The sequence below is a fragment of the Coptis chinensis genome, chromosome 8, assembly GCF_015680905.1.
Source record: "Coptis chinensis isolate HL-2020 chromosome 8, ASM1568090v1, whole genome shotgun sequence".
In the NCBI taxonomy this organism is placed as follows: domain Eukaryota; kingdom Viridiplantae; phylum Streptophyta; class Magnoliopsida; order Ranunculales; family Ranunculaceae; genus Coptis; species Coptis chinensis.
In genome coordinates this window covers 89396537-89456031 of record NC_141463.1, presented here as the reverse complement: position 1 = coordinate 89456031, position 59495 = coordinate 89396537, and the positions used below count along the sequence as shown (strand labels likewise).

The 59495-nt window shown below is 35.5% G+C and overlaps 5 protein-coding genes and 1 long non-coding RNA gene across 12 annotated transcripts; 1 reads left to right on the top strand and 5 right to left on the bottom strand.

Annotated features, from left to right (window-relative positions):
• Window positions 1-10851: 10851 nt before the first annotated feature.
• LOC147484123 (uncharacterized) lies at window positions 10852-16424 on the bottom strand. The gene is made up of 5 exons (XM_086579710.1): window positions 16239-16424; window positions 12036-12173; window positions 11773-11968; window positions 11378-11436; window positions 10852-11278 (listed from the first exon to the last, which is right to left on the bottom strand). Exons 1-5 carry the CDS (start codon window positions 16422-16424, stop codon window positions 11186-11188), a joined length of 672 nt encoding a protein of 223 aa, XP_086435836.1. The 3' UTR covers window positions 10852-11185.
• Window positions 16425-17668: 1244 nt separating this feature from the next.
• LOC147484122 (uncharacterized) lies at window positions 17669-18912 on the bottom strand. Its single transcript, XR_015204252.1, has 2 exons — window positions 18774-18912; window positions 17669-17896 (listed from the first exon to the last, which is right to left on the bottom strand). It is a non-coding gene; the product is annotated as an uncharacterized LOC147484122 (long non-coding RNA).
• An 855-nt stretch (window positions 18913-19767) lies between these two features.
• LOC147484121 (defective in cullin neddylation protein) lies at window positions 19768-25461 on the bottom strand. The gene is made up of 11 exons (XM_086576848.1): window positions 25280-25461; window positions 25117-25178; window positions 24896-25032; window positions 23395-23453; window positions 23052-23075; window positions 21833-21915; window positions 21682-21746; window positions 21253-21302; window positions 20705-20806; window positions 20484-20543; window positions 19768-20159 (listed from the first exon to the last, which is right to left on the bottom strand). Exons 1-11 carry the CDS (start codon window positions 25280-25282, stop codon window positions 20049-20051), a joined length of 756 nt encoding a protein of 251 aa, XP_086432974.1. The 5' UTR covers window positions 25283-25461; the 3' UTR covers window positions 19768-20048.
• Window positions 25462-32600: 7139 nt separating this feature from the next.
• Window positions 32601-37375, top strand: LOC147484120 (nuclear transcription factor Y subunit A-9-like). 4 transcript variants are annotated; one of them, XR_015204704.1, is made up of 7 exons: window positions 32601-32743; window positions 33599-33792; window positions 35199-35320; window positions 35495-35566; window positions 35937-36083; window positions 36159-36240; window positions 36614-37375. XR_015204704.1 is itself a non-coding variant. In XM_086577628.1 (6 exons), exons 1-6 carry the CDS (start codon window positions 32739-32741, stop codon window positions 37052-37054), a joined length of 981 nt encoding a protein of 326 aa, XP_086433754.1. In that variant the 5' UTR covers window positions 32601-32738; the 3' UTR covers window positions 37055-37375. The 4 variants fall into 4 exon arrangements, 3 of the variants coding, with proteins under 3 accessions (XP_086433754.1, XP_086433756.1, XP_086433755.1); XM_086577628.1 differs by lacking the exon at window positions 36159-36240; XM_086577630.1 differs by lacking the exon at window positions 36159-36240 and having other exon boundaries at window positions 32605-32743; window positions 33688-33792.
• A 1596-nt stretch (window positions 37376-38971) lies between these two features.
• Window positions 38972-42681, bottom strand: LOC147484119 (guanylate kinase 1-like). Of its 4 annotated transcripts, none has more exons than XM_086576719.1 (11): window positions 42172-42681; window positions 41803-41839; window positions 41551-41655; window positions 41380-41456; window positions 41168-41297; window positions 40664-41026; window positions 40147-40268; window positions 39925-40060; window positions 39756-39804; window positions 39542-39647; window positions 38972-39458 (listed from the first exon to the last, which is right to left on the bottom strand). In XM_086576719.1, exons 2-11 carry the CDS (start codon window positions 41803-41805, stop codon window positions 39350-39352), a joined length of 1200 nt encoding a protein of 399 aa, XP_086432845.1. In that variant the 5' UTR covers window positions 41806-41839; window positions 42172-42681; the 3' UTR covers window positions 38972-39349. The 4 variants fall into 4 exon arrangements, with proteins under 4 accessions (XP_086432845.1, XP_086432847.1, XP_086432846.1 ...); XM_086576721.1 differs by having other exon boundaries at window positions 41562-41655; window positions 42172-42431; XM_086576720.1 differs by lacking the exon at window positions 41803-41839 and having other exon boundaries at window positions 42172-42431.
• Window positions 42682-46324: 3643 nt separating this feature from the next.
• On the bottom strand, window positions 46325-52064 carry LOC147484118 (polygalacturonase-like). Its single transcript, XM_086579708.1, is given in 11 exon segments — window positions 46325-46637; window positions 46722-46757; window positions 46759-46839; window positions 47099-47207; window positions 47315-47396; window positions 47877-48084; window positions 48233-48253; window positions 48349-48516; window positions 48635-48763; window positions 48888-49003; window positions 51983-52064. Coding segments are annotated over 11 exon segments (1275 nt in total). The 3' UTR covers window positions 46325-46394.
• Window positions 52065-59495: the final 7431 nt, after the last annotated feature.

The following is a 59495-nucleotide window of genomic DNA, read 5'->3' as shown; positions in this document are numbered from 1 at the left end:
ATTTATATAATGTTTTGTCTATATTTACTTGCCAAATCACAAAAAGTAGCTATATAGAGAACTTTGTATTTCTTTCACTAATGTATATATAGTTTATATTCTGATTTTTGCACATCCCTTATTATTCATTAGTTTATGACTTCTCATTTAAATCTATATTTGAATAAGTTTTGTTACACACAAGAGTCCAACAAACTTAACCAGTCGACAATAAAATCGAGCTCAGTCTGATGATGCATGAAGATGATAATATATGAACAAGGTGTGTGCATTTACTTAGTATTGTTCTTAGATTATTCACATTTTTATGTTTTTTCAAAAAATCAAATCAAATCGGACTTTTATTGTTTATTGTCCATACTCCATACTGGGGTGCAAAGCTCTCTTTTGTTAGAAAATGATACTAAAACACGCCAACCTGGCTACCTCAACAGCTCAACTAAAACTTAATATTTCAAGGAGAACAGAGAGATAAACCGTCTAATTACTTTTGTCCCCCGGGCCTAAATGCAAATTTTAGTGAGAGTCCTTGATTCCATACGCAATGACTAAAATCATATCTTATTGTTTTATGCGGATCTCTTTCCGCCTCATATTTCACTATCAACCTGTATTACATAACAAATTGTAAAGCGAATAAGATATGCTTCTCTGAGTGAGACACAATCTAAGAACCACCCGATTTAGTACTATACAAAGTACATGGTGGTGTAGAGATTTAATTTTATTTTTTTTTTTTAAAAAAAAATGGTACTCAAATTTCTCTGTGATGGGTTAATTTAGAGAAAGAGATAACTGCAATAGTATAGATTACATTACTCTTACGAGAGCGTATATGGCATCTACAATATTACAGGGAGATTTGAGGCTTGCTTTTTCTTTTTTCTATTTTTTTTATCAAATCACTATCTTATTATATATGAAGGCACCATTTATGGAGATAGTGAAATGTCTTACACTTAGCTGGCGGTACTCATACTAATTCATAGCAATATATTAAGAGCTGGCAACCAACAGATGGTTTCTCAACTTTAGAGTTGAGGAAGTGCAGAATACGATACCAACTTATTGAAGTGGTCTGCGTCTATGAGAGAATAAAGCAAACAGTCGAGGTAGGTATGGTTTTTTTTTCTCATTTGTCTGAGAAACTTATTAAGGTGTGGTTTTGAGTTTTGACTTCCTGTTGGATAGTTGGGGTGTTTTGAAGTTTTGTTGTTTTAGAGATTCTATCGTAGATAGAAACTAGATTTTGGACCCGGACATACGCCCGGGATCTATTAAATATTTTGTGGGCTGAAAATGCTTTACAAAATGTCTCACACACATTTTCGAATCAGAATATATTTTTATTGAAAATAAACCGAAATACATTAATGACAAACGATTATGGTGCATAAGTACTTGTAAACTAATTAAGAGATCAAATTGAGATAGCCTTATCACTTTGTGGTTTAGAATATTAATCCGTAATTTTTAAATAGAATTATCTTAAACTCGATCTATCTTGTGTAATAGTTTTATTATATTTATGGTGATTTAGCGGCAAATTTTCGAATCAGAATATATTTTTATTAAAAATAAACCGAAATACGTTAATGAACAGCGATTATGGTGCATAAGTACTTGGAAACTAAGGGATCAAATTGAGATAGCCTATTCACTTTGTGGTTTAAGATATTAATCCATAATTTTCAAATAGAATTATATTAAACTCGATTTAGCTTGTATAATAGTTTTCTTAGATTTATGGTGATTTAGCGGCAAATTTTTGAATCAGAATATATTTTTATTGAAAATAAACCGAAATACGTTAATGAGCAGCGATTATGGTGCATAAGTACTTGGAAACTAAGGGATCAAATTGAGATAGTCTATTCACTTTGTGGTTTAGAATATTAATTTGTAATTTTCAAATAAAATTATTTTAAACTCGATCTAGCTTGTATAATAGTTTTATTAGATTTATGGTGATTTAGCGGTAAATCATCATCGTTCGGCTTACGTACTAATGTGTACAAATCACTAAAACAGATTGATTATTTCCATATCCTCAAATAATACACTACTCCCACTTGAAAAGATTTATCATATGAACGTGTCCTACGAACGGGTGCCGTTATATTAAATTATTTTAAATATTATTAGCAACTATGCATAGTTATGAGATATGAAAATTATATTAATTACTCATTTAAATTTCTTGCACCACTCTCTATAAAAAGGAAGCACCAAATCTTGATAAAACTAATCGACTTGTTTTTTATTGTTAGGTTTAATAATTGAAGTTTTGTGAGAATGCCCAATGCGGCGAAGATAATATTGAAGATACTTGAATAGCAAGGTATTCCCAATCACAATAAAAAGAATTATAATAAACACTACTTAAAATGCAAAACTATATTTGTCGAGACATTTATTCCCCCTACATAAAATACAAATATGTTTTAGGGTTATTAGTTCAATGCATTTGCACCAAGTTTATGATTTTCCATTAATTATTCTTTGAGGTTAGTTTAATATAGTATGTTGCATCCCGTTTCCAATTTCTCATTAATTATTCTTTGAGGTTAGTACAATGCAGTTGCATCAAGTTTTCAATTTCCCGTTAATTATTGTTTGAGGTTAGTACAGTGCAATTACATCCACTTTATGATTTCCCGTTAGTTATTCATTAAAGTTAATTCAGTACGTACAGTTGCATCCAGTTTTTGATGTTTCGTTAATTAGTCTTTGAGATTAGTTCATTACATTTGCATCCAGGTTCCAATCTCCTGTTAATTACTCTTTGAGGTTAGTTCAATATATTTGCATCCAGTTTCTGATTTCCTGTTAATTGTTTTTCTAGGTTAGTTCGATAGTTTACAATTTCTATACATTTTACATACATGTAAGAGTCTGTTTTTATAAACTCACTTTCGTTTTGGGTTCATAATTACTTGTAATTACTAATATGAGAAGGCTAAAAAAGTGAATATTTATGCCTTGAGGTCAGTGCGATGCAGTTACATCCGACTTTCGATTTCTAGTTAACCATTTTTTTATGTTATTTCAATGCATTTGCATCCAATTTTGATTTCTGTTAGTTAATCTCGATTTTAGTTTAATGTAGTTGCATCCAGTTTTTAGTTTTCCGTTAATTATTCTTTGAGGTTAGTTCAATGCAGTTGCATATAATTTTAGATTTTATGTTAATTGTTCTTTGAGGTTACTTGATGCATTTGCATCAAGTTTCGATTTCGGTTAATTATTTTTTGAGGTTAGTTCAATGCGGTTACATCAAATTTATAATTTTTCGTTAATTATTCATTTAGGTTAGTTTCAAGTCTGCGGTTTCATCCATTTTTAATGTTTCATTAATTAGTCTTTGAGATTAGTTCGTTGCATTTGGATCCAGGTTCACGATTTCACATTAATAACTCTTTAAGGTTAGTTCAATACATCCAAGATCTAGTTTACGATTATTTATGCTTTGAGGTTAGTTCGATATAATTATATCAAGTTTTTTATTTTCCGTTAACTATTCTTTGAGGTTATTTCAATGCATTTGCATTTAGTTTTCGATTTCCCACCAATTATTTTATGAGGTTAGTTCAATGCAGTTGCATTCGGTTTTTGATTTTATGTTAATTATTTTTTGAGTTAAGTTCAATGCATTCGCATCCAGTTTCCGGTTTTCCATTAATTATTATTTAAGGTTTGTTTGATGTATTTGCATACCGTTTCCGATTTTCCGATAAATATTTTTCAATGATTTGCATTCAATTTCTAATTATCCGTTAGTTACTCTCTGTCATTAGTTTAATGCAATTTGCATAAAGTTTATGATTTCCCATTAATTACTCCTTGAGCTCAGTTATGTATTTGAATCCAGTTTCCAATTTCCTTATAATTATCCAATGTGGTGTGTAATACCAACTTCTACTGATCCATCTGTAGTGTCCTTGAAAACATGACATAAAAAGTAAATTATGCTTAATTTACTATGTGGGATCATCGAAGATTATCTAGTTTTTGATTTCTCGTTAATTATTCTTTAAATTATGCATGACTCACTATGTGGAATCTTCAAAGATTATCTACAAACGGGTGTTGTTATATTAATTATTTTAAAAAATATTTGCAAATATGCATAACTATTATATATTAATATTATATTGATCACTCAACCAAATTTCTTATAACGTGAAAACCTCACTCTCCATTAAAAAAAAATAACTCACTTTTGATAAAATTCTTCAATTTCATTTTTTTGTTTAATAATAGAAGTTTGATTGAAATTTTGTGAGATCATCCAATTTCCAATTCTCATTATTTATTTTTTGAGATCAGTTCAATGCAGTTGCATCCAGTTTCTGATTGATCGTTAATTATTCTTTTCGGTTAGTTCAATACATTTGCATCAAATTCCCAATTTTCTATTAATTGTTCTTTGAGGTCAGTTTAATGCATTTGCATCCAACGATTTCCGTTAATTATTCTCGTGAGATTAGTTTAATGTATTGCATCAAGTTTTTCGATTTCGTGTTTATTATTTGATAAAGTTGCATTTGCATCTAGTTTCCGATTTCCCGTTAATTATTGTTTGAGGTTAGTTCAATGAGTTTGCATCCAGTTTCCGATTTTCCATTAATTATTTATTGAGGTTTTGCATCCAGTATATTTTTTGAGATTAGTTCAATGCAGTTGCATCCGGTTTACGATTTTCCGTTAATTATTTTTTAAGATTAGTTCCACGCATTTGCATTATGTTCCAAATTTATAATTAATTTTTCTTTGAGGTTAGTTTAATACAGTTGCATCCAGTTTTCGATTTTCCGTTAATTTAATCTTTGAGGGTTAGCTCAATGTATTTGCATCCAGTTTCTGATTTTCCGATAATTATTTTTTGATGTTAGTTTGATGTATTTGTATCCAAGTTTTGATTTTCTGTTAATTATTCTTTGAGATTAGTTTAATACAGTTGTATCTATATTCTGATTTTCTATTAATTACTTTTTAAGATTAGTTTAATGCTTGCATTTGCATCCAGTTTCCGATTTTCCGTTAAATATTATTTGAGGTTAGTTCGATGCATTTGCATCCAGTTTTCCGTTCCCCATTAATTGTTTTTTGTCGTTAGTTTCATTCAATATTATATATATTTTAAAATATTTGTCATTATTGTTTTGCCATTTTTTTTTTTCATTTTCTATTATATATTTTGTATAATTGTTTTTAACTATGTTTTGAAGCCATGTTAAGGATATATATATATTTTTTTTTTTGGTTGGCAAGCCTGTTTTAAATTAGATCAGTAACTCTTTGATGCTGGCGGGGTTCGAGCCCCAGACCTCTAGTATCATCACCCAAAGGTTTTACCGACTTTGCTAGTCGGCATATTCGAAATAAGTCGGTGTTTTATCATAGATACTAAAATTATATGATTTGTAATAGGGAATTAGTTTATACAAATCACCTATTTTTTAGCAATTTTTTTTATTTGATCAAATATAAATTAATTTTTACAAATCACCTATTTTTTAGCATTTTTTTTTTATTTTATCAAATATATAAGAATTGGAACACTAAAAGTGTTTGATTTGTATTTCTAAAAATCACTTATTTTTGTAGTAATTTTTTTTTATTTGATCAAATATATAAGAATTGGAAATACACTCAAACTCTCAAAATATAAAAATTAGAAATACACTCAAACTCTCCAAAGATGTTCCATGCACGTGGGAGACTATTAGAAAATATTATCTTTCATATTAGAGTGCCACATAACATAGAAAAAAAAACTAACTCTCATATTAGAGTGCCACATAGGAGAGAGAAAATCCTTCTTTAAAGGTCTCTGCTTTAGTATATAGATAGTAGATTAAACTGTATATTGAAAAATAAATGATGGACCTAGGTGCTCCAACATTTACCTTTATGGCTTTATTAACCGTAGATACCCAAAAATGTCTTGCATAACTCATTGAAATGTTAAAAAACAAATTGCTTGTATATTCATTACTCATATTGAGAAAGGTATTAAGTTGAACATTGATCTAATAAGGATAAACTTTTTATGACAATTGGGAGTTTTTTTTTGGATAAATCCCCTTTACGCAATTTTTTGTTTCTCTTTTTGGGAAATGGGCAACTTAAACAGTCGTCACACTGTGATCAACATTTTTTTAAGCTGCTTCTAACTTGCACTTGGTCTCTTACACTCAACCAATTTTTTTGATAACTTGGTAACTCTAATTTTCTTACACTCAACCAATTTTTTTGATAACTTGGTAACTCTAATTTTGGACCGGTTAAAAACTCAGATTGACTATATAGACCTGTGGCATCTATTGATATCTTCGTGTTTTCACTGGTTAAACTAAATTTATAACTTCCTGTGGATTCATCCTGCGACACGCATGTGAATTTTTAGACTGTTTCGATCTAATCATCCAAATTGACATCCTCAATTTCATGTAGTGTGATTAGCATCCTATAATGTATTGCAGTGTCATGGTGTTACCCCCATGATCATTCTGTTGAAACATACAAAAAGAAGAATTACAATCGATTGTATAGATTCAGATAGATCATATTGGGCAGACTTAGCCATTACAAATTATATAGTCAAAGAGTTGTAATGAAACATAGAATAAAATGTCTTATACATACATATTTGTTTTTTATTTGAAATATGTTTGATGCCAATAGCACTATAGCAGGACGTCGATAAAATTTAGATGAACATGTCCCTTTCATGGAAGAACTTAAATTTGTTCTTGAGAGATGGTTGAATCCTCTACATAAGACAAAGGGAAGGAAATCTTAACATAGCATAAGACAAAGGGAAGGAAATCTTAACATAGCAAGTGGTTTATTCTGCATTTGTTTGTGTGCAATAGGAGCATATGCTCGGTGGATTTTTGGTTATAGGAGTTTTAAGGTATTGGGCTCTTTCTTATTGTCAAAAGTTTATTGCAAATTCTAAGGTATTGCTTATCAGATAGCTCGAGGAACTGGTAGAGACTACCCTAATGTTAGACAAAGTTATATAGGCCTTTCTGACCAGAAATGTTTAGGTGCTTTACAAGTTGTAATTCACTACAAACTGACAGCCACAGCCCCCAGCCTTATCGACACGCACTCACGCACGCTACGCACACACATAGATGCCTAGAATAAACGCATAAATTTTAAAAAGATGAATAAATTACAAGATTAAGTGGAGTATCTACACCCTTGCCCTCATGCCGCCCACATCTATCCAACCACATGGGTGGATGAAAATCAGTAAGGCTAGGTAAAAGGGACACTGCGCAAGCAATCTCCCAATAATTAAAGTTTCAAATCAACCCGGGAATCTGAGATACCTCATAGAGGGAAGACACATAAAAGTGTTGGAATTCGGGATGCCAAAAATGAAGTATGATAATTAACTAACGAAATATAATAAGAGCCTAATACTGTTTAGATAAACCAAATAAGGGGCCGGGGTTCATGGATGTCATTGCGCAAGACAACTAACCTACCATAATATTTTACAGATAGAGCTGGTTATATTATTAAACTTCATTCCCATATTGTTAAGAAAATAGAAAACCATAAATTAATTACAGGTGAAAATTATGTAGGAGAGCTTCAATTGTATTTGTGGCAAGTAAGAAAACTAAATATATTAAAAGAAAGAAAATATAAACTTCTTTTTGAATATCTAACACAGTGTTTGCCAAAGTACAAATTCAAACAAGAACAGCTGAATGGTGTGGTATTTTAAAATCATAAATTAAAAAAAAAAATAGAAATGCAATAAAAAGCATATCAAGTAACACATCCAAATCAACCCCTCTAAAACTAAACTTCCTGCTGCACCAGCATCTACGTCTATATCTGACTGGATTAAATTAAACAAATTTGGGTCATATTTACTGTAGGAAACTGAAAAATACACATAAAATGGTAGTAATTACAGCTCACCATGATTGAAGATGAAGTTCGGTAAACCCTAACCCTAATACGCCCAAAGTTTTGTTTCAGTCTTTGCCGAACCTATGTATGTGATTTTATAGTATCAACTATCAATAGTTAAAATGTCGCAAAATCTACGAGGAAATCGATGTTCCGATATGCTTAGATATTTTGGTATGTGTTCAAAGACTAATATTTCCTCATATGATATTTTTTTATTTGGTTTGTTTTGGTTTTTTGTTTTAAATGAATATTAATTAAGTTTGGTTCATGTTGCATAATACATAATAGAATTGCAAGTTATGAAGATCAATATGACACATCTTTAATTAATAATTTGAAAAATCCAAAGAAAATGCAACTGACAAAGGGTTCACATAACATTGTTCACCTACCAAAATGAACTTACATGTTCCTAAAATACAACTGATATTGTGGTCGCATAAATTGATTTTCATTCAGAATAGAACATCTTCCACATTCCCTTCCACAGTCGTTCCCTCCTTCACGAAGACTGCCTTGCTCCAAATAATGAATTTTAGTTAAGTACAGTTATAAGGAAATTTGTAATATGTCACTATTTTTCCTCGAGTACAGTGTTGTAAACTGCCTTGAAGCTAGTTTATAAGTTGTAGCAATGTCTGGCAGATTAGAAAGAGTAAGGGCGTCACGAATCGTCACGAATAGATTTCTTTAAACCAGTAAGATAGCGACCAACACGCTGATCATTAGTCTCCTGAACTCCAGCACGAGAGCTTAAAAATTGAAATTGTTCAGTATACTCTTGGACAGTGCTCATCTGTTTTAATTCCTACGCCCTCATAAAAAGATCAGTTTGATAATCTTCTGGAACGAAATGAGACAACATCTCACATTTCATGGCTGCCCAAGTGCACACTCTGTGATAACCCTGAGACTCGCGAAAAATATCCAAATCATCCCAGCACAATAAGGCATTGTTGTTAATTGCACCTTCTTTCTATCGTCCAAATTCTTATAGGCAAAACATTTTTCAATTTCATTAATCTCAGATGTTTCACCACTATGGTATTCACCGTGTGATCTCTGAGCTGCCATTGCTTGAAGCTTGGCTGGAGGATGTCTTCCTTGAAAAGCATAGTTTATGCGATTATAGCAATCAATTGCTGAGTGTCCTGGTTTTGAACAGATTTGGAGTAAATTCTAGGGATTCTTTGAATTGTTGTTTGCTGAATTGTTTCGAGTATAACCACATATCCCTTACTTGAATATGAAGGATCATCCTCTTACTCTGGCCTGAAAAGCTTGAGTAGACGACTCTTAGTAATTCTCTGTCTATCAGTTATTGTGATCTCCTCACTCAGCAGTATTCCATGAAGTTCATCAAATGTAACATCTTCAGAACACACTCTAATAGATGTTCTTACTGGGATATATTCAATAAGGGTAGTGTGTGGGAGAGGAAGTATGGTTCCTCGCAACTGGAGAGTTTTACTCTGGAAGTTTGAACTTCCAATAGGCGGTAGTGCAGTGCCAAAAGCTGATGTGCTTACTATATCAATTTTATTGGTTGCATAGAATGCAAGACTCAATTTCTGAAAAACCATACTCACACAAGTAAAATGGGCGCACTGTAGTAAACTATCTCCAAAATATATTTGTTGCTAGGTAAACAAGAAATGGTTGATATAACAACTATACCCTCTTCACAAAAATGTTCGGTTCAACGAACAGACAGCCATTCAAAGAGAGCTCACTCAGTCATCTACTCATCTTCACAAGATTTGCCAGTATTATTGATATTGACGAATCTGTCATCACCGTTAAGGATCACGAAGACTGCAGAATCAAGCCGGATCGCCCGTTTTATGGCTTTGAACAACTTCAGTTCAAGTACGAATGGTTAGAGCCTTGGCCACTTACTCCGAAAAGCTCTCAAGTTTCTTGCTAATGGCAGTGATCGCGAAGGATCTTGACCTTGACATGTTCAAATTTTGTCGAATCCACATATAAATAAATTTGCTGTCAAGCTTATTCAGCAGTTGTTTATGTGCTATATTCTTATTTCCCTTGTTACTGTTGTCCCTTTTTTGGAGTTCAGAGGCAGAAGGCCAGGGGATAGACCCACGGTGATGGTGAAACAACAGGGGCACAGGGCAACTTTAGGCCGCACTCTAGGTGAAAGTCACATACCTTACAAGCTGTGTTTCTTTCCGTTTGTTTTTTGAAAGCAAGCTAATTGTTTCAGCTGCGATTTACATTCTATCGTATTATACACCTACAGCACATACCGTTCATATTAGCAGCTGTTAAATTAGTCGAGCAATAGGGGCAATATGCTTGCGAGCTAGTTCTTAGGCGTTACACTCAATGAAGCCACTTTCAACAATATATAGTGCACCTTTCGACTAAAAAGCTGAACATTTCTCACTACAAACCTTAAACAACTCCCCATAAACCATATATACACAAAACTATCTTCACTTTTGGCTGCCCAAAGCCCCAAACAACACTCCTACGAGAAATCTAATTTGCAATTGCACACATATTCATCGAACTTCCCATTTTTTTTTTTTTTTCCCCTTGAGAACTACTATTCTGTATTCAAAATTGTTGGAATAAACCGTTAGCTACCCATTTTCCAAGAAAGTTCATCTCCAAGACTAGCATTTATATCGTGCAATAACGCAGACGTCCGTGGACTGTAAGTTCTCCAAAAGGTACTAGGTTTTTCCCATAAGAAGTCATCAGGCTCTACTTCATCAGAACTGTCAATCCACTCATCGGTATTGTCTCTGTCCTCTAAATACAAAATACGCATCTTTAGTTCATCGAGAAAATTGTGAGGCACAGAGACCCTTAATAGCTGTCAAGAGATGACAACGCTCTTGAACCATTGGAATTGATCCGCCCAAATTGGTGGGATTATCGTGCTTCTGAAATTGCCCGTTTCAACATTTAAAGAAACTAAAGATCTGATTGGAACAAGTTCCGCTAGCATTAGCTTAAATCAGATGATAGTGTATAGATCTTGATTGCTACTATTCCTGTTATACTCCAAAAGGCTTCCATTGGTACGATCAGCCACTGCATGTGCTGTCCTGGTTACCAGTAGCTATAATCCTGCCAACCGGGTGCCAAGCCGAGGCAAAGGAATAGTCCAAATGTCCTCTAAGACTCTCAACCACCTGCAACGACTTTCTCGGATACCACCATAAAAATACTAATTAAGATTATACTAGCTGATTATGCAAGTATTGCGCTAACCTTTACCCGAATGGGCATCAGCAATCAGGCAATTCACGTTGTCACCGAGAACAGCAAGCAGCTTTTCGTCAGGGCTAACAGAAGTATTCTACAGCAAACAGTAAAGAGTTGGCAGAATATTGTGAATATGACAGCAAGTTGCTTGCCACAAATTGTGTTTAAGTGGATGATGCTGCAGTGTACTCACATTCACGGACCAGGGGAAGGTGAACAGACCAAGGCAAACAAAATTTTCAGTGTCAAAGACCCATAGCAGCATCATTGTTTACCATCATCAGTCTTGTTGTGCCGCTGCAGGAAAACAAGTTAGATAATGGCAGTAAGTTCTATTTTGCATACCGTGCATGCAAGAGGAACTTAGAGAGGGGTAGAGGAGAGGTGGTGAACATGTTCTCACTTCGCAGCTTGGTACAGGTCAACAGCATTGGCGACAGTTTTTTTTTTTTTGATTGGCAAGCCTGTTTTAAATGAGATCAGTAACTCTTTGGGGTGGGTTCGAGCCCCAGACCTCTGGTATCATCACCCAAAGGTAAAGTTTTACCGACTTTGCTAGTCGGCACCTGCGAGTGACAACATTCTCACCATCAGTAATTTTTTGTACAGAAGGCAACTCCAGGATACTGGCAAAGATAATAAATCGACAACTAGAAAAAATGTAAGCTTGATACATGCCTAAATTATTGAATTCTGAAAATTCTAAGACATTATAAATAAGTTCCCCGTGGAAACCACGAGCCACCATTAGATTATCCTTAACAGCCATGGATCCAGCACGTCTCTGTTGAAGTACCATTAACCAAATCACTTTATGGATGTCTCAATAGAAAGGAAGATTCCAGTGTAATATGATCCTGCATACCATGGTGGGCACAATCAGTCCGGCTGCATTGAGTACTTCGGAGCAGAGATGACCAATGCATGACAGAGTTGTTCTCTATCAGGTATGCATCATGCTTTGATGTTGCCCACAACAGATTCCTTAGCTACACATGAACAAGCATCATTGACAGACATATCATGTACATCTAATTACATAAAATAATTGGTAGTAAAAAAAAAACCATATACAACATCCCTAGTAGATCAGTACTCTATTTGTTCCCTGCTTTCGTAAGTATTATGATCCAACCAGATACTACAAGTTCCACAGACTGCAATAGTTAGCTAAGTACAACTAATGCGGTTTTATTAGAAGACTGCATTTTAAATCAGTTATGCACAGTCATACCGGTCTACAACTGCAGTCAATTTTTCATATATTCATCTCTGTTCACAGTACTAAACGTTAAAGACATTACATACAGGCAAAAATCTAAACAAGTTGTGCACTTGTGCACCAACTGCTCAAGTGCTCAATATGTAATCACCATCCAAACATACACTATTAGAGTGCCAGTAAGTTTTATCTTTTTGTCTGTCCACTATCAGTAGTTCTAAGTTCTAACAATTAGAGCTCCTGTAGCAGTCAAAGAAATATTCGAGGTTCCATATCATCAGAATTTTGGTACCGCCACTACTGCGTAGTGGAAGCTAGTTCAGACTTCAGAGTACAAAACTCCCAGTTTGACATAGCCATAGCCAAAACTACCATAGCTCTTAACAATGGTGGACTCAGTTTGACATAGCCAGTTGACTCGTTGTAACTCGTATATGGGCCTAAACCCGTTCGATTGGGGCCTAAACAATTAGTTTATGGGCCTACAGTTGTTGGGTATTTTGCAGCCCATGTTTCAGTAAGGTGAACAACAATTTGATGGCGCATTTCACAGTTCAGGTCTCATTATTTCAACGTTAATTAAACTAGAGTGTTCAGAGGCAAACGTTAATTAAATGTGATGCAAAAAGTGCACATTATTGTTTCCTCCTAACTAAAAAATTTTCCTTTGTTTTTGGTCCCTTCTTTTACCTTGTAAAATTGTTTACAATTAAATACAAAATCACCTTTAAAAAAAATATATTCAATTAAACAAGGAATTGACATTGTTTGGTAGAATTTGTTGGTGCATTTTTTTTAGTACGTATAGTATTACTCAATAAATAGAAGTCTTGATTCGACATTGAGAATACAAGAAGGCAAGCACGGATGAGAAAAGGGTGGCGAGGAAACTGTGTAAAATTTTATTGATTATTGTTAAGTTGTAAATAGACATGCATGATACATGCATGATAACTAAGGCAGGCAGTTTTAATCGAAATAAAACAGTGTTAATCGAAATAAAACATAATCAATTTGTATTCTTTTCATAGGTAAATCTATGACCGAACTTAGAACAATGCTCGCTAATTTCTGCTATTGTGTTCGCTGCGTTTTTACAGAAAACGCATCTGTATTCCAAATGCCGATGAATCTACACAAATAAAACAAAAATAATTTAAAAAATAAATAAAAATAAAAACATATATATATATATATTAAAAAACAATTAAAAAAGTTTAAAAAAAAAAAGTGTTGACTAACGGTTGATGAGTGAGTGGCTACATCATTTGTGGAGTCAAAACGTCTTGTTTGGGTACAGACTACGCATAGCCACGGTCTCTCGGCGCCAGGGACCGGAATTTGATCCGCCATTTGTGTTTTGAAAATATTTGTTTTTGACTCAGAAAGGGTGCGACTGATGGTGCTTATATAGTGACGTTATGATTTAAATTCATCACACAATTACCTTCATCACACAATAAGGCAGACCATGCTGGTCATCTTTTTCATGTTGATTACAATAACGAAAGAATGAATAAAAGAAACAGAAAGCAGTAAAAACAGTCACATGGATAAAAATATACAATGTACAAAGAATGAAAAATTGATTGCGATCAAGAATATCCCTCGCTCTCAAGGAAGAAAAACACCAGAAGTTAAAGCATAGATGTGCACCGACATCCATAGCATATTCCCCATAATATTCCTGAGGTCATGTTTAGTTTCCTAAAAGTTGCTATTTCAAATGACAAATATATTGAGACATATAGCAAGAAACTTGGAATATAAGCCCAGTTACCACAACTATTCACAGTAAAACCCTCTTTACAGAAAAAGAACACATCTCTTTTAATTTTTATAATTCTAAACAAAACAATAGAGGAACAAATGACATAGAATAGCATTGTTAAGAATCATCATGGTAGGTGTGCCAACCGGCCCACAAATGCACTTACGATAAAATTATAAAAATCCCTTATTATTTGTAATGTCAATAAAAATTATTTTATTTTCCAAAAATAAACTATATATCGTATGTTGACTTTCCAACAATAACATGTTTTACTACATGTACATAGATTGTTTTACGAGGTAAGTTGAAATAAATTTTATTTCTCAATAAAATTAATGTCATCAATTTTATTTATTATCTTAGAGTAATTACTTTATTTAATTTGTAGCGGAAAAAAAAACTTTATTTAATAAGTTAACTTTACTATGGATTTGTTAATGATAAATCTTTAAACTCCTGATTGCAAATCTTATATGTGGTATGAAAATAAATTAAACATATTATGATGCAACATTTATATGAGAGTAAAGGTTTCTGCATGCAACATTATTGAAAAAGAAAATTAAAAAAGAAAATTAGTGATGTTAATATGTATCACCATCCAAACTTTTGTTAGACATGTACTCATACAACAACATCTTCTATTCGTTATCAATATAAAATCCTAGAAGCCTCACAAGGTCTCTTCACTGCAATCTCTCAACCGTTAGATAGCTTATCTGAAGAAATATAAACTAAATTTATCAATATATTGTTGAATAACTTAAATAGAATTGACTTTACTTGGTAGAATTGATGTTACCCTGTAAACATGACCATATCACCCTTGCCCAAGTCTTTACTTGAAGTTTTTTGTAGCTATTGAAACTGCATTGAAGTCTAATGATTGTAGTTCTAAATTACTATTTGGAGCGGTAACTTTTGCCAAATTAATCTTCCCATTATATCATTGATTTTAATTAAATAATAATAATAAAAAAATCTCCAAATAAAAAAATTAAAAAAAAAATACGGATAACAATGAAAACCATACATAACTCACAAGTCAAGTTGTCTAGTTGCAAAATCAAATTGCCTCTTCGCTTATGCATACATAAAACCAGAAAGCATACCATGACTATTTAAATAGTCGACCAAGCAACGATTGATGCAATGATGTATGCATTGGGTCTCTTTTTACCTTATTAGGATAAAATGTAAACAACATGATTAGACAATCTCAATAACATACGACATATCAACAACGGGTAACTTTGGTAAAATAAATATTCTAGAAAATAACACACCCTTTTTAATTTTTATAATTCTAAACAGTACAATGGAATAACAAATGACATATAATAATAGCACTGTTAAGAAACATCATGGTAGGTGTGTCAACTGATCTACAAATGTACTTATGATATTGAGAAGTGTTATCGAGATTTTCCGTTGTGTAGATTGTGATTTAAAATCCAAACCAACAAGCTACAACTAACATTTTTTTTTTTTTAACAAAGCAACTCCTTAAAAACAACTTATATACATTAATTAAAACTCTCTTAAAACTCTCCAAAAGACCTAAACTCTCTTAAAACTCTCCAAAACAACTTAAATACATTCTCTTAAAACTCTCAAACACATTTCTCTCAAGACTTTTTCAGAAGATAGTGGACGCATTCTCAAACGCATGGCTTGTCCAGAAGATAGTGAAACAACATCACTCCAAATGAAAACGTAAAGAAAACAGAGAAAGAGAGAATCAGTAAATTACTTCGGACCATGTTGAATGCGCCTCTCTTTCTCCCCTTATAAACATCAGCATACACATCGGTCTCCACTATTGCAGCTTCAAGTCCACCATCTAGTCCACCATCTAGTTCCCTTTAATTATTAACTTGCACTAGCGTCTTGAAGTGAAATCTGACAACTCTCCCTGAGCTAACATTGACCGCATACTTTTTGCGAATAATAGACAATACAGTAACTTTCCAAAAACTAGAACTGCATACGCATAAGGTTTGACCGAGCACGGAAAATTATCCAATTGAAAAAAAAAAAAAAAGCCAGCAAACCTACCGTTGTTGCAGATGTTCCCACTTGAATCGCTAGAGATTTTTGAATCTCTTCCTTCAATCTTTGTCCAACAGCGTCACCTAACCAACGGGTTTCGAATAACTTTTGGTCCGATTTGGAAAGAGGCACCTCTACAACTAACATTAAATAACTAGCTAATGCAAATAGTGGGGATGAGTCCGACAGCATTTACAAACACATAATAGACAATATATTCTCTAACATTTATATCAAAATTCAATCAAAATCTATTACCTTTCATGTGAAGCATAGAAACATCCTCGTAGAACTTGTATGTATCAAAACGACATAACTATATAGACACTTAGATCATATAGATATAGTAGTATCAATTAATGGCTTAAGTGCTTAAGTAGTTAACTTCATCAGTCTATATTAAATTCTTAGTAGTCAACACACTCTAGTTTTGTGAATTGAAATAAATACATAATTTTATTGATCTTTATTGTTTAGAGCTTCTGACCAAAAAAAAAAAAAAAAAAAAAAAAAATTGCATATTTTTTTTTGGGATGGGGTGGGGTGTGCACATAATCTCGCACCCCTTGGCTTAGAATCCTGGCTCCGTCCTTGAATTACTATAATGTCGGTTTTATCTATCAACTTTACCTCTTGACGACGGATTTCTTTGTGATTTGAAAACTGTATGAGGCAATCCTCGTACTAAATCGATCCGGATTCTGAACGTGAACACTTTCGCAGAATTGCAATAGTTGGTTTCTGAATGCATGATCGGCAGTGGGGTGGTGATTGCATTCATAATGAAACTGGATCCATATCTTCTTGCACCAGAAGCAAAACCCGAGCTTGAAAGGTTGGGCAAAATGATTTCAAGAATAAGCGTATCAAGGTTGATTGCTCTTTTGACGGTGTATTGTGGTGGGGAATCTTCAGAGCATTGGAATGTGAAAGCTGAACTGGTAGTGAAGCTTATAAAAATGAGGAAAACCAAGGTCTTGAAACCCATTCTCGATCTTCTTCTTCTTCTTTTTCGACTAATGAACTGAAGAAAGTTTTATTAACGTGGTTTTCTGTTTGGTTTTTACCAAAAGCTCAAGACGAGACTTGTTTATTAATTTAAAAAATAATGGGACTTGCCAATATTACACATATTAATTCAAACTAATGGGACCCTTGGTGATTCAAAACAAGTAACTCATTAGACATATACTAGCAAACTAGTAAACTAATGGGACCATTGGACAACATCTTCTATTTTTTATCAATACAAAATCCTATAAGCCTCACAAGGTGTTACAGCCCGAATTTCTAAACAATTAAAAAATAAATATTTGAAATATAAATATCTCAAACATCACTCGGTTCAATTGTCTAAAAACCCAGGCTATGACGGGGTGGATACAACACATGTCAAAACCTAAAACTCACATCATAAAGAATTTTAACAACAAAAATAATCTCCAAAAACTTCTCTTTATTACTTTATGAAAGTCTATCTTCTATCCAAAAATCATCAATATAACATTCTAAGAATAATTGTCCTCAACATCGTATTCTCATGTCATATAAAAAGAAAACTATGTTATTACATACTTCCCAAAAGATTAGACCTAATAAAAATAAACTCCCGGATTGCTCCAGATCAAATCCAAATCAAACGCCGTAGTTCCACTGCCTTCCACCTATGTTCCCAAGAACACACACACGTTGCCAAAACAAAGCAAACATGGGTCAGCAAAATGGAATTTGCTGGTATGAGTAGGTTTATGAATAGGTGCAGAAATGGGAATGTTAGTTTGGTGTTGAGAATGTGCTATAGGCTGTTGAATATAATATCTGTCAAGTTTTGAGAAGAAGGAAATGGTATATACTCTGACGGGTTTTGTGGAGATGGAGATGGTATGTTTTTTGACAGGTTTTGTAGAGAAGATGGTATGTTTTCTGACAGGTTTTGTGGAGGAGGAGAAGGAGACTCATTACTTGAATATGAAGGATCAGTATCTAGATGTGAGTTTGAATGAGAAGAAGAATGATTGATTGAATGATTTTCTGAATTTTGAGAATTTGAATGATTATGCAGAACAGGGAGGAACCATAGTTGTCGAAGTTTTCGAAGGAAAAGAGTGTATTGAAGTAGGTGTTGATGCTCTAAAAGGGAAATGATTTTCTTTGAAAATGAATTCTCTGGTCCTACCTGTTGTAAGATCATAGCACTTGTACCCTTTTTGATCAAGGCTTAGGAATGGAGTGTTCTTGAACCATTGTTAAAACTTAAAACAGACAAAACAGAATGAGATGGTGTGACGATTCTCCTTATATCAAAATTACATGGAACGTTTAAGCTACGAGTAGCATGTAGTGTTTAATGGCATTGACTCTGTAGTCTTTAGTTTTGTATTGGTAGTGTCATTGTCACTTGGAGCTTCAATTTTTTTTTTATTGATAAAGTTGCTATTTCATATTAAGCAAAACACTTAGGAACATGAAGTATGTTATCCAATTTAAAGGATGAGGTAGCTGTATGAGGTAATGAATGACCAGTGTGAGAGATGTGCAAACCTTTTCCATCACCAACATACACTTCGTCTGAGCCAATGTAGTCGCCATGCATGGAGAGATTTTTCAGATCATTAGTAATGTGACTGGTAGCTCGTGTCTGCTATCCAGCTTGTATTTGGTGTACTGTTGCTGTACAATGCGGAGTTATTGTAAGAATCAGATGTTTCACCAGTATGGTATTCACCGTGTGATCTCTGAGCTTGCCATTGCATGAAGCTTGGCTGGAGGATGTCTTCCTTGAAAAGCATAGTTCATGCGATTATAGCAATCAATTGCTGAGTGTCCTGGTTTTGAACAGATTTGGAGTAAATTCTTGGTGCTGACACTGACGAGGGGTTCTTTGAATTGTTGTTTGCTGAATTGTTCCGAGTATAACCACATATTACTTGAATATGAAGGATCATCCTCTTACTCTGGCCTGAAAAGCTTGAGTAGACAACTCTTAGTAATTCTCTGTCTATCAGTTATTGTGATCTCCTCACTCAGCAGTATTCCATGAAGTTCATCAAATGTAACATCTTCAGAACACACTCTAATAGATGTTCTTACTGGGATATATTCAATAAGGGTAGTGTGTGGGAGAGGAAGTATGGTTCCTCGCAACTGGAGAGTTTTACTCTGGAAGTCTGAACTTCCAATAGGCGGTAGTGCAGTACCAAAAGCTGATGTGCATACTATATCAATTTTATTGGTTGCATAGAATGCAAGACTCAATTTCTGAAAAACCATACTCACACAAGTAAAATGGGCGCACTGTAGTAAACTATCTCCAAAATATATTTATGGCTAGGTAAACGAAGAAATGGTTGATATAACAACTATACCTCTTCACAAAAATGTTCAGTTCAACGAACAGACAAAGCCATTCAAAGAGAGCTCACTAAGTCATCTACTCATCTTGTTTACCAAAATTTACCAAGTTGGAAAACCTGCACGTCCAAATATGTATTGCCAATGATCAATCTCAATTGACAAAGCCATTCAAAGAGAGAGCTCACTAAGTCATCTTGTTTCTTAATCAAATACAATAAGAAAAAAATACAAATGTTCTCCATCAACAGTGGCATGTCCACGCTCGAATTAATACATTGCTTGCATTGAGAATGGGGCCAATCAAATCAAACATTAATATATTCTCTGCTCCAGTATGTTTCAATCACTAGAATATATGCAGGAATTACGTCATATTACTCAGATATTTGTGACACGGATGTTCAACTCGAATCACAATGCAGAATGAAAACAACAAATAATATACAACATTGCTCCAACTCTTCAGCTGGTACGTTGGATGATACCATTCTCCGCCAAGTATTCAACAAATTCATCAATCAAGTAAGGCCATGCACCCTGGGCATCATAGTTTGCTAAATTTGGATCTACCGTCTGTATGAACAAGAAAAGGACATATATCATGGCATTATAATATACAAACAACAAATATCAAGTTTTTCTGATCATGCAAGAGTATAAGAGTGATGTCCTTGCATTAAGCCCTAATACGAAAACAGCATTGAGCTTAAGTTCCTCGGAAGGTGATACTCATATTACCATTAATACTGTCTTACTAATTAATATGTGCAAAAAAGCTTTGCCAACATCATAGTGACGTCAAAGACAAGATGGAGTGGACATTATTGACGTATGAGATGTTAATATGTGATGAGTTTGTATGAGTATGGTGAATGTTTGATTTGCTTCATATCTTACCCTAGCAAATTCCAAAAGTTGAGACCAGGTATCCCTTGATATTGCCTTGTTATGCCGGGCCTAAGTTTAGAGGACATAAAAACAAACACAGTGAGAATAGATGTGAGAGATGGAAACAAAAGTAAGTTACAGCTCAGCTGAAGATATATTGTGTAGAAAGCGATAGCTATAAAATTATGCCCAATGCTTTTCAGTAAATCGCTTACGATTAACTTCCTCACCTGTAAGAATTGGCACCAATGGTCTACCAATGCCCAATGCTTTTCAGCAAATAGCAATTGCCACATCCCAATAGCTGTATCCAGTGCCAAAGACTTCTGGCCCTGCACTTAAAAACAAAATACAGTTCCTAAAGTTGCTGTTTAATAGCACTTCTTGTACTTTAAGTTCACTAATATGCTATAAATGTAATACTGATATACCTATCTTCTCAATAATGCATCTCTATCAAGCCTCTACATATATTTGGTAACCATTAATTATCACTTGATTGTCAGGAATTATTTGATTTGGACCTAATAACACGTGAATCATGCAATGAGTACCACTATGGACATGACAGGACAGAAATATGGTACACTAAGTGCCACTACAGACAATAGATATGTGATGGATACCGAAACAAAGTTACACTACATTTGCATTACTAATCCAAAACCAACTCAAAGTAATCTGTAATCTTTAATTTAGTAAGACGCTGGAAGGACAAAATTTCAGATATGATCAATAAAAGAAACTGACACCAGTAAAATGTTTGACCAATACAAACCTTTTCCTTAGCCCAGCCAAAAGCAAAGTTGTATATCTCGCGGAACTTTTCTGTACAATGACACAAAATAATCAGCAATAATAATATAATATAACATCCTAGCACCACTATCTCAATATGTTGATCTGATCCAATTCGTTAGCTATAGGGTCAACTTGTTGGTTGGCACCACTTTCCTGAAATAATAAAAGTGAAAAACAATCCCGACCAAATTATTCACGTTGTCATGGTGTCAATTCTTTTTATGTAAAATGTTGCAGGTGTCTGTCCTTGTATGCCAAGGTGCCCTCTCGGGAAGCCCTACACCTCACCCCAATCCCGACAACATAACCAACCAAATCCTGAGTAGTATTTACACTTACGTTAAGGGGTAGGGGACCTCTAAAACAACCTCACTAACCAAAAAAAAAAAAAAAAAATTACACTTACGCTCATCTTTTAGTTCCGATCGCATATATTGTAACCTTTCACGGAACTTCTCAAGGGAATCCACCCTGACAGAAAGTTCATATACAAGTAAGAGTGATTTATAAAGATATTCAAAAAAATAAATGAAAAACACCGGCTACTTAATATTTACCCCAGTCCTTGTAATCCGCCCACAAATTCCTGCTTTGAAAATTCACACATAGTAGCAGCCTTCATATGCCAGGATACGACTAACTGCAAAAAAACTAAAATGTTCAGTAAAGTGGGCTAATCCAACCAATCTTGCTTGCATTAGAGACAGAGCTACTGAACTAATGGTTTATCTCTCCATCGAATTACATTACTGAAAGGTGCACAGTCATGAGCCCATACTAAAGGTTCAATTAATTCCAATGAAAAAATATAAAGACACAAAAACATTTTTTTAAATGGGAGGTTCCGGAGGGGAAAAAATTGAGTAATATTTGTGATATAGAAGCCTGTTAATGCATCACACAAATGTATGCGTAATAAGTGAATTAATTGATTTTAGATGTGGCATTAGATCAAAAGGCTAAAATGAGTGATCATGGACTCCTCAGACAAATATTATAACATGCCAACAGCCTTTCTACTTAGTGACTTACGCAACAAGCTACTATACATCTGAAAATGCCAAGACCACATAAATGGGCAGAACAAGACAGAACACCTAGAGATGCATTTACATCAAGAAGACAGAAGACACAGTTTGACAAAGATAAATTCCTTTGCCTGAAATACATGGATAAGTTAGAAAAGAAAAGGACGCCAATCAACTTCGCAGCCATGCATATTAAGCCAAAAGGAAATACAATATTACCACAAAATGATTTCTGAACTGAGTAGGGGGGCTAGCATAAGCGCTCAAGTAATATGTTCTTCAAGATTACTAGTACTTTATTTTTTTAAGGGTAGAATTGCCTGAATTACAGCTTAAGATGCCATGTTTAACATTTATAAAAAACAAGAACCACTAGTAATCTAGTAGGGTTGCTCGTTTTTGTATGAAATAATGAAATATTTATTCTAAAATGCTGCTGCTATGATTTTCCACAATTTTATTTGCTCATGACTTTAAGTCCTAGCTAAGAAACCAAACAAATAAACAAAAGTAACAATGAAATGTCTCTTGATTGTTAAATTCAGTTTACCTAATCATTTTTAACTCAAATAAAGATTTACTTATTCCTAGCAGGCTAGCATAAACTCCCATAAGAAGGGTTCCAATTACTTTCCTTGAAACCTACTAATAATGGAACCAAACATTAAGCTGATATCTCCAACGTATTACTTTGAACAGAAACTATTAAGCAAAAAGGAATCAATAAATATATAGAATAAGCACTTACCATAACTATATCTTGTGGGTCCACCTGCACAAGTAATGCCAATCATTGTTAAGAGAAAGGCACGCAGGGAAATATCTAAAGCAGAAACATCGAGTTGATCTATGTTAAGCATGTAACATAGAATAGAAACATGTACGCATGTTTGGCACTGATACCGTGTCAAACAGGGTGTGCATTTGATGGGGAGCAAACACTGATGCCTGACAGTCTGACACAGATCCATGCACATGCAATGTTTTTTGTTGCAAATATATCATGTTCCGAAAATCCAAATAAAGGCATAAAAATAAGAGAAGGGAAAACAAAGTAGTAAAATGTTTACCAAACAGACGAAAGGAGGTACCTGAAGGTCATTGCAGAGCAAACTGATGCCATCAGCCATAATCATATCAGCATATTGATCTACAACAATGAGACATACATCAGAATCTGGAATCTTAAGTCTTACAACATTTATATATCTTAAGCTGTTACATACAATTCACATGCCAACTAGAAAAGGAGAAATTTCAAATATTAAACATTTGCAAAATGAAAAAGGTTATTTGATAAATGTCTACGCTTGGTTGATAAGCTATAAAGGCCATCTAAAAGCTTAGATGTTTCGAGTCATGAATTTCTTCATTAATGGAAGGTTCTGGACAACATCTACTGACGAACATAGCCATTTTAAAATTGCTTCAGGGCTGGTGAATAATTTTTTTTTTGTTGGCATTAAAGATTTGGACAATACCTATTGATGTTCATTGGGCTGCTACAGAAACACTATTGAGGCACTACTACAATCTAATATAGGATTGTGTTGCTGACCCATTCTTCGGTTTGTTCTTATGAACTCATTCACTCGGTAATGCAATACTCAGTCCAGACTCCAGACAAGTACATGGTAATGTGGACAGCATATGGTGATGGGAACAAGATATGATAGACATCAGTGTCCCAATTAAAAACAACATACATAAAACAAAAAGGTCTTATATGTATTTGCAAAGAACTTTTGACGAAAAAAATAGGAAAATTACTGGAAAATGGTAGATATGAAGACTTCGTAAAACCCACTCAACAAGTTTGTAAAAAATGGTAGATGGAAAACGAGTAAACGACATGCATTAAGATGTATTTAAGAAAGTAAAACGAGAACACCAATCAGGCCTCTCAGGTCTACCAAAGTTTTAAAATTCACAACACACAACCATCAGCTAAAGAGACAACATGCTTATATATCAAATGAAGTAGTCACATTTTGAATTCCACTTACAACTCACGCATGTGTTTATATTGATAGATAGCCATATTTGGTGAAGAATTTTTCACTTTTTTTTTTAAAACTTTTAATTAAATTTCTAACATGATGTATTACAAATAGGGTGAACTAGTGTTACCCCCCACTAGATGAGCCAATTAGGGTCTCCCCCCTAAACACACGGGCAACTTGGTTTGACCGTTAACTTTCAAGTCAAACAACTGAAAATGACATAAATGCCCCCACCTAATTAAAATTAAACATTTTCTTTTTGAAAATAATGAGGGCATTTGTGTAATTTTCAATTGTTTGACTTGAAAGTTAACAGTCAAACCAAGTTGACCGTGTGTTTAGGGGGAAGACCCTAATTTCCCATCTAGTGGGGGGTAATACTAGTTAACCCTTACAAATATACAATATATTTGCCATGTAGCAATAGACTACCACCCTCCTCCCTAACTATTGATATTTCCCTATTTACTACTCAATTTAGTGCAACTACGTTTTAGCCTTGCAGGACAAGTGGCCCTTCATTATATCGGCCCGGCCTAGTGTGCGTGTGTGTGTGTGTGCAAATTGAATACTGAAGCTAAAGTTACACCTTTATATCTACTATAGAGCTCCTCAAGCTGCCTAGAATTAGTAGCTGATTTACTTTGTGGCTGGCTGTAAAATAAATCAAAAGCCCCTTCAAGTTGCCACCCACTATCTTTCAAAGATTGGAGAGCAGCTTTCTCACTGCACCAAATCATCACACAATGCAAAAATTATAATTAACAGGTGCCAACTTATATTACACAATAGGAGTGTGTATATATATACCTTGTTCCAGTGATTTGGACAAATTGTTGAACTTTGTCACGCTGCCCTCTATTCAATTTATGCTGTGCAATCAAAACATTTATAATAATAATAATAATAATAATAATAATAATAATATAAAAAATTGCAATTGATTATTGGATTAAATGAGAAAGTGACTAACCATTTTGGTAGAAATTAGGGTTTGGAAATTGGAACCCTCTCTTTGATGAGAGAGAGAGAGAGTGTGTGTTCAGAGGAGAAAGCAGCCAGCTTCGAACTGCTTTCTTAATTTAACGTTTGCTTGATCGAATTTTCTATCGAACACTTCGAACCGTGTGTGCACGTGTGTGTTGCGTGCTGGGCTTTTGATGCTGGTAATTTGTAGACCCAATATGGCAATATATAGTCCATGGACCTTTTACCTTCTTACTGTTGTCGATCTCTATGGTCATGTGGTGAAAGGGAGTTTTACCTATAAACCACTTACTAACTAGATAACTGTAAGCAGTGGGGGTGTGAGCGGAGGGTGGAGAAGAGAGAGGTATTATAAATGGTGTGAATTAGTCTGGAGGAGAAGGGGTTAGTAGATTGGAAAGACCGAGTTCGTTCGGAGCGAAATGCCTACGTATCAAGCTCTCACTTCTGGGGGGAGAGTTGAATCAGGTCTGGCGTAGTTCAAGCAGGGGGTATTTATAGTTGTGGAGTAAGAAGATTTGTGTAACACGTGTACTGGCCAATACAGATGTGTGGTTGAGATTTGGGATGCGTGTAGGGTTGGTGTTGGTAGGAGTCTTGCAATGATGGGGAGTGGTTGTAGTAGTTCGGATAATGCGGGTGAGGGGTCGTACAAGTATGGCTCTGGTAATGACTGCATCTGGATAATGGGTGATGTCACTAGATGAAACCTTCCATATGAGGGTATGCGAGCTTAGTTACTCTGGAGAGCGATCTCGTAGGACAAATATCTTAGATCGGGTGTGCGAGCTGATAATGTGAGTCGTTCTGAAACGAACTGAAGTCATGAGGTCGGTGTGGTATTTCTGTTTATGCTGGACATGTGTCTGATATCTCTGGATGATAATATTACTCCCTCACAAGAAGAAGAGATGGGTTTGAGGGTGAGGAGATAGAGAGAGTTGGGTTTGGCTGAGGAGGGCTGAACAAGTAAAGAAGAAGAAGAAGAAGAAAAAAAGGCTCCCTCACTAAATCGAGACGATGATAGACATTTAAACCTACCAAATTATATTTTGGTGGGCCACGTATTCGTACCCTCCCTCCCAAAAACATTAGCTCCGCTCACTTGATTAACTACTAGTTTATCGAAATCTTCATGAAAAGATTAACCTTAGAGTACTATAGTAGTGCAATAAGCTGGAAAGTTAATATAATATACCTAATTAACCATGGACTATAGGATCATCACCAATATACATATGTGTCACCTTGGGTATTGGAATATTGGTTAGGGTTTTTCAACCCATACAATTCTACACTATATAATAATAAATAGAGTGAATGCTGTTCTGTTATAAAAAGGTTTGTTGCTTATATCTAGAGATTCTTGGCAGTTGACACTTTTAAACAGAGAAGTGGTTATAACTTATGACTAGAGGTTTTTCTCTTAGCAAGGTCTTATAAAAGTACTGTATTGACAGGATAAGGTCCTACATCACTTGCAAGAAATAGGTTTATGCTAGTATGTTTTAGTTGGGTTTAAAGTTTGTTTCGAGTGTCATTACAGCACTACTACTTACTTTTTCTGTCACTTTTGGTCAAATTCAGTGGCTTCAAAGTGCTAATGTGATTTTGTCCTTTTTATGGGTGGTTTGTTTGGTTTTAACTAGTTTAGAGATTTCAGCATCTTAAGTTCCTCTTTTCCACTACTTTAACGAGTGTTGGCGGTTGCAATTCAATCGAGCTTGCTAGTTCTGTCAAATGGCAAGAAAAAGAATCAGAACCCAGTACAAGAAAAAGCTGCTGCAACCAAAGAATGAAGTGAAACCAGTGGAGTTTCCTTATTGTTCAACCCCTACAAGTTCAGAGAAGTTATCAAAAGTTGAAGAAAAAGACATGCATCACAGCAGCAAAGGTCTTGAGGTTTCTAGCAGTGTTTGTTCCACTCCAAAGGCTCAACGACACCGGATACCAACAAGAGTTTTATGTCCACCAGCGCCCAAGAAGCGAAGAATACTCTCACACTGTTCATCACAGAGGAAACCAATCTCTTTCTTTGCACCACCAGATATAGAACACTTCTTTTGCTTTGCTCTTCAGACCATAGTTTGAAACATGTTTTGCTGCTCCCAAGGTTATAGTTATATTTTGCATTTTCATTTATTTTCTTTGTTGTTTTCTCTTACAGTTGATTTGTTATTTAGTTTGGCACAGTGTGAGTAAGACTTAAACTGTGTTGGTTGTGTGTAACCTTAGAAAAATATTTAGGCAGACCACTTGCTAATTTAGTATAGGGATTTCTGATTTCGGGTATACAGTTAGTGATCGAGCTAAGCTGGTTTAGCTGGAGTTTGTATGAGCTAATTAATTTTAGCATTAATATGTAGCTTGGTATTGTTTTTGACATTTGAGGTATGGCACCTTGAAATTTAGATTTGAGTGAATGTAATTTGCATTGGTTTTGCAGCTTCCTTGTGTTAAGTCAACTTATGAAATTGGAAATCATAAATGTCCTTGAGTTTTTATTTAATCCTATGTTCATTATCTCTTCTTCCATTATTTCTGCTCTTGCCATATATGCCTATTGATATGTGTTGTGGATATGCAAATAGGTTCTTCGCAAAAGTAAATCCACAAATGATCCTAGAATTCCAGGAATTGGATACCATATTCAGTATTTTTTCAGTTCCATAGTCTGAGTTAAAAGTCATTAGTTAAAAGAGTAATTGCAGGTCTGCATATACAAACCGATATTGTAAGCAGCACTAATAATGCAAAAGATAACAGAGCAACTCAAACACAACTATGTTCTCATCAAGTGTTTTGAGGGGACTAGGTTGTACCTTTGTAATAAGCAGGCTCCTTGATGCAAAATTAAATGGGAAATCCTAACTACTATAGTAATGGATCGCTGGTTCTATTCAAGCACTCAATCATATCACCAATTGTCATTGTCGAATTTCACTAAGCCACCATCATTCCATGATTTCATTATACGCCATCTCTATCTATCTATTCCTTAAAAGGCGATTAGACTATATATTTTACTTCATGTACCATTTTGGATATTGTGGGAGAGGTTTTCAGGTAGAACAGAAATTTCAGCCATCGATTTTTGAGTTACGATTAAGCCTGGGCTACCACGAGAATATTTTTATATGGATGAGAGTTTCTTGGATGTGTGATCCAACGGTCCGAAAATCAAAAACAAATTTCCCCGTTGGATCACACATGCAACGGATCTCGTCGCTATTAGGATATGCTCGGGTAGACAAACTCGATTATGATTAATGTAAATTTTGACTTAGAGGTCGTCCATCAAGTTTTCATCACTTCAATACCATAGGGATCACTCATAAAGATGATACCACGTCTTATGTTTGAAATACAAAAGGTAGTTCCTTTGTTTATGAAATGATGGTGTCAGGTGGGTGTGGGTCATGTGTTGGTCCTGAGCCAACACTAATCAGAGAATCCAATGAAAGAACTCGTGCGGACTAGTGATCCTGCTGGTTACGTATCCAATTAATCATTCTAGTCAATAGATTTCTCGCATCCCAATTAATTGGATTCCTTGTAATTTGTCTGTCTTAAAGCAAGTTCTTCTTTTGTTTTGCTCTTAATACATTGCATGCATGTCATGAATTGGCGAATTGATAGACATTTTGCTCGAAATTCCCGTGGTTTTGAAACAATTGGAATAATGTAATGTGCCAAATAAAACTGCAGGACGGACGGTGGCAATGTGGCATTCGTGATATGTGTCAAAAATAGTTTAGAGTCCGAATTTGTGGTTAAATCTATTTTCGTTCAGTTTAACAGTTTTTTTGGGTAGTAATACAGTTTTTTTAGGCAGCCACTCTACCAATCAGAAACTGAAGTCTTGTTGACAGCAAACAATTATTTGTCCACAAACTTATTCTGAATAGTTTAATTAGATGAGCACCCCAAATGCACTTATATATCAACATGATACCCTCTTAATCGCATATAGCTACTCCAACAGCTAAAGTGTTGTTGATTTGGTTTGCATTTGCATCTGCATCTGCATCTGCATCGTCATTACAAATCTATATTATTATTATTATTATTATTTAACTGTTCAAGATGATTTCGACAAACGACATTGAGGAAATTCCTTTTAAAGAGTACGAAACGGAAAAGATTTGATAAGATTAGTGTGGACCAATCGAGCTTTTGTTTCATCCGTGGTGCAATTTGCAATTCAACAAAATTTAAGTCTTTCGATTGGCAAATCAACTGTGGCTAGGACTTCATTAGTTTTAACTAGAGTAGATGAATGGGGTCATTTATCCAGAGTGCACTGTTTTTGTTGTTGGTCTTTTTAAAAAGTTAAAAATTAAGGAAGCATTATGTGTTTATACATTTTTTGCTACTTTCAAGAAAAGTTTCTTGAAATGTTCCTAACTCAAAACTAGTCGAATAGGGTTTTCTTAAAAAAACAAACGTCTAGACTTGCATTTGGATTGATGACTTTTTTTTACTGAAGTGGGATGTTCTTTTTATCAGTTCAATGATGATTTTCATCTTACAAAGAACTAAGCATAACTTTATTTCATTTTTATAGAATCCAAGGCTGTCCCTCACTCCCTGTTTTTCCTTCCTAAATAATGTGATTCAACAGGTTTAGAACATTTCATTGATAATTAAACATGGTTCAAGATTTAAGTGTTCTCGAATCAGATTAGTAATCGTTTAAAAAAAAATAGGGCATGTTTGGTTTATTATTTTTATGTGGACAATTTTGAATTTTTTGAATAAATTGTTTTTGCATTTTTTGAAGACAAATTATATTTTTCACATTTTGATTGTCAGAGTGGGCTCTGAGTTTTGGGTGGCCCTAGGCGAGCTCCAAAAATGGGCTCGTGTCTCCCCAAAATAGTGTATGCTTTGTTTTTTTTGAAAAACACCGAAAATACTTGGGAAAAAGAATTGAAGAAGACGAGTGGTTTTGTTTATGTTTCGGGCTTAGTTAGTTGGGTTTTATTGATTGGGGTGAACATTTAATGTTTTAAGCAAAAAAACCATTGTGGGCTAGTAACTTAGTGGCCAGTGGCCATTCATTAATTGGGTCAAACTTTTAGTGTTTTAAGCCGAAAATAAAAATAAAAACTTGGGCTAGTGATATGATTGGTAGTGGGCATGGTCCAGTTTGGGGCCCTTACCCACCACCTATGATGACTATGGGTTAGGGCCGCCCCTGTTGATTGTTCAATTGTACATAGGCTGAAAATGATCTTGGTGAAAACTTTTATTCTTCCACCTCCTATAAAAATAAACATTTTCCTATTCCCCTCTCCTCCTCCCGAAGAAAGATTTATCATTGGAAAATGAAAAATATTTTTCCTTGTTAATAATATAATTTTTCCAAACATACCGCCCAACACAAAGTAACAAATCAAAACTTGTTTTCATGGGAAACCTTGTTTTATATCAAATGCCACGAATTGACATTTTTATATTTATGGTGTGAATTACCAAACACACGCTAACATATAATTTTTGAAATATTTTAATGGAAAATTTTCCCATGAAAATATTGATACATTATTTAGAGAGAAAAAAATCGAGTAATTAAACATTGTCTAAGGATATTTGAGTTCAAGACTTGCTCTTATTGAGTTCACCACAAGATTAAGGATAAAAGTCACCCCTAAACTTGTCCTTGATTGTCATTTAGACCCTCAAACTTTTTTTCTAAGCGAAAAAAACTCTGAAGTTGCAAGTAGCAAACACAACAGTTAGTTTCATAGATGACGTTAGATATATATGATGTTATTTTATTTGTTACGTACATGACGTCATCGATCATTTTATTTACCTTGTAATTTATTTTTCAAAGTGGCAGAAAATAAATGGATGATGTGGAAATCAATCAGTGAGTCAATTCCAACTGTATTGTCACCTATAATTGTATAAATTGATCATCTTCATCAGCAATTCCAACAGTCATAGTCATAAGAAAAAAAACCCTAGCTACCAAATTATTTTATTTATATTCAATTATACGAATAATTTAGGCATGTAATTAATAGGTATTATTATTAATGTTTCATTCATTGTTTGCAAATTCTAATCAATTTCTTTTTTGAATCCTTTTTCTTTTGGCAGAAATGTCACTTGCATCATATCAGTGAATTACAAAGTAAATAAAATGATTGATGATGTCATGTAAAAAAGAAAATGACATCATATATATCTAACACCATCTATGAAACTAACTATTGTACTTGTGTTTGGTACTTACAACTTCAAGGTTTTTTTTGTTTGGAAAAAAGTATAGGAGTGTTAGTGACAATCGGGTCAAGTTCAGGAGTGATTTTTGTCCTTAGTCCATTCACCACAGTCCACAGCTTACAATATTCTTGCTTAGAAAATAGCAGACTTATTATTGAAAACACAAAAGTAATTTTGCGATCTGCTCACAACATATTTATTGCCATAAAGCACATAATAGCAGTTGTCCCAAGTAGGGGTGATACCCGCCCCTCAAAATTGCATGATCAAACCTTCAAAAGTTGACCCTCACAGATTTAAGGGGCAGCCCGACCCTCATGCTTATAAGGGGTGGGCTAGGGCCTAGGTTCTCAAGCATGAGCCCGGCTCTCATTAAGCCCTCACTTAACCCCCATACGTTTTCTTGTTATTTTACATTATATTTATGTATTATATTTTAATTATCTAAGTTGTATAAAAAAAAATCACTAAATTAGTTTTCAATAGGGGATAGATTATAACATAACATATACGGTTTTTGTAATTGATTTAATGATAAGTATATAAGTCATATATAAAAGCAAATGTATGAAAAATGTAGATGTTTTAAGAATATCACTTCTTCTACCATCTCTATCTATTTTTTCTCTTTGTTTTTTTTTCAAAAGGCATAAGAATTAGTTTTGTATATTAAAATTGATATATATAATCAAAGTATGATAAAAATAAAAAAATCACAAAAATAAAATAAAAATAAACTAGTAGAGTATAATTAGATCGGGCCCGACCCGACCCTCATTTGGCCCTCAGAAATGGACGAGTTAAGGACTTGAATTTTCATATTTGACCCGACTCGACCCGGCCCTCAATACAAAATAGGGGAGAGCTGACCCAGCCCTCAATCATAAGGGCTTTTATGGTTTGATAGGCGGCCTTTTTATCATCCCTAGTCCAAAGGCATATCTATGGTTTCCGAAACGAATATGTTACTACTTACTAGTGCAATCTTTGGGTTTTTCTCTGGGTCCAATAACTAAAATTTCAACGAAATCGAAATGTTTGGCCGAGATTTCCAAATCTAAAAACAAAGTAAGACTTCTGGCTTCATTCTGAGCACAACACCTGTTCTATTTTAATCTCGCCACCCAATTTTCAGACAGACAACAAAAACATCCCTCCCTTTTTTTTCTCTCTCTTCACTCTCCACTTCTTCTCTGTACTACAAACACATGAGGTAACTAACTAACTAACTAACTCACTTTAAGTAAACCTCGTCAGTTAATAGTCAACAACCTTAAATTTCTATGTATGTTTGATGTACAACTTAATTTTGTCTTATTTGTACAAATAATAATTGAATTTGATATTAGATTTTGAACCAATCATTGATTGCCAACTGTGTTGTTATGTGAAACCCTAACCCTAGTGTAAAGGTAAGATTTGGTCAGACCTTATTATTATTGGATAATTGGGGAAGAAGGAGGTTTGATATGGATTTGACTGAGTTCGTTCTGGACGAACTGCCTACGTATCTAGCTCTCTCGGGGGCTAGAATCAAGTCAGACGTAGTTCACGATTTGGGATGAATGATTTGGTGTTGTCTCTTCTGGAGAGCCTAGGGGGAAGATGGAGTGGAGAAGAAGCATAGAATTCTCCCCTTTAGATCATGTCTCCTCTTGATTTTATAACCCATCCACTTAATGTGGTCTTGAATGCAATAAAGTACATGGTTGTTGTTACATAATTGTTGTAACGTCTGCCTTTTCATCTTTGAGCGTTACAAGACCTGGTTGTGGTCTTGGTATAAGCGACCTGGTTGCGGTCATGATATGAGCGACCTGGAAGGTCTTGATATAGTGAGGACTTGTGCTGGACACGTGTATAATATACGTTAGTTGTGTATATTAGTCCCTCACACCTAGACAAACTTGGTTAGCTCTACTGGATTTCTTTTGTGTAGAAGTTATTTGCCATGTTTCATTATTTGATTGAAGAGTTAATGAGTTTTTGATATATTTAGGTAAGCGTAGTTACGAGAATAAGTTTGATGCCTGTGTTCAAAATCTGAAAATATAAATCCATTTGACAGAAGTTCTCCTTCTTGTCAACCTTGGTGGCAGTCTGTTGGGTATAACTCTGAGCATTCAGTTGAAATGGGTGATTCTGTGTTAAAACCAGATGGTAGTATGGAGACCCAACGTAGCAAATCACAAAGCGATGGTGTTCGGGACGAAGGAGATATCGTTAGCAAAGAAGCGCAGACTACATCTGTACCAGAGTCAGGTAATTTTTCAATTAACGATATGCTGTTTTACTAGTACTGCTTTAAAGATTAGGTTGGCATATGGCTGTATACTCTGTCAAAACTCTAATGCGTATTGGCTCATGCCTTGAGGTTTTGATGGAAACATACGTGAAGGGTTTTTGTAGTATGGTATGTGTTGGCTGTATGTTGCCACAGTGACCAAGTGATACCAAGTGATGCTAAGTGACGTGTTAATATACAAATAATGCATTACTAAGATTGAGAAAATAGAGAAAATTATTACTATTCTGTAGACGTGTAACTAGGATCACGACCTTATGAAGTGGCTCCTTACAATTAAATATCAAAGTGGCATATCATGAAGTTCTAACTATGTTAATAAATTATTCTCTAAGTCTTTTAAGGTATAGAAGAAACCCTGGTTTGAAATGGTATGCACAACATGTCCATGAGTCTGTGTATCCGACACGGATTTTTTAAAGAATATGAAGCGTCCATGTTACTTAGTTTAGTAAATATTATCCTTGACGCATAAGAAGGGTTTATCTGAAAAGCGTATCATGCAATCGTTGTACCATATAAGTGTAGCAATGGGATGGCTACATTATTGTGTATATGCACAATACACTATTACATCCTTAATCAAAGTGATAGAAGCCGAGCGTTCAGATGTGGATTAATAATTTAATAAGAAACATGGTGTCAAATGCGCTGATGGTGCCACCGTTGAAAGCGCGCTCCGGGATTTGTGCAATTGTGCCTAGCAGACACATGATGTAATACCATCATAACTTTTGATATTAATTACTTATGGATGATTAACATAGGCCCATGTTGTGCGTATATATAATTGATCAAAGATGGATGAGAATAATTCCATAATGGTCATGGGAGGAAAGAAGTCTAAAATTATAGCAAAATCAGTGACAATATTATTTTCATCTTTTTGGAAACAATAACGATGGAATAAGTAACTGTTTGATCTAATTTACGTCTTGACATTGTGAAACTTATTTACAGTATTAAGTGCCATCCTGATGTGGAACACAGAGACTATGATTATTATCTAATTGTTTTTAGTAAATTCAAGTTTACTATAAACAAGTTATGTTCGTTTTTATTTTGTAAGCCTAATTTAGAAGTGTTTAGAAGTCTAGTTTATGAGTTCTAATAGTCTTTGAAGGTTACTATTATGATATAGATAGGTTAGGAAAATGTTTCTTAGTGTTTTAGTAGGTTTCTAAGATGATTTGATGGAGTTATCTATATAAAAAGTTTCATGGACGAAAATTGTAATCAATCATTCAATATTATCAATAAACTTATGATTCAATTTATTTGTTTTATATTCTTATGAACTTTATCGCTTCTGCTACGTCACATCTGGTAGTTATTTTTATCACTGAATACAGTCCTCATTTAGGGTCAGATGGAAGCTATGGTCCTGTCTACCAGCATCTGCAGTATGTTGCATCTACTACACCCACAACAGGTGGTGCTTACCTAGTCCCACACACGGAGCCTGAACTCGTTGGGCACTCAATTGTAACTGTTCTTACTTCTTCATCTTATCTTTTCTTAACTCAGAATTGTGAAGTGAGCTAGAAAGCTAGTTGCCTTGTGTGCAGAAGATAAATATTTAGAGTTAGAAAATATGATTTTTGTATCGTACATTTTTTTGTGCTGAAGGTGTCTCGTGTTATTTTTAAATCCTTTCAGGCTTGTGCACCTTATCCATATTCTGATCCGTATTATGGGGGGTTAATGAATGCTTATGGACCTCAGGCTCTGGTATGCAGCCCATTCATCTATTTTAGATATTTGTTAGTTACGATACCTCCCTGAGTATGTTGATATGTATAATAGTTACTGAGAAAGATATAAAAGCTAGAACAGTTCATATACTTGTAGACATTTTAGGACATTTGTTTAATTAGTTGTTGATTAAAGTCAATCCTACAGGCTACAGATAATAAGTAATAATTGGAAAATCCTCTCTCTCTCTCTCACGCACACACACAAGTGCTGCTAGTTGGTGTATTTTGTTTAATGGATCTGTAGGTCATTCCTGTGGTTGGTGATTGACATGAATTTGTTTTACTTTAGTTCTACCAAGTCGTTATTTGCAGAATGTATAAATTCTAGTTTACTTGGAATGCAGTCAATGCACCACAGTAGAATGCCTTTGCCTCTTGACATAACAGAAGAGCCTGTGTATGTGAATCCAAAGCAGTACAATGGTATTATGAGGCGAAGACAGTCCCGTGCCAAAGCAGAGCTCGAAAAGAAACTAATTAAAGTTAGAAAGGTAGATATACAAACACCTACTTGATTTCCATCAAAATACTTACTTAACTTGCTTGGTTATATACGTTATTTGCAGGTCTTTTACACTGTTCAAATGTAATGGATGGAATCAATATTTAAACAGATCGTCCTAGGGAAACCTCCTACCTACAAAAAATGTAAATGTTCCTATCAAGTTGGAAGTAATTATATGCGACTGATGATACTAAGTCTAGTCCTGTTTTTCGTAATTTTATTTGGGCATGCAGCCACTTTAGATAGTTGCTAGGTATATGGACCATCTGGAAGTTTCTCAGAATCTTAAGTTCTGGAGTTTGAATGCCTCGTATGTACGTTTTTCTCCCATCAAATGTTTGTTATAGGGGAGACTTTACATCCCGCTGCTTATTATATCCCCTTTTTTTTAAAAAAAAATTATTATTATTAAGGTGATATGCACTTGCTCACGTATTTTCTATCACATGAGATGTCACTTTTTTATTATGACCCTTCTAGTTATCCTTACTCAGTTTACCTTACTGTATGCAATAGCCATATCTTCATGAATCTCGGCACCAGCATGCTATAAAAAGGCAGAGGGGTTGTGGAGGTCGTTTTCTCAACACAAAGAAGGTTAACCATGAACCGAAATTGACACCTGAAGAAGGTATCAGATATAGCAATGCTCGAAGTACAGAGTCAGCAAGCCCAACAGCTTCTGCAACGACAACCCAAAGCACTGTGCAGTGTGATGCATCTCATGGCAAGGAAGATGTTGATGAACAGCTTATGAAGAGGGACATGACTGAACCGCATACATATTCCAAAGAAGACGGCATTGGAAATAGCTGCTACAAACAGCAGCAGGACTTCAGATTGTCAGCATTTCAGGCTCCTGCGGGCGAGAGGGGGGAGGAAGGAGACTGCTCAGGTCAACTAAGGGGAAGCATCTCAGTCAGGCCGGCCTCGCACAGGGCACTCACCATCCAATGAATCCCTGTGCATGAGCTCTTGATTAACCAGAGTGGGAAACCCCTGGTTATCAGATGTATTTCAGGCAATTCATTCTTGGCTTTGTATCTGTTTGTTGTGTTGTGGTTATGGCATTACTTACTTTTGCGTTTACTCCCTCTGTAAATACGTAGCGTGTGTTTTGTGGATTGAAGTAGGGGTGAGGGATCATTAGAGAACAAGCGTTGTTCACAATTGTATAAATTTGCTGGACTATTTTGTTGAACTTGGGCATGACTGTGAATCAAACATCATCATATAACTATGTAAAGACATAATTAAGATTTTCGTTTGTTGCCTTTATTTGACATTAATTTGCGTGTTATTATACGGTTGTGTTTTTTATTGACTTTGCTTGAATTATTTAACGAGTCAGCGGGAACTTCATGCTTTTCTCCCTTGGTCATTTTATTTTGCCCTTGGTCTTGAAATATACGAGCTGTTATTAAGAAAGTGAGATCACAGAGTTAAAGTTTCTTTTCTTCATCTCGTGAAGGCTTGCATGAAGCACATGAAATGCAATCATGCAAAGCCTTGTATTATCCCGTGTACTTGATCCTGCTTCTGGAATAACTCTGTATGATTTGCTCGCCTACGTTATTCTCATACTACATGCCTACGTTATTCTCACACTACATGTTTCAGGAAATTCTGTTGTGATTATAACCCTATGGAATCATACGGATGTGACGTTTCTTATAATAATAATCCAACTTATTCATATGCTGCTGGGTACCACGCATAACCCCTAGTTGCTAGTTTGATGCCATCACATATGCTGGGTACCACGCAGAACCCCTAGTTGCTAATTTGATGCCATCACAATTTCACATCATGGAAAAGCGTATTGAATAATGGGTGGTACCACTGGTACTGAAATAGAGTTTGTACAAGTCCCACTAGCACGACTCCGGGTCCCTTTGTGCCAGAAAGAGTTGGTCAACTTGCACTTTGCTCTTTTGTGATTTCAATGGTCAGTTTTCTTATTTCATATTCCCACGGAATGACACCAGGTAAAGTAGTTCAGAAGTTCTGATAGTATAATATATACCCGTGGAATGATTGAGACCAAAACTTTAAATATTTTTTTTTAAAACTAAAAAACTATTTTATGATTTTGGTCCTAGATAGGGCTGGAAATGGAGCGTTTATTTGGATTTTCATTCAAAAAAATTGAATACTATATTTGAATTCATCCGATTCGTTTGTTCATATCTATATATATTAAAAAATACTAAAAAAATATAATATTTTAATAATTTATATATATAAATATAAGATATAAATAAATTTTTAGGCATCAAAAAAAATATAAATCTTGTTAAAATGATTCGGGTTTTCAGATATTCGATTTGGATTATAGTCACAAACATAAAAATCATATCCATTTTAAAATGAATTCGGATATGGTCGGATTCGGGTCTCACCGTACCATTTCCATCTCGCTGAACTCTTCCTTCAAACTTTTCTAGACTAAAATCTAAAAAAACCAAAACCAAAAATTTGTGTTTATGCGATTTCTAATTGTGTTGGCGGTTTAGTTGTGGATTTGCTGAGAAGATTCGTGCACATGTACATTTAATGAGATATGGGCATTGGGTCCTTTAGGACTTCCACAAACATTAGGGTCTTCATGAAGTTAACCTTCTGAAATCTGAACTTGAGTCCCCAACTCATTTTGACACTTGCTTTGCCTTCACGTCTATTTCAGTTTCTTTTGACTGGACTTCTGTTTTGGACATTATGAGATTTCCATTGTTCAAAATTTCAAATAACAGGTTACCACATTGACTTGTATGATCTGTGATGGCTCCAACAAATAGAATCCTTTCTTGACTGCCACACGTAGTCTTCGCTTTAATGTCTTTGTACACGGAAAATCCTGGACTACATTTGGCATTTTGCTTTACAAAAATATTTTAAGTTAACTGCATTATAGATCTTTCTACAGATTTTACATAGTTAATCAAAATGCAGTTAAGCCACCTAAGCCTTGAGCAACCCAATACGAAATACAGCTGAATCAAGTCCCTCACCTCAGGTAAAATTGTAGGAACTTGCATTCGCATAAAAGAAAGAATGAATCACTGAAATCCCCTCTGAGCACTGAAATTATCAAGGCTGTTTTATTCTACTTTTGATAACAACGTATTATTGAAGGAATGAGATAAATGGAGTCATGAATAGGGCTGTGCTGAAAGGATTGGGAACTAAACCCAAAATGGGACCTCTGAATTAGTATCTATTAGTGGATTGATGCTCAACATGTCGGATTCACTATCTGTGCAACCCATTGAGACCGTTAGATGAATTGACCGAATACATGTTCATCCCTCTTGTCCTTCCAGGAGCACCTCCTTTCAATGAAGATGCATCGAGTACAAACCTGCTCAGTATGAGCGAAAAGGATCAGATCATATGCTTCATGAAGTGAGCTGTTGGAAATTTGGATTAGATTAAAAGACTCACGACTTATTTGATGCTTTTCCTAGTTCTGTGGTTCCACAGTGTATAAGTACTTTCTGATCAACTTTGGATATGGAATGATCCGCACGTAGTTGCCAATCCTCCATAACTAATGCACACAAGCAAAGTCTTCAGTAAAGTCATAGTTGTAGCTCAAGTAAGAACTAAGAAGAGAAAGAGAACATATGTTTGTGAAAAAGACTGAGGTGCTACTTACATGATTTATATGCAATCTCCGTCGTACTCTGCTTTAGACCCAATATTTCCTGCACATATTGAAGTGTTGTTATATTAGATAAACATTTGAAAGTTTGAATACTTGGTCATTCAGCATGACAATTAGTGGGTATAGAAGTGCAGATGCCCAGTGAAAAAGTATGGGGTACCTTAAGTTTCTGATAGCAAGTTTCGAGCTCATCGTTTACCAAAATTTGATCAAAGAGACCTGAAGACTTCCCTTCCTCAAGTTCTGCTATTGCATTCCGCAGTCGTTTTTGGACTTGTTCTTCTGTTTCAGTTCCCCTATTAATCCAAATAATATTTTAGTTGCATAGGCATATTCTAAGGCCTCAACACAAAAGTCTTGGGCTTTTGCTGTGTATAGTTACCGTGCTCGGAGTCGCTTCTCAAGCTCCTCAAATGACGGTGGACAGACAAAGATATATATTGCTTCAAGAGAATTAGCACGGACAGACCTGGCGCCTTGAACATCAATGTCAAGAATGCATCTCTGCACATGAAATTAACTCGAGCTTAAAAACCTGAACAAATACAAACCAATGCATCATTATTTTGTATGTATAGGTACAATGCAGGGAGCAAGTCGTTCTAGAATGATTGACTATGCTGTGCTTGCAATTCATCTCTCACAAACAAAGGTTCTTGTTCACATGGATAAGATTATTCAGCTGAAGTAATACCTAAGCTCTATAGGACTTTATAATGTCACAATCTATACTGTTGATAGTTAGACATGTAATCTTTTTACCCCTAACCCCCCGAGGTTTGACCAGTTTATACTGAAGATCATGCCAACCCATGTAACTAGTTTATATTGTTTATACAACACCACAAATTCAGAACTTGTACCATAGTTAACGTGACATTTTATTCACAACATATTACCTTTCCTGCATCCGATACCACATCAACTGCTTCGATACTTGTTCCATAAAGATTACCATGAACAGATGCAGATTCGAGGAACTTTCCATCTTGTATGTCCTTCTCCATTACCAATCTTTCGGTGAAGTGGTAATGGATTCCATGCTTCTCCTTGTTCCTTGGATCCCGAGTTGTGTGGCTTACAGAAAATCCAAACGTGGATGGGAATTCACTCATGAGTTTGGCAATTAACGTGCCTTTGCCTACTCCAGAGGGACCGCTAATAACAATTGGCTTCGGACCATCACCATTAGCCCCCTTGCTCCAAGCAACCACCTTGGTTCCCAGGATCTTCTTCTGCTCTCTAACATATGGGGTGTCCACCTACCAGTAATTAAACAAGAAAATTGACAGCTTAGATCAGTGGGCCATTTGTGTGCTTGGAGGCAAACCACAACATATGACTACTATTATTTCCACACATGCAAAACTGATGGATTTGATATATAGTATCTCGTCACTAACCTCAAGAAACCAGGTGCAATCATCTGGCGTGGAGTCACGTTTCAGAATTAAGATTCGATCATCATTTACAAGGGCTGCTGAGTGGCCTTTGCAAATCATGGGTTTCTTACCCAGTACTGCAGGCTCCTCCCTACCAAGATAATCATGTATCAGTAACCCTACTTCAAGATAAATAACCAAATGCAGTATGCAAAACACATACGAAATCTCACCATTTGCCTGATGCCTTATCAAAAATACGGACCCTGATTGTTGAGTCTGCTTCATCATCAGATCTCCCAGTCACATACTGAGAACAGTATGGAACTTATCAATAACTAATAATATAAACAACATACACTAGGAAAGATCAAATCTGGTATTGGTAAATTGTATTCACTTACGATCTTCTCACCAACAACTGTAGCTGTCTGGTAACTAGATTCCAAATCGATCTCAATCGGTAAACTCTCTTGCATTCCATCTACAAGGATCTCTTGAAGTTCACCCTGATTATAACAATATTACAAATGAAATCAGTACCTACCACTCATATGTCATTCTAAACAGACTAAATTGAAAATTCTTCTTATTTTGATAATGCAAGTTCCAATAGGGCAAAACAAGGAACAAAACAGATAAAATAGGCATCTTACCATAGAGATATCTCACTCTCTGACTCAAGTTTTACTCCTAACATGAAACAAAATATATAAACAACATAAGATCAACTACAAATAAACATTTATCAAAATAAAACTCCAAAACCAGCCATTTAAAACACAAAATTCATAATTCAAAAAAAAAACCCAATATGCTCATATGCCCATCCTCATAATAGACATTAAAAAAATTATTGGTCCACATAAATTTTTTTTTCCCCCAATAAGCAAAAAATCTACAAGAGAAGCTAAACTAGCACAGAAAAATGAGAGCCAAATGATTAGATATGTGTGAAAACTGGATCTTTAGATCCCATTGTAATACAGCTGAAATAATAAGAACAAGGTACAAGTAAAAGTTACCTGAAACTCAGAAAAATCAGTAAAAAATGAATCTTTATTCAACAAAATGAGGTGAGTTGACTCAAATATACAAACTTTGAGCTGTTTCCAAGTTGGGCATAAGAGAAAAGTATGAATGATGTTGGAAATGAAGTTTTGAGGAAGAATGAAGGCTCAAAGGGGGTTACTACCTATAATATATATAAGCAGAGAGAGAGATAGAAGCGGGTCCTTCTCAAAAAAGAAGCTATCTTGGCGTAGGATTCAGTAAATTTTAACACAAAACCAACCAGGAAACCGGCAATTTTTGTAGGATTTTGGTCTTCACGAGCAATTATTAGATTTAGGATTTAGGACCTGTTATTTTCTAGAACTTCATTTTTTCCTCTGACTACGACTTGTTGGTAACAAAAACAGGTCATAGTCTGAAAAACAATTGCAATGCAGAGGAATTAGTGGTGGCGAACTCATTGGCCTACCAAAGACAATTCCAAGGTCGCATACTTGGGTTGTCACAGCATCTTAAGGTCCTATGACCCGTTATGTATCCTTCTGGTAATGTAGCAAGACTTCATAATCATTTGACTGGTGGCGTTTTCTTAATCCTAATATGTTCAAATTGAGGTACTACTTGCTTTCAGGATTCTGTCCATTTGTAAAGTTGTTCACATTTTTAATTTCAGACTTGTTCATAGCCTACTGGTCAAAACAATTAAACAAGTGCCAAAACAACAAAGAAGAATACAGTGAAAAAAGTTTGAAAGCACAATGAAACACTCAGATTCTCACAATGAAAAATATACAGAATAGTTTTCAGGAAAAAAAATATTCTCCATATTTGGGCTTTACTATTTTAGATTTGGTTCCTACCACTTTTGGCTTCTCTAAATCGTTTGACTGCCGACATTATGTTGTTTCGTTCTTGCTTTGGAACCTTGATGCCGACTCCTCACAAGTCACATCCTTCAATTAAGATTTTAGGGGTGACCCCAATTCAAGCCTATTAAAAAAAAATGTTCATGTTTTGAGGTCGTAATCACAATTTCAAAATCACAAGAAAATGTTTAGGGAGTGAACTGTTGCTTCAAAAGGCTTACTTTGGTATTTTTCTTTGGGAGTCCGGCTACACGGTAACCAGTTACTGGATCAAATCCCAGCAACCATTACAAGTTGTTGTTGGATTGTCTCGACTATGGATCTCGGTACACATAGATCTCGGCACACACACACGGATCTCGGATCTAAATCAACAATGACTTGTAACGGTTGCTGGGATTTGATCCCAGTAATTACTAGAAAGTCCAATCCTTTCTTTGGTGTGCCTCTTGAATCTTGATACACATTGTATAGGCAGTTCTCTAAAGACAATGATGGTTCATTTTGGTATTTCACTAGTGGCAAAAACTATTATTAAGCCATTATCTTAGTTAGGTTAAGTTATATTTAGTTTTCTTTATACCTACTAAGGGATTATTGGTGGGGTTAAGAATACAAAGGTTGGTGTATGACTTGGGGTAACTAAGTCCAAGATATGTACAACCAAAAAGAAGATGACACAAACAAATTAATTTTTCTTTTTTTTTAGTGAATTGCAGATATTATTTGACATTTTTATTAAATGTTGGCATCCAACTTAAAATCTATTGGTGATAAGTAGAGAAGCTAAAAAATTTGACACTCCCTCATGTGTAGTGTATTCTTGAGAGCATAAGACGTAGACAATTTTAAAAATTATGCTCTGGTACCATATTGAATGTAAACATCCATTTATCAAACTTAAAACCAATTGGCAATAATTTATATATTTGATTGCAAGACTTTAGATATCCGATATGAAATTATAATCACAATACTATTATATTAATTAATGTCAATTTTAAAAAAAATACTAAATTGTTATCATTCAAAATAAAAAAAGATTTAAGAAATCTATAATATATTCAAGTTGATTGGTATTAAAATGTTAGTTGAAATTGTTATATGAAATCTCCGTACAAATCTTAATATAGTGGTGATAACAAAGTACCATGATGTTGTGAGACTTTCACCAGAGTTGGGTTGCACTCATTACCTTGAGATTAGATTAGAGTTGACTGCTGAGATACATGTGTTGACATATAATTCAGTACAAAATGTTTTGTCAATGATGCACCATTACAAGATTTTTATGGGTAAATTTCTAATTCGGCAATGATTATGTCATTTTGTTTTTAATCCGGCCATTGTCAGCAACTCAGTGCAAAAAATTGCTGACATTATTCCACTAGTTACTGACAAAATGCGTTGAGTTGCATTTTGTGGCCGAATTAGAAACACATTGAAATTATCATGGCCGAATTAAAAATTTATCCATTTTTATGACAAGATTTTTACTTAGTATATAAAATTTTCGCGGATTGGCGATTTTGGCAAGAGAGCGTACTGATTCTGGGATTCAAAAACTACACATTAACATCATGGGATCATCATTTGTTTTGTAATCAATTTTGAGGGTCCGATCACTATTCTGCTAGACAGACGCATTATCGAGTTCACAAGTTAATAATACAGCTATGCGCCAACAGATTGGTTGCAACCTGTTTCGTGAGAGCACGTTCCAAAAGGGTACAGGTGCATTTCGAAGCAAACTCTGCACATCTGCAACTCTAAATGGACAGAGTGTACGTTTTGCTTGGTTCTGCCGTGATCTAAAGTAAACAAATTCGTTTAAAACATAGCACGTGAAATGTTGCTTCCCATGCATTAAACTTGGAACAGAAAATAGCATGCTATTGAAAATCATTCAAGAAACATCACATATATTTTAGTATTTGACTTGGTTTGATTGAATTTTAAGCTAAACTAATACTTTATATAACTAGTAAAAATCACATCTGAAACTTCCTACTGAACCGTTATTTTCAAGTGTAGATCGAATTAGCATATATAGCAGTAACTACCCATAGTAAAACCAGAATACTTATACCCATATATCAATATCAACCAGAATTGATCGATTATCCTCCAAGAATGATTTTAGGTACGATATGAAATAAATAAAAGTATGCAATGCATAAGGCCTAACTGGCGACATCGATTATATTCCTTGATTTCCTTCCTCAATTACTCACTTGAATAAGGCATGAAGCGAATTCAGCATTGGGCCTCCAAAACTCCAATATTTAAAAAAAAAAAAATTAAAAAGAACAATTGAAGACATCAAATGGCATAAGCTTGGTGTTAGGATATAAAAAGGAACAATTAAGGACGTTTAATTTTCAATTAAACCATGCTTTCTGCTATCAAACTTTCTTTTTCTGATTTAAAGAACCTAATGTAAACACATGCAGGACTCCATGCGCTAGATGGTAACCAGTTGTCCATTTCAACATAGTACAGTCCACTTTAATTGTTTAAGACTCTCATTCACGAAATGATTGATGATTTTTTTTAATCTATAAATATAAATATTTTGTTGATAATCAAAAACAAATAGAAGTATAGAATCAAGAAAAAGAAGAGATATAGAAGATGATGAGTTGAACCACGTTATTTAATGGCTGCCTGCATATTCTGTGAAGAGGAATCAAACTTAAAACACAGCCCAACTATTATATTTATAATAATAGATTAGGTTTCTCAAATTATTTGTGAACTAAACAATTAGTGTTTTACTAGAAAACAATTTCTTGTTAACTCTTATCCAGAATCTTTCAGAAGCTAAACTTAAACATCAAGAAAACATGTTCAGGTTTGGGTTGGGAGTTGGGGCTTTGAAGTTAAACTCGGGGAGTTCCCAATTAGGAGTTGGCTCTCGGAACCTACAATTCAAACTAGCTCCAAAGACTTCCAAACCTCCAATCCGGAAATGAGTTAGTTAAGATTTGGACTTGAAGTGTGTTCTGGTATTTCTCTCCACACTAAGACCATATCCGAACCTTAATTAAGAAATGTTGTCATATACACATAAAACTTTTCCTGCCAAGTGGGATAATCCAACATACAAGCCCCACCCATAGACATACTGTTGTGATGTAATGTACAATTTATGTTCTTTAATTTAGATTGTGCTTATGTGAAAGGAAAAATCTCGCACTTTGGTAGGTGACTTGATCAATGTTTGTCCTCTAATTGGGTCCATCAGGTCCCTAACCTACTTTGGTTACTTGATCGAAGAGTTAAAAACACTCAGAATTTTGTATAAAATGATCAAGAAGAATATATACATTGAGTTACAAACTTACAACCCACATGTGAACAAAGTATCAAACAATCAAGGCCCCAGGTTCATCCGGACAACTTGGGATAACAGTTCCATTTTTACTCCATAACAGATTTATGCATGAAGCATTCACTTTCTCATCTCCCACTCCGACTAGATTAACATCTTGCATCAATATGTCTTTGCAAGGAAAATTCTTGCTGCAGTCAATTTTTATGGCAATATGTGAGGCACTTGTTCCTTTGATATTCTTATACACCACATCTTGTACTTGCACAGCTGATTTCTGTAAAAAGATAAATATGATTCAATGAAGGAAGATGAAGCGTTGTTATTGAATGTTATATTCGTATGTTGGTTTTGTTATTACCTGCTCTTTGCATGGATCATGTTGATCACAGTAGTCTTTGATCAATAATTATAGGATTGGTTACATTGTTCATGACTATATTTTGAAAAATGATGTTGGTTGCATTTCCTGACCCTCCCTGCAGGTTAAAGGAAAATGAATATGATGTCACCTTTGGCAGGCAAAATGAAAACGAACTACAAGACAGGCCCACAGGCCAGAACCTCAGTCGGTTGGAAAGGCCCATTAAACATCCAGGTAATTCAATAATGCACTTGTAAATCTAAAGGCCCAACATCCACGGAAGCCTGGAAGGGTGATGGGCCAAAAATTCTACTTTACGTTCTTACGTTATTTCAAATGGCTCGTGTAAACATTTGAGCTCACTATGGAGGTACCTGCCAAGTCTTGATTCTGACTCCATTTGTAGTCCCAATAAACTTTGCTCTATCTACTTTTACATCTGAGACATGAGATTCTGATTTAGCTTTTCCTAAGCTTCCAATGCTGAATCATTAGGGAAAAAAAAAGGCAGAGGAAAAGTAGTTTAGTTATGAAGTAGGAAGTTTGCAAAACTAATAGTCATAGAGCAGGTAAGAGTTAGGGGTTCAAACCTGATTCCATGTCCTGGTCCACATGTTATGTCCGTCGCTTGAACATTTCGTGCCCCATCTACTATTGAGATACAATCATCACCTGTAATGAAAATGCATTGTACATTATTCTCTAATTATTGAATAATGAAACAATATGTTTTATGGTTAAAAAAAAATGTTTTGGTGTCAAACTAGTGCAGATAATGTTTTATGGTTAAAGCATGCAAAAGAGTGTTGATGCCGGCACTTGTGGCCGAGCCAGTTGGCTAGGACAATTCTTCTGAAAATATGAAGCAACTGTCCCAAATTCTTATTGTGTACCTTTTGACTGAAGACATTTTTGATAAAATTTTAATAACCTGAACTTTCCCTATCCTGAATAGTTACTGGCTTACTCTGTTATACTTCAGCTTTATTAACCGTGAGTCCGTGAGTGCTATGTCACACAAGTAGTGTAACCATTCTGTTTTCGTACCAAGTTAACTACATTGGCATATTCAGCCAAAGGAAGATTTAAAAAGAAAGTTATATATTTTTTTTCTGTGTTTAATTGGCTAAAAAATTATAGTGCTAGCTATACCTGTTTTAATAACAGAACTCATGATTTGGATGTTTTGGGTATTTGTGATATGAATTCCATCTGTGTTGGGACTTTTCTCAGGTGCTGTTACCAAGAGATTGATAGCTTGAACATTAACACATTTCTGAAAAACTATGTGCATTTGCTGTGCATCTTTGATCCTGAGATTTTTCACTCTCAAATTTTTGCAGTCATTGAAAGTTATGGCCTGCTCAACACAAATACACCAAGTGAGTTTAAGGCTTTTAGCGCCTACGATGTTGATTTGGCATGGTATCTGAAGAAATTAAAGGTATAAAAGAAATGATCAAAATGTATTAGAAAAGTGGCCGGTACTAGAAATGATCAAAATGTACCGTTGGAGCGCGGACGCAAGGCTGAAGATCCACCAACAATTTGAACAAAGTTAGTCCTTTGAAGAGTATGTAGTTAAGATTATTGCAATTGATTATGAAGATGGTAAAGTACTTACAAGAGTTTTATTGATCTTACAGGAGTTTTTCCACCAAATCTCTCCATTACCATCAATGGTTCCACCACCGTCAACTATTAAATTATCAATGTTGTCGAATACAAGCCAATGTTGTCGGTCCTTTTTGTAGTCGCAGCGATCATCAGAAGCTGTAATTGTCCCTTGAATCTGTTACAGGAAGTTTTTAAACTTATATCACAAGCTAGAGTTTCTTGTTGCATCCAATAGGCAAAAATGACATTATTTATCTAATTAAGCTACCATATCATATATAATTTATGTATACCTGCACTGTAAGATCAGATTTGCAAGGGCCTCTAAATTTGATTGGCTTGAGAAGATAGTTCTTGTTCTTGGGCACAATAAGAACTGATCCAAAGGAAGAACATGCTTCCTTCCAAGCCTCCTCAAATGCCTGAATACAGTCGATGAATTCAGCACAACATAGAAACAAGTTAATACAAAAACTTGACATCTAAAACTGTAGCGCATGACCATGTAAGTTCTTAGGGAACAATTCATTTTTCCTAACTGGATACCTCTGAATCATCTGTTTTACCATCACCTTTAGCCCCAAAATCTTCCACATCAACAATTTTAGGTGAAGCTTTGGGACTATCTGCTTGATAAAACTCCCCAGCCCAAACCTTTCGTCCTCATAGTCGTCCGAGCGTGAGAGTTTTGAGTACTCCACCTCGCTTTCTAGCTCATCGATAAAACCGAAAAATGTCGGATAGGCTTGATTATCATAACTAGAGGCTTCCTTGAGATAATTATTTAGTGCGTCCTCCTGTGAATTGCTATAACATGAATAATAAGAACAAAACCATAGAATGAAAAGTGGCCTTAGATGTTTATGTAGACGCATTATAATCTCACTTGTAAAGACAGAACAAACTATAAGTATATGAGATATGAGTGTTACTTGAATGTTAAAGATAATGTATGACTTATGAAACATGTCATGATGAACTTGTATATTTATAGAAATGACAGGTTGTTTGATAAGCCATGAGTAAGCTAGAGAGATATCTAGCTAAAGAGAGATGAAAATAGAAAAGAAAGGAGAGCAGGGATGTCACTCAAAGTGCTTGGGTCTTGTGCTCTGTGACTCTTGAAGGTATGGACGGAGATAAGAGAGATTGAGACGAAAGGATCTTTTGGCTGGTAGCCCGACTGCTTCCTACATGCATTTTTCTATTCATCACGTATAGAACATGCTTGAAATACTTGCACAGTTTTACATACATGTACTCCAATACAAGCACATACAAATAATATTTATTTTGAATTGATATTTTGAGGTAGCTTACTAGCTTAGGCAGTACTTATTTATATATATATGAATATCCATACTTATTTCGTGTGCTTGCCCATCAAGCCAAAAGGCGGAACTCAACTTTGACTTGACTTAACTAATTCGATCAGAGACATGCCATTACATTACATACATGCAGCATGTTTATGTGCATGGATAACTTTCATATGAAATAAATGTACATACGCGACTTGCATTTCTATATTCTACATTTCTACATGTGAGATTTTGAAGGGTACTATATATTAAATTATTAGTAATATGATCTTATTGTCATGGATGAGTAGTAGCCCACGAACGTTTCCTACGTATATACACCCATGATTGTGTACATGATGTCATCAGGATGGAGGAATGTATGTTTTAGATAATTTCGCATACCTTATACCTAGGATAATTACCGGTGGGGAAAGGAAGAAGAAGGTGTGATTATGGTAAGAGAACAGAATTTGCGTGTACATTTGGAAAGGAAAACATTTTCATGATTATAGAGTACAGACTTGCCGAGGTTGTTTGGGCTAGGGAAGGGGAAAAAAATCTCTCTTCTTGCGTTTAGAAGTGAAAAATCTCCTAAGCACCCATCCACCACACATCTACCATTTTTTAACTAATAATGATTAATTCTAGTTAATTAAAAACTAACAAAATATTTATTTTATCCTCTCTTCAAATCATTTTTTTTTTTTCTACAAATCTTTCATTTCTTTGGTTTTCCACAAAAAAAACTCTACATGAGAAAATTTTGTCGATAAAATAAAAAAAAAAAAATAAAAAGAAATTTTTTTGTATAATAAAATAAAAACTACTCTAACACTTTTTTTTGTTTAGAAATTAGAACTGAACTGATTCAACTATGGTTTAGCTTAGACCGAGGGTCCAACCAAAAACTCTAGTTTTCACCAATCAGAATCGAAAATTCACGTTCAGGTCGGACCGATTCAACTACTGGTCCGGTCCGGTTTTCTAAACACTGGTATGTAGTACTAGAATCTGCTCAAAGTGACGTGGCGGAGGCTATACACCCATGCCTGGTAAACTTGGTTTTCTGGGGGCCAGGACAGTTGAACTCAGAGACCTCCCTGAAAGTGAGGTGCGCTAAATTTTACCAATCGGGTAAGTAAATAAATTATAAATAACAATGAGAATGATACACTCTTTGTTCTTACTGTCATAGTGTCATGTCAAACGAAGTGTATGTATATCGGAGTGTCTGTCTATAAATGTTAGCCTGTTAGGTTATTTGGACCTGAAGATGACCCACGAAGAAGACAAATGATCCATTAAGGGCGAGTTTCTAGTTCATACATTTTGCTTTGTACTTTAGGTCGCTTACAACATCATTTCCAAGTTCAAAAAAAGTAGTTAATTTGCACATGACATGAAGTGGTTTGATGTGAACATGACAAGTGATTCAATGAAGTTGTAACTTGCAACAGCGTTACCCTTGTCTTGTTCGGGAGATTATATATGAGGTCCACTCCATATCGCTTCTCTCAAAATCGGTGGGAGTTGCGGCGGTTTCCTCTCCTTATCCGTATTTATCTCTATATATAAAGAGTATTATTAAGGAATGGAAAATGCATTCCACGTGAGTTGAAATAGCGTAAATTGTAAAAACCCAAATAGCGCCATTGAATCAATGTTTTTATTATTATTTTTTTGTTTTCACTCTGCACTGGTCGAAGTGGCATAGGATTTTTCAGACCATTGATTCAGTAAACCTACTCTCTATCCGTATAACACTGTTTTTTTAGGAATAGGAATGGAGAGTGCAGAGTCATTAGACTCAACCTTATAGGAACCAAAGTTTCTCAATTGATAGTTATTTTGGCAAATCGAAACAATTTGATGAAATTCAGCTATCTTGAGATTTTTCCCCTTTATGATAAGATTCTTGTTCGATTTGAGACGTAGATAAAGCGTAACAGGAAACGGGATTGATTAGATAATTGAATCATTATTAGTGGAAAATTGATGATTCGATTATGCATATGTAAGACTTGATTAAAGCAAATGGTATGCATGTATAGGCAATGGAAATCGTGCCATAAATTTTATATCTTGATTTTTTTTTTGATTGATAAGCCTATTTTAAATGAGATCAATAACTTTTGATGCTGGTAGAGTTCGAGCCTCAGACTCTGGTATCATATATCACCCAAAATTTTTACCAGCTTTACTAGTTGACACCTGCATATCTTGAAAATTTACTTTCTTTGAAAACAACATTTGCTATAGTTTGTTTTTTGTGTACATTGTTGAAAACGTATTTCCATCAAAGCACACCATAATTTTTTTTTTTTTTAATCAACACACCATAAGGTTTGATCTTTTGGCCATTTACAATTTCTATGATAGCCGGACTTCTAGGAACACCTCCAACTATCGAAAATGACATTTTTGTTTTCCCTTATCTTACAATTTAGAAACATTTTTCTCATGTTACTGAAATTATATATAATCGCCACTTTTTGAAATTTAAAAGCACTTTCCTCACTATGTTGGAGCGATGGGTTTGAAGTTTTTTTAAAAAAATAATACGAGTGTAGCACAGTTCACGTACTTTTTTAATTTGTATAATGCATATTGTAAAGGGAGTAGTCCAAATAACTTTAGAGGTTCTTAATAGGCCTAAATATTTTTCCAGTGTAAATGTATATTTTTATCTCGGAGGATTAACAGGACATTACACCAAAGGTTTATGACTTAGCTCTAACTTATATTAGATGAAGAAAGGGGATGGTTTTGGTGAATAATAATGGCTACTCTTCATGAGTAAAAAGATGTCTACGTATCCAACACCTTGGAATGAGACTAGAAGTCAAGTGTGTTGGGATCAAGTGTGTTGGAATCAATCCAACGTAGTTCTGGAGGTGGCTTTTATAGGTGTTGTGAGCAAGTAGTTAGTAGGGCACGTGTGGTGGTATGGACATGTGTGTTACTTGGATGAACAACACATCCTCACAGGCTGCATGTGTGTGGTAGCTCCAGGTATTATATTGTTTGAGCTGTCATAGAAAAAGTGTGGTTAAGGATGTAATGATGATGAGAGTGTGGTTAAAGGTGTGATGATGGTAATGACTTGAGTGTTGTAGTGGGTAAAAGCCTAATGCTAATGATAGCAATGATGAGGGTGGCAGCTGATAACGTCACGAGATGAAGTTAAGTAACAAGTCATTGATGTTGGACCAATCTTGACGAGTGAGCGAGTGCTTATATTCTTGGAGTCGAGCAGGCGGAGTCGTTGTGTGTGGACTGCATGCACATGTAGGATGTCCCTTACATCCAGGTTGGCAAGTTCTATTTGCATGAGAGGCTTGATAGAGTCATGGTCCCTGTAAATGTCTAAAATTTTCCTAAAGAACTATTAGGATATTACACCAAATTAAGACTTAGCTCTTAGGAAAGAAGGGATAGTTGTTGTTGATGGAGGTGGTTGCTCTTCATGAGGATGAAGATGCCTACGTTTCCAGTCTGGGTATTGGAAGTGGTAGTAAAATTTGAGTTAATAACTTAGATTGGGAACAATAATCAAACTGGAATCAAGCCACAAGTAGTTCTTGGGGGGTGGCTTTTATTGGCATTGAAAGTGTATATCGGGTGCGACACGTGTACTGATGAGTACAGATGTGCAGTTGAGATGAGCAGCTAGTAGTCGTAGGTGTTCAGGCTTGTTTGAGCTGGCATATGGTGTAATGATGGTGAGTATTCCGTAATGATAGTGAATGACTGTAATGGTTCATGTATTACGACGACTTAAGGATAATGATAGTAATGATGTCCCGAGGTGAAGCCAAGTGACGAGTCGCTAGTGCTGACATGTATGTGAGTCTTTAAGTATGGCGAGTGTTCGAGTTGGCTTCGAGTGTCCGTGTATCTGAAGTCAAGCTATGCTGAAGGAGTCGTTGTATATGGGCCTTGTGCACATCACGTATCTAGTGAGATGTTCCTTACAAAGCCCTCTCTCGTTAGCACGTTGTTGAAAATGGTGTGTTGACGAGAAATCCAAAAAACTAAAGGCACGTGATGTGACGGTTACGTGGAGTAATGGTGATCGGCTGGAATAATAATTGTTGCGGTTATGATTGCTTTTGGAGGCGGTTGTGGAGCTCGAGGTGTATGCGCAGCGAAAAAGTGTTGGTGAAGTCTTTGCATGCACGCGAATAATAATTAGGGGGGATGGATGCATGGTTTGTGAGCCGTTGATTATGAAAAGTTGGTGCTCAAAAGCAATTAAGCGAAAAGTCGCATCTTGTGGAGTGTTGATGAGGCTATGGCGGTTTAGTACCTGACGGTTGGGTATTTTATGGCTGTAGTATATAAGTGAGAAGAGTTGGTAAAACAAAACTTTGTTTCTATATGTTGGAAGTTGAAGAGTGCTCCCAGAGTATTTGTAGGGAAAATTACGCTGAACGTCATCAGTGGAGGGTTGCTTGCACCGCAATCTGTGAAGGATGAGGTACATTTTTATTTATGTTCTTGATATTTTTCTTCGAGTTTTGTTTCTTTGTATCTTTTGGGGAGGGAAGGTTAGATTTTGTAATCTGTGATAGAGGTTGAATGGTTTTGTAGGTTGTAATCGTATGTAGGTATTGTTAGGATGGTAGATAGGTATGGTTGGATTTTTAGATGTGATGTAAATAGTGATAGTGATAGTTCTGATGATACTTATGTAGGAGAAAAAGAGTTTGTCAGTGAGGAAGAAAGTGTTTGGTTGGAAGTGGTGGTTTTTTGGTGTTGTTTGGAGTTAGCGGGTGTGTTAAAGCTAGAAATTTTGGATTTGGACGAATCGACATCGAATTAGGAAGAGGGTAGTGGGAGTAGTGATCGTGGTGCGGGCGACGAGTCTTGTAGGCAATCGGGTAGGGATGGGGGAGGTATAGGTACTTCATTGGCTGGGAAGATACATCGTGGTTCGAGGAGTGTGGAGTCGTTGGAGCAAGTAGCGAGGGACATTATGGGGCCGGGGTTGAAAAGTTGAAGTTTAGGGTGATTGCTTATTTGCAGGGGGATTCGCATGCGTGTAAAACTCCTGAGTACGAGTTGCCAATGTAGACCGTTGTGGTGAGTACAAGACAAATGCGGGCGGCCGGTTGAGGATACCGTTTTCAAAGTTGACGGTCGAGTTCTTGAATTTTTGTAAAAGAGTTCGTACCAATTTTCGAGTAACATTTAGAGGTATCTGAGAGTATTTGATATATTGAATGAGAAACAATGTTATGGGATTACTTTGAAGGATGTGCTAGAGTATATATATGTAAAGTCGACTTGGTCAAAAGAGAGGGATGTGATGATGTGTGCTTTGAGTTGGAGATCGGGTGTTGCAGAGCTAATGGAGTTGCCAAACCGGGTGTCGTAGTGGGAGCATATGGTCTTGATAACATATATGCTTATATTGTGAACCAGGTTGTACTTTGAATTGGTGTCGGTGTAATAATGAAAGTAAGAGTGGGTGAGGTTGATATTTGTACATGTTCTTGTTTTAAGTTGAAGGTTTCTGATGTAAGTTTATTTGTTTATGTTTTGCAGACGTTCCGAGTTCCAAGGTACATAGTGCTGTTTGCGGAACGGTGTGGCAAAATAGAGAGTTTTGCCAATTTAGGGAGGGAAGAAAAGAAAGGTTGTTAACATCAATTGTTGAGTATTTTTAAGGAGCGATGGTCGATTGTTGCTCGCGGAAGGAGAGACCGGAAAAAAGATCGGGATTCGCAGAAAATGTTCATCTAATATGTTGAGAGATTCTTCTGACGATATGGAGGGAGGTATCAGTGATAAGAGGAAGGGTGTGCCTGTTGTGGACTTGTCGAAGGGTAGTCAAAAGAAATTAAAGATAAGTTCTGTAGAGATTGAGTTTGCGAAGTTGGGGGGTAAGAGAGTTGCGAGCCGGTGGTGGATTTGACTGAGGGGAGTGCGTTGGGGAGGGCGTTGTTGGAAGGGAGGATGTGGCTAGGGGAATTGTTGTAAGTGGAAGCGAGGTGCTGGTGTCGGCCAACTGTAATTGTTGAACAAGTTGATCTAGCATCGAGTGGTGGTGGGGATGGTGCGAATGTAATAGTGGTTGTGCCATTGAAGAAGGTACTAGGTGGTCTGAGAGGGCGGCAGTGCCTAGTAAGGCACCGACAAGCAGACTAGAGAAAGATATATAGGGAGGAGAGTTATGTGGGGAAAACAACATACTTAGATTGCCAGACTTTGTGTCGGGTACGACATAGTACTGATGAAGCATATTATAACACACCATTTTTTCGAACAATTGAATATTCAGATAAAAGAGCTCGATCCAAATATTCAACAATTTAAAAAACCAAGATGTGAGCGGGTTGACTCACACGAGTCCAAACTAGAACTAAAGTATAAAACAACCTTTGAATATCGCATTCTAAAAATAATTCGACAGAGTTTCCTCTGTATTTTCAACATTTCATAATTTTAAAACTTGTCATAACCTGAAAATCAAATAATATATTTCAATTTAATATATTAAAACATCAACCGTAAACCCAACTACTAAAAAATATATTGATTCGTGGAACCGACTACTTAATTAACCATCTCGACAAATACCAGTTAAATCAAGTAGCTGTAGCACCCCGAAACTGATCTTTTACCCTAGATTGGTCTTTCACACTTGGAACGCTAATTAATTTCATAATTTCTAATTAATTGATGCATTTTAATATGGATTCATAATTAAAGACAAATAACATTATAACTAAATTATTACAAAATAACTTAAAATGAATCAATTTGAAAATAAAATGAATAGGCAAAAGAATCGTTGTATCAATAAGAGTGTGCTTCATTCACGTTAAATTGTTCTTAACCTGCACATACGCCTTTTACTGTCTTCTGGGAGCATGTTTTCACTGTCATTTAACACTTTCTAACACACAACGTTAAATGGTTAGTCAATATAAAATAATCAATGTGAATTACATTTATTAATAGCTTACAAGATTACTTAACGACTTATCTTTCAGCTACATCGCAATGCTTGGCTTACGGTTTTTCTTATAAAATTCCCCGTGTGTTTAATTAATTAACACATATTTAAGAAAACACTTAAACGATCAAAGTTAATAACTATTGTTTCCCATAGATTAATTTCGATCACCCATAGATTAATTCGGTCTTACTTAGTTGTTGCTTGGCTTGCTGAACACATGAGCAAAGTATATATACCATCTCATTTCCAATTTCAAACCCCACTTTCCGATTCGGCTTTTGGTATCGTTAGAGAAGAAGAGTCTGTTCCTAACCTCCTTTTTCCTTTTTCGTTCTTATCCTTTCTCCTTGTAGGAGTAAACCCAATATATATGAACAAGCCCATATAATAAAACAAACCCAATAATAGAACATGCTCAATATTAATATAGAAGGCCCAATAAAATAATAAACCAAATAACTATAGAGCAAACCCAATTAATATTATATGCTCACTAATAAAACAGGTCCAATATAATATAGCAAGTCTAATAATTTAATTGGCCCAATTTAATAGAATATGCACAGATATTTCTACCCAAGCCCACACAAAAACCCAATTCAAACAACTATCCAAATCCATATCAAAACTCATATCCAAATGTATAAATGTTAAACTTCGCCATATAGTATGTAATTACTTAGGGTGGCATTGAACTAACGCGCAAAATGACCGGTTTACCCGTAGGAAAAATTCCGGGTCATTACACGTATAATCGAGCACCAATAGATAAGGGCTTTGTGGACTCGATTATGCTGTAGTCGGACCGTAAGCTGGTGGAGAGGATGACTGCTGAAGAGTTACGGGAGCAAAATGTAGTAAGCGCCTATCGGGTAAGTATGAACCGTGTCGTTGTCGGATACTATTGCGGATGTGCGCATGTTGGTGATTGTAATTTATTCTGTTGTGCTTTGTAGAATATACTCTAAGTGCAGCAGTTGGAAGTGCTGGCTTTAGTGTTGGGCGCATCGAATATGGAGATGCAGTCGAAGCGAACTGAGATTACTGAACTGAGGTGTCATTTTAAAGAACTAGAAACGGTTAATAACACGGTTCGTGCAGACATTCATGTAGCTGAGGCAGTGAAGATGCAGGTGATGAAAGAAGTTGCTGACATTCGTTTTCAGCACAACACTGACAAGATGCTGCATGTCGAGCTAAAAAAGATGTACGAGTTGCTAGAGCGGGAGTTGGAGTTGGAGCGGTCGAAGGAGGACTCGGATCTGGCAAGGTTCGATGCAGACAACTATTAGAAACTGGCGGAGAGGCGTACATCTAAGTGGAACCGTCTGGCTGGCTTGCGGAAGGGAAGCTGGTGTTGGCTCCAGGTGTGGAGATTGAGGCAATTTCACAGAGTGAAGAAGATGCTAGTGTGGGTGACGTTGAGAAAGGCGAGCACGGTGGTGATGCGTATGTCTTCACCGCCTCTTTATGGGACGAAAATCTTTGCGGTGACGGATGCGGCGCTTGAATCAATCGGGGAGCGCAGTTGATCCTTATGTATGCTGGTGATGAGTGTTGGTGAGGATTTTACTTGAATGTTGTGGCTCTTAGTAGCCTGATACAATAGAGTGTGATGTGCACAGCTCGTCTTTTATTTTGTTATATCGTGTTGTTGTAGAAATATAAGTCGTTTTCCACTTGGGAAGACCCAGTGGGGATTGTTGTAGGATGTACTTGTGTCATGGAACGCATATCTGATTTGTGTATTGTCTTCATGTGATCTACATATCACTTGTTAAGTATGCATAAGGAATATTAGTATAGATTGGGACTTGGAATCTTGCTATATTTGTGTTGAATGTATCTGGACTTCTTGGAAATAATATTTTTTGGGAAGGGTAGCTATCTCTCGAAATTTGCAGGCTTTTAATGAACAAATCACGCGTGACCTGACTTATCAAACACACGTGAGAGGTGTCATCGAGGTGGTGGTGAGTTGTCATTGTGAAGTGAATAACCATAGATAGTATGTAGAGATGATATGAGAATCAAGATAGTGGGACAGGACATATGTGGTGTGAATTTTACATGGTTTTTGTAGTAATCGTGGCCCTTGATCCGGCTATAGATCGGATGGCTGTGGAGTCTAAGTCTTTTGCGTACTTGGGTAAACTTTGCCACAAATTGGTGCTGTCATATGTTTTTTTTTTGGTTTGTACCTTTGTTGAAGTATTTCTGGTTGTATTATGTGTTTGATTGATTATGAGTGTTGGAGTTTAATTAGTGTAGTTGTAGGTGTTTAGAAGTTGTAGTTGTAGTAAGTTCATGTGTATGAAAAGGAGTGACGAAGAGAAAAAGAAAATGGCGGCGTGGCTATGGTGGTGGGAAGTTGTATCAGTTGGTGGATGGTTGTCCAGATTTTAGGGAAATGGTGGTTTGCTCAGACAAGCTTGAACACCTACGACTATTAGCCACTCATTTCGACCACACATCTGTCACTTATCAGTACACGTGTCGCACCCGATGTACATTTTCTATGCCTATCAAAATCACCCCCAAGAACTACGTGTGGCTTGATTCCCGTCTGATTATTGCTCCCAATAAGAGTTATTAACTCAAGCTTCACTATCACTTCCAATACCAAAACGTAGGCATTTTCATCTTCATGAAGAGCAACCACCTCCATCAACAACAACCATCCCCTTCTTCCCTCTAACTTAAGAGCTAAGTCTTAATTTGGTGTAATGTCCTAATAGTCCTTCAAAATAAATTTAGACATTTACAGTCCCATTTACTGATGATCCAAGCTCAAAGATATCAAATCTAGTGATTCAAATCTAGTAATTAATCATCCGAGTTCTTTTAATTATGAATGTAAAACTTGTTTGCGTGTCTGGTATC

What these genes read in the sequence shown, in the direction of transcription:
- LOC147484121 (XM_086576848.1), bottom strand. An exon ending in GTCCAAATCACTGGAACAAG is followed by an intron (nt 25,033 to 25,116) that starts GTATATATATAC and finishes GATTTGGTGCAG; the next exon opens with TGAGAAAGCTGCTCTCCAAT. An exon ending in AACTTTTGGAATTTGCTAGG is followed by an intron (nt 20,160 to 20,483) that starts GTAAGATATGAA and finishes TTGTTCATACAG; the next exon opens with ACGGTAGATCCAAATTTAGC.
- LOC147484120 (XM_086577628.1), top strand. An exon ending in TACATCTGTACCAGAGTCAG is followed by an intron (nt 33,793 to 35,198) that starts GTAATTTTTCAA and finishes GTCCTCATTTAG; the next exon opens with GGTCAGATGGAAGCTATGGT. An exon ending in AACTCGTTGGGCACTCAATT is followed by an intron (nt 35,321 to 35,494) that starts GTAACTGTTCTT and finishes AAATCCTTTCAG; the next exon opens with GCTTGTGCACCTTATCCATA.
- LOC147484123 (XM_086579710.1), bottom strand. Translation starts at nt 16,424, where the DNA reads ATGCTGTCGGACTCATCCCCACTATTTGCATTAGCTAGTTATTTAATG. An exon ending in TGTACAAAAAATTACTGATG is followed by an intron (nt 11,437 to 11,772) that starts GTGAGAATGTTG and finishes TGCTGCTATGGG; the next exon opens with TCTTTGACACTGAAAATTTT. An exon ending in CCTTCCCCTGGTCCGTGAAT is followed by an intron (nt 11,279 to 11,377) that starts GTGAGTACACTG and finishes TGTTTGCTGTAG; the next exon opens with AATACTTCTGTTAGCCCTGA.
- LOC147484119 (XM_086576719.1), bottom strand. An exon ending in TGGTATCGGATGCAGGAAAG is followed by an intron (nt 40,269 to 40,663) that starts GTAATATGTTGT and finishes TTTCATGTGCAG; the next exon opens with AGATGCATTCTTGACATTGA. An exon ending in CTTGCTATCAGAAACTTAAG is followed by an intron (nt 39,805 to 39,924) that starts GTACCCCATACT and finishes CAATATGTGCAG; the next exon opens with GAAATATTGGGTCTAAAGCA.